This window comes from Papio anubis, chromosome 10, assembly GCF_008728515.1.
Source record: "Papio anubis isolate 15944 chromosome 10, Panubis1.0, whole genome shotgun sequence".
In the NCBI taxonomy this organism is placed as follows: Eukaryota; Metazoa; Chordata; class Mammalia; order Primates; family Cercopithecidae; genus Papio; species Papio anubis.
In genome coordinates, this window is record NC_044985.1 from 81,926,177 (window position 1) to 81,998,265 (window position 72,089).

At 36.5% G+C, this 72,089-nt stretch overlaps 1 long non-coding RNA gene across 3 annotated transcripts; it reads right to left on the reverse strand.

The window, feature by feature from the left end:
* Positions 1 to 16,088: 16,088 nt before the first annotated feature.
* LOC103876423 lies at positions 16,089 to 37,632 on the reverse strand. Of its 3 annotated transcripts, XR_004176613.1 has the most exons (6): positions 37,161 to 37,632; positions 36,752 to 36,893; positions 31,469 to 31,510; positions 30,420 to 30,698; positions 17,022 to 17,106; positions 16,089 to 16,217 (listed from the first exon to the last, which is right to left on the reverse strand). It is a non-coding gene; the product is annotated as an uncharacterized LOC103876423 (long non-coding RNA). The 3 variants fall into 3 exon arrangements; XR_001893509.3 differs by lacking the exon at positions 30,420 to 30,698; XR_004176612.1 differs by lacking the exon at positions 16,089 to 16,217 and having other exon boundaries at positions 16,753 to 17,106.
* Positions 37,633 to 72,089: the final 34,457 nt, after the last annotated feature.

Here is a 72,089-nt window from a genome sequence, read left to right on the forward strand (position 1 = left end):
ATAGAAAATTAGCACACAATGGGTTTACTCTGCGATACCCCTTATGCAACTAATGGCAAGGCTTGTTAATTGGTTGTAAATGCCAGCAGGTTGCCAGGATAATACTTCAGAAATAAGCGGGTATTCTGATAATTACAGCAATCTTCATCTATAAAAGCTTAAGTAGATGAAGTAGTGGCTGGCTTAAAACCAAGATTTATCCCGCTGCACTCACATTAAAAGAAAAAATAAGATGAAAACAATAATGTAACAAAACAATTATATAGCAGGAAGCTTTGTAGGTTTTAGAGATTGTGAAAACTCAGAAAGTAAAACAGTGCTGTAATAACCAGTTATGGAAAAATAGGCCATTTACATTTGTGTATAATTAAATAGTAGGCTATGCAATTTCACTTTTTAAAGTAAACTGCCTTTTCCTTTTTTATAGGGCAACGTAGCCATAATTGCTGCATTAAAGCTTTAATGAAAGAAAAAAGCAGCAGATCAAGATGACATGTAACGTCTACATTTGTATCGTGGCGCTTTGCTTGTTTAGTAATGGGAAGCTACTGAGATTAAAATTGCAGAATTCTTCATAGTTTGTTCTAAAATTGCTATAGGAAGATCATTCAGGGTCTAAAATATACACAATTTATTTTTCCACCTTCAATCTGCAAGAATTTAATGGCTTTCATAACTAGTAGGTGGTTGGAGATACGTTTTATATTAGAGAGAGAACTACTTCAGATCATAAAATTTATCAAAAGTGAATAGATCATCAGAATTTAAACCTTAAGGGACTTCCTTGGTACATTAGAATATTGTGCCACATATTATATTATAGTTAGTGTTTAACTTGGTGCAGTATAAGTTTTCTTATTCAAAATATCAACAGGTTGATTTGTAACATATATCTTTTATGTTTTGCAGTTTCTTTATCACCTTCATTAACATTAGGATCTGGTGCAAAAGCCAGTTAATTCACATAGAAGAAGGTAATGTTCTGGAAAGCTGTTAATTGGCATGTGAGCTGATTTATTTTATTTTACATATTTTAAAGCAATAGCCTCTCCTGTGGGCATCTTTCTCATAAGTTTGACCTGTTCTTCAGGTGTTACGCTCCATATAGGTTGATTATGTTTTCTGTAAACCATCCTTGGCAAATAATGTAAGCAGAGATTGGAAACCTTCATTATGTGTTACAGTACGGAGCACAGAGTATGAAAACATGCTAAAAACACACCAAGCAAAAGAGACAGCAGAATACCAAGGATATTAGTGCCAGAGGCGGGAGAGAGAAGCTTTTTTTTTTTCTTTTTTTACATTTATATAAAACCTACATGATCTTATTCTTCCTTTTGTAAAGAGAAGAATGCAAACACCACTGCTTGTGAAAGAGAACCTAAGAATGGACACTGTAATATAAAGGCCTAGAATTCTGCCTTTTTGGGTTTTCACTTTAAGAAAGTGACTCAGTTGCTGCAGGGTTGTGTTTTGGTGTTGGTTTCTCACAGGGCTGATGAAAGGCATCTTTATCTATGTGCAGTTCTTCTGGTATGAAAAACTTTAAATACATAGCCTCCTGGAGTGACTGGCTTCCTCAGAGTAATCAGAATATGGCACTGGCATCCTGGCTGGAAGCGCGGGTAAGCAGAGCTCCCGAAGGGCCGTGGCACCCAGGAAACAGAGCAAGTGCCAGGCAGAGCAGCCTGGGTTGGGATGGGAATGTCACCATCTCACAAAGAGCATCTGCAGCCACTTTTTGTGAAAATACTACCTGAAAAGGAGGCAAGGGGAGGGGAAAGGAAAAAGAAGAGTTTTTAGAATACATGTGGAAGAAGGGATCCCCTTGTCCCCCTAAGTCCTGTGGGTGAAAGAAGAGAGCCTGTTACCTGTGCTTGGCTGCCTCCTTCATCCTGTGCAGACTCGATGTGACAGGACTGGCCCTGTACCCTCCCCAACCAGTAATTCATGTCTCTTCACGGCTGGCAGTTGTTGCAGCACTTAAGATGGGCACATAAGGCATTTTGTTTTAGGCGAACTGAATTAAGATGTTTTCTTTAATCTACATCTTTACATGTGATTTGAACAAGCAGAGAAAATAGCAGAGAGAGCACTTCTTTCCAACTAGCTTGAAACTGGCAGATTTTTTTTTTTTTTTGGGAACTGGGTAGGTGGGGGGCAGGAGGTAAGCTTGCAAAGGGAGGAAAACTAAAACAAACTATTCAGAATTAGATATAGTGGGGTCAGGGGAGGGGAGTGGAAGGCATAATAATCCAGGACTGTCTTTTCTTTGACTACCTGAGACGTTGGACCCAACTACCTGTGTATGTTGAAATTTTATTGACAGGCCTGGTAAGGCAGGGATCATAACATGGATCATCTCTACATTCATGGAAAGAAAACTTTTTGAGAAGATAGAAAAATCTTTAAAAAATCAAATGAAAGCAAGGGCACATAAGATAATTTTTTGCCAATTGTAAGAACTTGTGGAAATTATGCATCTAATATATTTTTACATTTTTTGAAGGAAGAAAAATCATTTCTCTTAAGTCTGTTTTGTGGCTGGCCTAAATTCTGTATTCTTTTTAATGGCAGGGCATAGTTTTCCTTAGGGTAGTGAAATGCCCTTGTGACTTTCCTGAAGGACAAATAAAAATAAACTAGGTAGAGAATTTGGTGCTGTACAGTTTTGTCTTTCATATACATGGTGAATATTATCTTTTTCTTGGATGCTTTAATACTATCTTGGTTTAAGTCACTCGTTCTTGAAGGGCCATTCAAAATCTCTGACATTTTTGACATCTTTGAGAATTGTTCAATATATGAGCCATGTACATAACTCGATCAACTTCTATTTGAACTTTTTTATGCTACCAGGATATATATTTTTTCTGTCACTTATGCTTTGGTGAAGTACACACTGCACAGAGTAGGTATTTGAGAAATATTTCTGAATGAATTATTTTTAACTCAAGAGTGGAATGTTTGTGCTGCTTCACAGGGTTTTAATGATGCACATATTAAATTGATAAGCATTTTTAAGACATATTTCCAAGTCAGTTTGAGGGTTTAGTACTTAAAAGGCAAAGTTCTTTGGCTAGAATTTTCTCCTAGGAGAGGGGCATACTCTACGTGCATACAGAAAGTATAGTATGCCATCCTGATAGCATTTCTTGTGAATCGTGTGTTCATCCTAACAGTGAACATTTTCTCTGTTTCTGTGTCAGTTGTCACTAATCAGTTATACATCTGATGTGCAGATCCTTCAGGGAATAGAATTTAAGTCATTTTGGCTTTAGCACATATGATATGCTTGTACAGGAGTTTACCAAAGCCCCTTTTGATACATTTTCAGAAGGGGGACGTGCATATGTTATGGTACCTCTACAGCAGCACTGACTGAACTAGCTGACAAGTGACAGGAGGGTTTTTTCCCTCTTTGGTATTTCATGAAAGTGTGCACAAATCATAACAAGTTGCCTCTCTTTCAGTAAGACAGGGAACATTTCCCTTAAAGCACACATGGCTATATGGTGTGTTTGTGTACATGAAAATTCATGCTGCTATCAATTTTAATTTTGCCATTTTTGTTGTTTTTAAATTTCAGGTTTGAAGCTTTTGAAGAGGCTTAAATAATCGCTTTCAATTTTGTCTTGACTGATTTTTGAAGAACTCTATCAAAGTCTTAATGGAAGACTAAAGTTCTTCGCCACTGAGAAGAAAAGCTTGGTAAATAGTAGACACCTACCGTATGTGAGAGAGTCCTATGTTAGATGATCCATAGCAGGCCATGGTTCACAATAATCTGTCTGAATTTTGACCCAGGCTTTAAAGCAGTATTAACAGTAGCAACAATAAAAATAAAAATCCTTGCTTTGCTGTTTCTTCATTGGGTGCAGGGTACTAAGCTCTGTGTTATAGGACATTTTGTGATAACTATCACAGGAGCATCTCCAGTTTAATGCAAGTAAAGCAGACTGGTGGAATGGAGAGGACGTGGGTTTTGAAGTCAGCCAGATCTGGGTTCAAGTCCAGCCTTTAGCACTTATGAGCTGTATTTTCGCCCTGGGTCTCAAATGGAGAGGAAGTGGGTTTTGAAGTCAGCAAGATCTGGGTTCAAATCCAGCCTTTAGCACTTATTAGCTGTATTTTTTGCCCTGGGTCTCAGGATCCTCTAAAATAAGGATCCTGTTGTGAGGGACCAATGTTTAAATCACCTATAGTATTATTTGGCACACAAGAGATGCTTAAAAAACTTTGTTCTTTTTCACTCGCTGCTTCTTCCTGACCTCAAATAGCAAGGGATTCCATATAATTCTTTCTAAGTAAGTGCCAATCTGTTTTTTAAGGTAAAGTAAGATCTTTAGCAGATAGGTTTCTGGACTCATAGAAGCTGACACCTGAGATAAGTGCCAGTGAAATGATCTGCTCCAAATAACTAGTTAACTACCATATTTGTTATACAGTCATACACTACATAATGATGTATCGGTCAATGATGGATTGTATTTAAGAAGGTGGTCACATAAGGTTATAATAGAACTGAAAAACCCCCACTGCTTGGTGATGTCATATCTGTCATAACATTATAGTGCTGTGTTACCTTTTCTGTCTTTAGATATGTTTAGATACACAAATATTGCCATTGTATTACAATTGCCTGCAGTGTTCAGTGTAGGAGTGTGCTATACTCCTGTACTGAACTATACTGAGAAGTGGGTTTGTAGCCCAGAAGCAATAGGCTAGACTATACAGTCTAGGTGTGTAGTAGGCTGTATTGTCTAGGTTTGTGTAAGTACACTCTATGATCTTCGCACAATGACAAAATCACCTAATGACACATTTCTCAGAACCTATCCTCATCATTATGTCATGCATAATTATTGTGTGTATATATTCATATATGCAGACACATTATATACACATACACACACACATATATATGTTCCTTTTTTTCTGGTCAGCAAATATATATGTATATTTGTATACATATATGTATGTTTATATGTATACATATGTGTGTATATATGTATACATATATATGTATACATATATGTGTGTGTGTATATATGTATATACACACGGGAGTTCAGTGGCATGATCTCGGTTCACTGCAACCTCCACCTTCTGGTTTCAAGCGATTCTCCTGCCTCAGCCTCCCAAGTAGCTGGGATTACAGGAACCCACCACCATGCCTGGCTATTTTTTTTATTTTTAGTAGAGACGGGATTTCACCGTGTTAGCCAGGCTGGTCTTGAACTCCTGACCTCGTGATCTGCCCACCTCGGCCTCCAAAAGTGCTAGGATTACAGGCGTGAGCCACCATGCCCAGCCCCGCAAATGTATTCTTTAGAGTTACTCAACCTTTCTATAATTATCTGAGATCGTTAGAAGTACACAAACACCAAATGATACCTTTCAATTACCTGTGGATTTTTCCTTAAATGAAGGGACAGTCTTTTAAAATAATGGAATTCAGGGTACTAAAGGAGGAAACAAAGAGATAATTAACATGAGTTCATTCTCATGTAATGAATCCGTTACTAATCTCACGTTTGTGACTTCGAATGGAGTGCAGAAATGGCTCTTGTGTCTGTGACATGGTCCTGCAGACACCACTGCATGACAAGAGGGACATTAGAGGTTGGGCTATTATTTCTGAAGAAAAGCCTGTTTGTGTCTGCATCAGGACCACATAGCATGTGATGAAGATTTCCTGTCCCAACTAAAATCAGAGCAGCATTACTGGGCCTACCAAACGCACTTGTGTAGACTTTACAGGAAAGTCCCTACTGTGAAATCATTTGCGGTGTCTCTTCCCCCATTAGTATTTTCTTTCTCCCTTCATACCTTCTTTACTGGTCACCTCTGAGCACGATTAGTGTGAATCTGAGTTTTTGGGATCCTGAGGAAGAGTGTTCTTCTTTTTTCTTTAGATATGAAGTGGCTTCTTTTTCTGTTTATGTCTTCATGTGAACATTCTGGATGGTAAGAATGACAGATTATTGGCTCAGTCACAATTTGCCTTACACATAACCTCACTGCCAATTTTATTAAAAAAAAGATGTCTTCCTTCATGGAAGAAATAAGCATAACTTTGTTGTGGTTTTTAAAAAACACCCCAAAAAACTGTTTCGTGAACCAAAATCTTTCATAAAAGCAGATACACCTGATTTCTACTTGAGGTCCAGATACTGGACACAGGAGCCTTATTTAACCTACTTCTTACTCTACCCTCTCATGCTGTAACCATCATTTCAGATTATTTCAGGTTGATCTCTAATCTAATGAGAGGTTAGAGCTCTGTTGAGACTAATAGTAGAGAGAGCTCTTTAGGGGCAAAGTAATATTAATAACCATCATCATCTTACTTGGTGCTTTTTTCTTTCATCTTCCAGGCTGAGTTATGTTAGAGGATGTTACTCGAGGAGATAATGCTGCACACTTAATGTATTCATACATTATTTCAACCTCAACAGGTCTAATTAACACAAACTTGTTCCACCTTCTTTTTCCTCAATGATTCTGAATGAGGATAATTAATAATTTGCTAAGACCTTGGAGAACACAGTAGAAAAATAAGAAACTTGAGCGGATTTGATCTCATTCTTGTGCCTGTTTAATGTAAATCTATTGAGAATTCTTTTTTTTAAATCACAAAGTACAGTTGAATAAAGAAGAAACGTCAGTTAAATTTTTGTATTATTTTTAAAGTTTTAGAGAGAAAACCAGATAACTAGCTTATCAATGATTAATAGGGGATAGGCAGAAGAATAATTAGTTATTTTGTGGTATATGTGTCTTCTTCAGAGGTTATTTTGATTTAGATAGAAAGATGATGTTAGCATTCTTTAATAGATTTTAGATTCCCTAGGGTAAATTTTACTTTATTGTGTACTTAATAAGACTTTTTTCAATGGTGACAGTGTGTTATCCAAAAGACTGCAGTATTTTAAGTGTAAGTGACTGCTTCACAGTATGATTTAGGGTTTTATTCTAGTTCTCTTACATCCATGCAGAAGCTTGAACTAAAACTTTCATTTTCAAAGATTTGAAGACATTTTTTTCTTTTCTAAAGAGACAACCATCTTGAAGATAATAATCAAGAAAAGAAAAGGTATTAAAAAGTATTATTCTGGTTTATATTGCATTAAAGAAAGCACATTTGATATTATAGACTTTATACAGTTTGTGTTTTTGTGTAGTTTTAGGCCTTGCTTTGTTAGGACACTTTAGGAATAGTGTAAGAGGGTATTTAGGATGAAAGAGGTATTTAGCTTTAGAAGCCAGTCATTGTACATACCTTGCAAATTACCACACTTTTCATCTTGGGTATGCATTGAGAAGTTAATATGCTTCTGTCACTCATACAAATAATGTTAAAACCATTGTGTCTCTGGAGATTTTTATGGCTTACTTATAAAATGCAATGGATTATTTCGGAGGACACACCATGCAGTATGGGCCAACATGCATTAGAAGGATACACACAAGATCTAAGAAAACATAGTATTCTGCTCAAGGACATAAAGAGTGTCAGATACACAGTACTTAATTAACTCTGGTGGGTGGTGTGTCTCTTTAAGACACTAAAACCTTTAAGAGGTTGGAGAGTTATGATGTCATTAATTAATAACTGACTACATGCTAATCAATACAATAGGTACACACTGTAATGGCTTATAAGCATGGTAGTTTTTAATGGCTCATGTATAAATGTTAATTGATTTAAAACAAAGGGAAATTTCTGTCTATTGGATCAATAGTTTATGGATTATGACTACCTTTTAGTTTGAGATTGCTACAGCATGCTCCTTCCTCACTCCTTCCATTCTCTGGATTGTCTTTCTATGTTTTTAAATCAGCAATGCCTGTAAAGAAGATACATTAGACCAATTATTGGTACTGGAATCCAATAACACTTGTAAAGCCCCAAAGGCTTCTACGAGATGCCACACTAGGGCTTCATGGTAGATTTGTACAATATGGAATATATAGGGGTCTGTGGAAAGTTCTGTATTTACTCCTTTCATACTATTGCATTTTTATGTAAAAGATGTGTTATATAAACATGAATCCCTTGATTTATTATCAACAACTTTCTGTTTGTATTTTTTATGCTTAGTGCATGTAAAAAGATAAATAATGAATGTGTTATCTGCCAACATAAATGACCTAAAAGATAAGACCATGGTACTTAGTCTAACATCTAAATTAAGAATCAAATACATTTAGAACAGATTTAATACCCCAAAAAATAAAAAAAGAATTGGTAGATAAAATTTTACCTAGGAAACTCCTATTGGCAAACACAGGAGTTGCTTATAACAGATATTATGAAGACTTAGGAGTTGATTATTGTAATATAGTTTTGTGCTTAATAGAAAAGGAGTATGCAGTTAATTCTTTATCACTCCATACAGCAGTTCCCGCTTCATCTCCTCCTTCAACTGCCATGCTAGCATTTTTTTTTTCTGTTTTATTGCTCCATTCTTGGAGGTCTGCTTTGGAATGGGGCCAGTTATCTTTCTTCATTTAGGCAAATTTTACATGAAAATACTAATTTTATATTTGAAGAAACTGGTGGCTTTGGAATAGTATCCTTGTCAGCTTTTATATGAATGTGTATGAAGTTTAAAAAGCCAAATGGTATTACAGGAGGTCTTGTGAAAAGCAGCAGTCCCTTGCCTAGCAGACCTTGGACTCTTTCACAATTCCCCCTCCTCAGGGAAATGCTTTCAATGTTTCTAATTGACTTTTTGTTTTCCTGATGTTTACCTGATGTTGCATTTGAAATAACTTGCTTATACTATAGACTGCTCATTTTTCAGTTTTATATATTGTCTACTGATTTCTTTATATAGAAGATAGGAATTTGACACCTTTATACCTTCATCTTCTTAATAACCTTCTTAGAAAATTTCTTTAACTACAACCTTCTTAGAGAGTTAAGTGTTTATATTTATCTCCTTATTGTTAATCCTTACTCAGACTTTGTATAAATCTCCTCTTGGTATGTTCAAGCACTTCAGATAATCTGCCCAAGAATAGTAGGGAAAGTAAAACAAGTCTCTTTTTCTGTGTGTGTGTGTGTGTGTGTGTTTGTGTGTGTGTGTGTGTTTGGAGTGGGGTCAGGGGTATAATTTTAAGAGACACACAGAAAAGAACTAGTGAAGGAGACTTAAAAGGAACAATCAAAGGTATTGGAGGAAGACCAGTAGTAAATGGAAGTCAAAGGAGAGAGTGTCAAGAAAGAGATGGTGAATAAGTATCAAAAGGCGCAGAGAAATGAACAAAGATGATGACTAAAAACATCCATTAGCCAAGGCTGCCAGGGAATTGGGATCAGAAGCCTCAGTGTCATAAGAAGCAATAGAAAATTTTACGTTATTCATTTGGGAAACTTGGTTCTTAGGTAAAGGAGACACAAGGCAGTTTAAAAATAGCTAGATGTCAATGAAAGACTGCATTCAAAATAATTTTTTGAGATGAAACAAACTTTAGAACACTTCTAGATGAAGGTGTAAAGTAGAAAATCTGAAGGTGACCAGCAGCCTCTTCCAACCATGCTTCTTTGAATAATTATATTATAGTTTAATGACATTTTCTCTATTTATATTGTACCATATAATGTTTAAGTGGCTATAAAAGAGTTATCTTACCTTGTCTTCTCTCTCTCTCTCTCTCTGTCTCTCTCTCTCTCTCACACACACACACACACACACACACACACACACACACACACAGACACAGAGAAAGCCAGCAATTTAGAGGTTTCAAGGGGGATATATCCGCTTTACAGGCCAAAGCCGGGACTCAAACAAGGCCCCTACTCCTAGTTCAGAGCTCTCAGTACCATCCTGCAGCTGGCCTCTGAATCACTTTTTATCTATCTTCTTTTGCCTCTTGGTTGATCTTTGCTGTTAAGAATTTCCTTTATTCTTACTTTTTTGGCAAGGCTTATCTGTCCGTCTGCCTGCTGCTTTTATTTCCTTCAAATCCACAGCTATATCATGTGTTGACTAACTTCATCACACCATAAAGCTGCTGTTACTATTAAATCATACACAGATCCAGACATTTTGCAATGGAAAGAGATTCCCTACAGTTTCATAACCTATTTTGAGGACATATTTTTGTTTGACTGTCACTAGAAACACCATTATCTTAAACAACATGTGGACTTAGAACCCTACATCAGGTTAGATGACAAAACCATTTTATGTAATTGGTGTTTAACATGGGTACTGATGATCTTTTGGTGCTAAGCTCAACCTGAAAATCTCACTAGGAATATATTTACCTCTCATTTAACTTTTTAAAAATGACTTTGGTCAACCAGAGCATGAATGGTTAGTTTATAAATTAAGTAGTGGAAATCAGTGATGGTTTTCAGTCATATAATTATTAATGAAAATATTTGATGATGTGTAGGTTTCTGGAGTGCAGGGTGATACATTCTTCACTCACTCACTCATTCATTCAGTCAGCCCACGAAAATTTCCTGAGAGTTTACTATGTGCCAAGAACTATGCCAAATGTATTTCTGCCTCCAAGAAGGTCTTAGTCTTATAAGAGAAACAAAGGAAGCAGGAAGTTGGATTTTAGAAAAGTTTGGGAAGTCACAAAAGGGCTTTGAGCAAGAGAGCCACATAATTCAATCAGTCTTTTAGAAACCCTAATCAGGAGGATGGATTGGTCACAAGACTGGAAAGCCAGGTGAGAAACTGCTCGAGCTGGAGCTAACATTATGTGGATGGGTGAATAGGAGGAAAGATAAGACAGACATTAAGAGAGAATCACCTGAGCTTGATGACAAATGTGGAAGAGAGAAAGAAGCCTTGTGAATTATGATGGCTTCTCAGTAATACCTCTTGTGAATTCCCAGAACGAATGTGCTGGGATGTACTCTATGGTAATCTGAACAGCTGTTTTGTATACATAGAAGTATACACACACACACACACACACATGATTAATGAATTTCTGAATGACAATAACAGTGTCCAGTTAGCTAAAATATGTTAAATCCAATATTTTAAATCCAAAAATTCGCAAATTACTGTTGTGTTATCTAATGATACGTGTATATATATATATATATATTTGAGATGGAGTTTTGCTCTTGTTGCCCAGGCTGGAGCGCAGTGGTGTGATCTTGGCTCACTGCAACATCCACCTCGCGGGTTCAAGAGATTCTCTTGCTTCAGCCTCCTGAGTAGCTGGGATTACAGGCGCACGCCACCATGCCCAGCTAATTTTTTATATTTTTAGTAGAGACAGGGTTTCATCATGTTGGCCAGGGTGGTCTCGAACTCCTGACCTCAGGTGATCCACCCTCCTTGGCCTCCAAAGTGCAGGGATTACCAGGTGTGAGCCACCATGCCTGGCCTATCTAATGATATCTTTAGCACTGCTGGATACCTAGATTAAAAAATCCTAATCTCCATCTGTATTTATGGCTGATGATTAATCATATGCAAATGCTGATGTACATCTGAAGTGAAGTTTCTTGCTATTCTGTGAAGCAGCAATGTTTTGAATGATCAGGGATGCTCTGCCCCATGTTTTGGAAATGTATGTAAAGATATATTGATATATATATTGGACACTTTCTTTCTTTATCCACGTATAATATTTGATCCTAGAAATTGAAGTTTTTCATAAGTTATAACAATGTGAATATTTCAAACTCATGAAAAATTTTTTAAAAAACCCTCACTTTCTAAACTCTAAGCAATTGATCTTGGCATCCTGAAAACTGAACCACACAATTATATTTGGTTTCTGCATCTTTGAGAATAGAATGACTTTTTAAAATTTCTTAGAGATAAAAGTATTCATATTTTTTGTTTGCAAACTTAATAAATGCTCATTACAAGCAACAGAGAATTAAATTAGAAATATATAAAATGGAAAATGAAAAGTGCCTTACAATCTGCCATAATCTCATCACTAGAAACAGTAATTAAAGTTTAGGGTGTATCTTCCAGATATACAAACATACATATTTTTAATATTACCAAATTATACATAGTTTTTCATAACCTGCCTTCCTTAATAGTGTGTCATGGTTTGTCATGGGCATCTTTCTAATCAAATATATAGACAGCTGTTTTTCTATTGTGTTTTTAGTTGTATGTATGTATAATTTATTTAGCCAGTCCCTTATTATTTTTCCCCAACATTATTTTCAGCTGACAAATAATGTTGCTATGAATATTCTTTTACATATATCTTTGTATATTTTTCAATTTTTTCCCTTTGATACATTTCTGAAACAGAATCATTTAGTTAAGGTTGCACATATTTTAAATTTTAGTAGATATTTTCAAATTAATACCTAGAAGTTGTACTATCAGCTAAATTCCGGAGCAAACCTTTTCACATACTGTTACCTCCCTTGGTATAATAAACTTTTGATTTTTTTTCTCTATCAGAAAGGAAAATAAATTCTTGTGACTATGTTAATCTGAAATTCTTTTATTTTTAATATAATGCTGTGTATCTCTTATGTTTATTATCCTTTAAAATTTTCCCTCTCATAAATTATTTGTTAAAGTTCTTTGCTAATTTTTAAATTATGTTATTTATTATGTATTTATTGATTATTAAAAGCTCTTTGTATAGTGAAGTCAAACTTTTTCTTGTCATTTATGATTTGGAGTTTGCTAAGACCTCCTCTGCCAAGATTATAAGCAGAGTAATTTTTAATTAAAAACAAAAAACTAGGGATAAAAGGTCAAGTGAAAAATAAAGAGTAATTAGGGATTTATTGACAAAAACATACGCAATTGGAACAGATGTAGAATGGTCTCTAGAGAAGGAGAAACTTGCTCAATTTCCGAACAAAATAGAAATGAGAACTGGAATATAAATTGGATGAGGCGAGTAACCTCTGTCTTGTTCACTGCTGTGTCCCCCCATGGCAGCACTCAGAACACAGAAGTTGCTCAATAATATTTTTGGAAATAATGAATGAATGTATACATCTAAGCTTATATATAAAAGAATACATGAAAATTTGAATTAATAAAGCTCTAAAAATCAGTATGACTTCTACAGTTACTGAGAAGATAGGCAACACCACCATTACAAAGGCAACTTTACTCATCACTGTGGAACTGGTAGTGGAAGGTTTCAAATTCCTTTGTTTATTGAGGCATTGGTCGAAGATTCCCAGTCTTCCTGTTTGTGAGGACACTAAATTTGTTCCTTTTATACACTTGATCTTAGAATAATATAACTCCTAAGGAGCTTTGGAGAATTGGAAAAGAATCAACACTATGCTATGGAGTCATGGAAAAACTGGGCTGGTCATTGGAATATTTATGATTTTGTGATTTATTTCCAAATGATGACAAAATTGTCTTCATTTAGGATTCTTGAACACGTTTCAATATTTGACAAAAATGTGCACTGTAAAAAGTATAGAAGCTTATCTAAAGAATTAACTTACTTTTAGAAAAGGCAGGTGAAAGAATAACTTTTTTTATCTTAACCCACTGTTTTGTTATCTTATTATTATACATATTTGTGCCTAAATTCTGAGTTCCAACTTATGAAAAAATAGAGTAACATTCCTTGTTTTGTTTTTATGTTTTTCTGTTTCTGACTTTTCTTGAATGATAGAAAATAGCTTTTTATAGGCTGTGTTCTCTAGCATGTTTTCCCTGAAAGAATAATCTATTTTTATTAGTATAATAGCTAATTTTAATTCCATGTGAGAGAAACCCCTTTTACTTTATATGGTATTTTATATAGTAATGTTTATTTTCTATACAAACTCGCTAGGATGTTTTATCTGTTTTATATCCCATTGAATTCTCCCTGAAACTGCACTAGTTTACAATAATTTTATTACTTTATTAATTAAACGTTTTCCAACAAGCTAGCTATGGCATTTCTTATCATCAAGGGTTCCATTAGTTTTTAATGGTGTGAAACAAAATTACCATTTACCCACATGCAATTTAAGAAGCATCATTAACACAGGAAAAGCACCAGGTGGGATTTCTAATAGTTACTGTTTCTCATTTTTGTTTTTATTTAAAAGGAATCACTGGTTTTGAGGTTTTGTTGCTATATTGCCAAATCTTCACTTGGATTTTATGATCGAGATAATTTAAAATAATGTTCTTCTATTTCCTTAGGCACTATTCAACAATATTTTACTTATGTGCACACAGCTTCAGTCTAGCACTTTTTTTCTACACAGTCGAGTGAGCGTTGTCTGCACAGACAACAGAACAAAGAGGGATCTTCACGAACTCCATCAGATAGTTCGACCAAGGGTTTGGCAGTGCCAGTGGTTTGGCCATAAACTGTCTCTGTTTTCAGAGAAGTACGAACACCAGCACTAAAAAGATCCAGGGGTCCTGGAAACCAAAATAAACTCTAGGACTCTTGCAAAGTAGACACTCGTTAATTTTTTTCCTGCAGATCATATGAACTCTTTCCAGGAGTTCTCATGTCATACGGTAGATAATGCTTATCCTCTTGCGGACTGGAAAGTACTCATTCCTGTAAAATGAATGTAAGAGAACCAAGCAGGAATATTCAGGCTGCGAAGTTTGTAATAACACAGATACTCTCAGAAGATTGGGAAAATACTGATATCTTGTAATTCAGTGTATTGTAAAACATATAGAACATAATACAAACCCCAATTGCCTATAAACCCTCACTAAAAGAGGCCTATTCATTTAAGTCTTCAGAAAAATTCGTATCAGCCATTAACAAAAAAACAAAACAAAACCCAGATTTGCAGAAAGGGGTGTTACAAATCTATTTTGGGCAATTATTTCAGCTTTTGCTTTTATTGGACAGTTACTGTTCTGGCATATAAAGGAACTGGGATAGAGAAGGAAAATCAGTTTTACAAAGTTAGGGTTTGGATAATACTTAAACTCTTGGACACAAAATAGAAAAATTTAGTAAAACTGATTAGTATTTCAAGATTTTTTTCATGCAAGGATAGGATGTATTAAACAATAATTTAGTCACTTGTCTCAGGAAAGGCAGATTAAAACCTCTTTAATCATCTTCTGGAATATGTTCTATGAATTTTGTTATACCTGAATAATCTGCTGCAAAAAATTAAGGGAAACTGTTGACCTGATAATCTCACCTTCATGTCTTTCTTTTCTTTCAAGTGGTTTCTAAATGAATAGATTGATATTTTGAATTTAGTACATTGCAGGGGAATGCTGTTTAATCTACTTTCAAATAGAGTGGTTTATTTTGAAAGATTTTTATGTGACTGTATTAAATATTAACTCAATTTAATAAATATTGATAATTTATTATAGGTTTGTTGTACAATAAGTATTATATACTGCTTAGTATACCACATGACATAAAAAATTTGTTTCATTTCAAAGAGAATTGCTCTAATAAGGGAGTTTTAAGCAAAAAGTTAAGAGAAAAAATATGAATATAATAAAATATTCTGAAAGTGGACATTTTGATACATAAGAAATAGTTTACTTTTTAAGAGTAAGATATTTTATATTAAGCCAAATCTATACTTCCCTCTTATATCAATCTACATTTTTAGTTAATTTCTCTATAAATAAGTGTCTGTAAACAGAAAATACTCAAGCTTATTTACAACAGTATTGTATTTGTGGCTTTTTTTTTGTCTGTACAATGATCATATGGTAGATGGTTCTGTTAATACCATATATCAATTCTATATTTGTGTTTCTACAAAAGGAAAAAATCAAAGTAATCAATGAGCTTCTGGGTTGCATTTTCTCTGTAGTATTCCTCTATTTTGAATTCCACCTGCATCAGTTATTAAAATTTAAATGTGTCACTTTGTCCATCACTTTGAATGAGAAATGTTATTTGGATACTTTCTTTCAGCATTGGTGTATAGGAAGAATTATTCTATTCTTCTCTGGAACAATTATCACATAGTTTGTTGAAGAAGTTGCATTTTATTTGGCTGGCACTTATGAACACTAGATTTGCAGGGATCCAGTAAAACATTTTTGGTGCTGCTGGATTCCTGGTGTTTGTTCTATCTCCATTCAGTATGCTTTTATCGTGCTCGAAGCTGACAGAAAATTGCTATAGCCAATCACCAAAAAGTGCTTATTTTTTTATGATGTTTTATTTTCATTGCTCAACATTAACATAATGAAACTTTAGAATTTTCTATTAAAACAATGCAGTACATGTGAAGTGTCATGAGGAATGACAATTTCTTCTGATATACATTTTGGTGCCTGTAAAATAAAGATTGACATTAGAGCTTCCTGGATTGTACACTCTCCAATTTTATTTAGAGGCTTTATGAAAAGCAAACACATACTACACATGCACACACATACACACACACACACACGTGTATGTTTAAATAGTATTCCTCACCAAAAGAAAAATAACACAAATTACTTTTTAGTGCATTGTTTTTTCTATCATTCAACATCTATTAAACTTCCATTGCCAGAAAAAAAAACTAGGCCTTACTCTTTTGAATTGATATCTTCCACGGAATGGGATGCCTGCAATATGTGATTTTATGTCTTCGTAGATTCTCACAGGCAGCACACTTGGTATGGGATTTTTTGGAAGCAATAAACCATTAATAAAATGCTTTAATTTTATTTTGTATGGATAGCATCAGGTTTGTGAACTATAAACAATTTTTTGAGTTTGCCTATGATGAGGTTTAACTGCTTTTGTTCTGAACCATTTTAGTAATTTAAGATATAAATATTATATCTTAATAAATTAAGATATAATAATGGCTATATGATTAGGCAGGAAGAGGTGTGTCACGAAAGTTTACAATTAAAATCCAGACTTTGTGGAATGAAACTTTGAGACAAGTAAGTGGTAGATGTCAAAGAAAAGAGGCAGAAGCGTTAGAGGGATGAGGACCTTAAAGTTTTGCGGTTACATAGCACATCGCTTGTTTTCTGTATGCACAGTTTGGGAACGTGATTACACACTTTCCAGAGCAGGGCATATTCAAGAGGAGGAAAAATCAAAGTGGTTTAGATAGAAAGGGCTTTGAAATGAGGCACCTCTTGTTTCCTGTCTTGTCTCCAATATCTGTAAGTGACCTTTGGCAAGTCATTTCACCTCTCAGACTTGGTTAACTTTTCTCATCTGCAAACAGAAAAACAGGTTCAATTGTTGTAAGGTTCAAACAGGACAAAACAACAATAATTCTTGCCACAGGGCTGGGCACACAGTGCTAGTCAATGAATGGCTACTATTTCATAAGACATGTTTGTAGCTCCAACTCTCAGGAAAAACATAGTGATCAATTAGGTGACTTGGTTTGTGACATTTATTTGTGTATTGAATTCAATTACAGAACCAAAATTTTGATAATTACATCTATTATTCTTGGAAATAACGACTGACATTCATTGAGTATTTACTATGTGCCTGGCATGGTGCGCAGCATGTGTGCCTTGATGCACCTGGTACACACACACACACACACGCTCTCTCTCTACTAAAATCTATAATCTCATTTTATTGTCTCCCAACACCTATTATGTAGCCACAACTTTATCACCATGTTAAAGATGAGCAATTGCAGGCCAGAGAGATTAAGTCTCTTGTCCAACATCGGATAAAAGCAGGATTCAAATCCAGGTAGTCCCAGAGTCCACATATTTAACATGAGGAAAAAAGTGCAGACTGAATGTTAAATAAACACAAATAATTCATTTCAGCGATGAGTCAACAAGAAGTTTACAGCACTGAGAAAGACGAGTCAACAACAGGAGGAAAAAAAAATCCAGAGAAAATGGTACTTGGTGCATTGGAATGAAAGATAATCTGCAGAAGGTAAATGGACAGGAGAGATGTTCATCATTTTAATTTGCAATGATCATAATTTATGTTAAAGTTTCTCTTCTCTGAGGCTCAGTTTTGTCAGCTGAAAATGAACTTGTTGGACAATTGAACTCTAAGGTGCCTTCTCTGGTTCTATTCTACATTTCTTCATGAGTTCTTATCAGCTACCAAGAACACTTTCCACTTTTCCATGTGTGGTTCAGAGAAGATCCCAAATAATGTTTGATCATCTCTAGTCATATCTCAGAGCTGTCAGTTGACAACTGACTCCACTACCTCAGTACCCATTTTCCAAGACGTTAAGAGGAGTTTGGTGGTGCTGGAGAGAGGAAGAGACTAAGAAACTTGGAGACCAAGGGGACCTCTCATTAGCAGTGGAAGCGAATATCGACATACGTCAGCAGAATTCTTTTTCACATGGAAACTCTTCTGTGAATATCCAACAAAGAAATCCATGTTAATGGAATCTTCTCATATTTAATATTTTAAACTAGTAACCTAACATTTCCTACTGAGAATTGATGGATTGGCTAAAACAGAATATTTTAGCCCCATTTGAATGGTTAGCTTACGTCTCTGCCCAGAAAAAGTGTGGTAATCAAAATCTTATCCATTGAAGCAGCCTGTTTTTTGAGATTTAATAGCAGCCTCAGAAATTGGACGTTTTATTTTGTCTGCACAAGCTGTGTCACAAAAGATGGCGACACAGTGACAGACCTTGTGAACGTGGAGCCTGGAGCTTGGAGGAAGGGGCACTCAGTGTGTTCCCCACAATCAGGTAAGGGATGTAGTGAAATGGACCCAGAGTCACATAACTTGGGCTCAAGGTCTGGGCCCAATCTTCAAGAGTATCTCTAAGCCAAAGTTTCCCAACACGGTGATAATTCGTGGCATGTGCTATGAGGTAACACATGGTATCACATACTGTCCCGAGGAGTGAGACGATGTCATGGAAGTGCCTTGTAAACTGTAAATCACAGACGTTAAGTGGTTCTGTGGCTGGCTTCATTGTGAGAGGGCTTAGGTGAAGGCATTTTTACACAACAATAGCAGCATTGCCAAAATAAAATCTGCATAAAAGCAAAATAAGTATTCATAGAGATCTATGGGCATAAATAACAAAACAACTTGCATCAGAGTGTAGTGGAATTTAAGTGCTGGAGAGGTTATATGGTATCAAAGAGGAAAGATAGCAATAAAGTCAGCCAAGGTACATTTCTGTATCTACTAAGTTATCTTAACATTTTAAAGGATTGGAACTGTGAGGAATGAACTAATTGATGGATTTTTGGAAAACAGAAATGTAGAAAACACAATTACACTGGAAAGTGTTGAACATTTTAAATACCTGAAATTCTAAATGCTTAAGTACATACTTATAATACAAATTGCCATGAACGTTACTTATGATTATGGTAGAAATTACCTTAGAACATATTACTGTCTTCCTTGTACCTTGAATAACTATCTTAAGCACTCAAATAGAAGTCAGGTAATATATTAGCTCATCTCATTGGTGGACTTTACTGGTCAAGTATCTTAGATAATATTAAGCAAAGAACCAAAGTGACTTATAGCAGAGTTTCTTGGCGCTATTGATGTTTCGGACCATGTAACTTTGTGGTGGGGGTATCCTATGCATTGTAGGATGTTTAGCAGCATCCCTGGTCTCTACTCACTAGATGTCACTTATACCTCTCAGTTGTGACAACCAAAAATATTCCTAGATATTGACAAATGTCCTCTGGAGGGAAAAAATCATCCTCATTTGAGAGTTACTGCTCCACAGTGACAACCTTCAGCTTTCATGACTCAGAATTCCAAAATTTCTAGGTTATTAAAATTAGAGATATTATATTATAAAGAATAAATGTGTAGACATTTAAATGCTTTGCATTGCCAACATTTTGCATTTAACTCTTACTCTTTTTTTCTTTGGTTTTGTTGGGAAGGTGCACTATTCTCTCTATGGTTAGACAAGGTACTTCTGAGGGACTAGGTTGTATGTCTTTTTGTCTTGTAGCTTTGCAGTCTTACATTTTCATCTACCTTCTGTGTTTTAATATACGTTCTCAGGTGACTCCCAAAGTAGATAGAAATTGTGAGTGCTAGTGAGATAGCCATGCTTGGCTGTCTCACGAGCACTTTGAAATGATTTTGTCCCATCCAAATTCATCCACATCTGCATCTGCATCTACCTCTGACCTCCTCTGTTTTTTCTCCCTCGACTGATTGATTGATTGATTGTTGTTGCTAGCTCACTGTCTTCCATATACCCAGGTACCTCTTAGGGTCAAATTTATTTCCTTGTAAGTCCACAGCCTCTCCCTAATTATTCATTTGAACCAACACTCTCTCTAAGAAATGCCCCTCCCCACTTCAGACTTTTCTGGGGCAACTATTATTACCTTCCACCTGCCCTTCCTGCCTCTGGTCTTTCCATATAAGGTACATTTTATTCTGTTACATTAATATCCCTGAAGCATTCCCATCCCAACAAATTTTTTACCCTTCTAGGGACTAACTCTTATTTCTTCAATCCTATATCTTACCACCAGAACTAAAAATAATTTCTCTGTATCCTGCACTTCTTTAGGACTTCATCTCTTAATTTCTTCAAATAATGTCATTTGATCTAAACCTTTTTTTGGTGTGTGTTTTTGATAATTTAGACTAACATTGGAAAAAGAAACACATTCCCCTTTAATGTTCAGCATATATACAGGAACCTGAGAATCTAGAACTTAAGTACTCTAAAGTTACTTTAAAGATTATTTTAAAGAACTACAATATGCAGATGGTTATAAAATACTTTACATGGAATTCATGCATCCCTGATGTTGATACTGTTTATTTTGCTTCTTGGAATTTAACATACAGCAGCCTTCTTTACCTCCTCATCTTATGGTGGGACATGAATATGTAAATGTAGTTTCCATATTTAAAAAAATTGTGCGCAAGTCTTAATCTGCATTCCACTTCAGTGGGTCTTACAAATACTTGCTTAAGAGAGGCTGACTCTACAAAGGTCAGATAGGGTGGTAACATAGAGAATGAGAGAGAAACATGATTATTTAGTGGCACTTATTGCCACAGGCACTGGTCCATTTATTGGAGTAGAGTGAGCACATATTGAACGTGTTGTTTGCCATCAAGAATGCTGAGCAGTTCCATGGGAGAAGGTCTTGGCTTGAGCCCAGGTTGATAGTAAATGTAGGCCATTACTAGTTGATGTCTGTTTGATGGTCTGTATGAAATGAGTTGGTGGTCTCAGTCCAGTTATTAGAAGACAGGTGTCTACATCTCAGAACATCATGACAATTGGCACTAATTGGCATCTTTGTTGGGAATCTCAGCAGAGAAGCAGAGGAATAAATGGGTGAAAAGGAAAAGCTGTTGTTACCCAAGATAAAGAAGTCTTTGGGGATATAAGCAGAAAATAATTATGAACTGCTCAAAGAATAGTATTTTCAGAAGATCTAGACATTTCCAACATTGACAGGACTTTTTTCAGTTATTTGTCCATCATCTGTCTCTTACCTTCCTTTCCATTCCCACATCTTCTTGCATTTTGGAACTGGACATTTGGTCCCACTTTCTCCTTTCTTATCTCAGGGAACATGTTATGGGATGAAAACCTCTGCTTGGGTATCTACTATATTCTTTCATCAATTCAACCTCAGACTTCATGTTCCTGGTTTCTCCCAGGACTTACGATACCTCAGTTTTCATGCACATAGAAGAGCTGAGCATGTTGGTTCAATTGTTACCTGTTAATGAATTTTTCTTCTGTGCTGTACTTTACTTGGTGATACTGGGATACACGTCTCTTACACTCTGCTGTCTCCCCCACTGTTCTGAGCTTTCTGAGGTAGGACCCTTGCTTGATTCATTTTTAACATTCCTGCAGTGCACATATCAGGTACTCAGTAAATGAATGAAAGAAACAATGAATAAATGAATGAATGCATTCTTAGCCTTTGGAGACACATACCCATATCTAGGAGTGAAGTGAAAAGTAAATATGAAAGAGACCGAGTCTAAGAGACAGAGTGGCAGGAATTCATCATTCTCTTCTACTTGGTGCCTTTGACATTCTCCCACTCTCATTTTGAATGGTTGCTTAGTGTTCTAATCTATGCAAGCCATCTTATACAATTGCTTTGTAATCGGCATAATTCAGCTTTCTAGCTGAGGAGCCTGCTCCGATGTGTGTCTATAAGGAGGAGTCCGTGTTCTCTGTTAGAGTTTATAATTTCACCACTGCTATATCCAGTGTTTTTCATTGCATGTGAAATAATCATGTAATGAATGTGATTTTGATTATTTTAACTAATAAAATTATTTAACACAAAGGGGAGAATTTCTTAAACACAAGAAACCATGACTACATTTTGGCACTGCAAATAAATATATTAGAACTGTTTTGCTTATGTCTATTAGAACTGGGTAAATGTTTCTGAGTGTTTTGTTATTCTTAAAATATAATTTATTATTAAAATGTGAAACAGTACAATTTTTAAAACCATAAACCAAAAATAGCTGTCAAAATGTGTCAAAACGAGAGCTTTGATTCTCATTTTGATTATTTAATTGAATAGATCTACCAACATTTAATATAGGACTATTAAATATAGCAAATGGTGAATATAAATTAGTATATATTGATAAAATATGTGATAAAGCACATAGACAATACAATTTTTGAATTACAAAATTATTTGTTATGACTAGTAAAATGGTTTCCCTTTTTCTATATCTGTGAACTTTAACTAGAATATTTCCCTATTTTTTTGATAAAAAGTGTGTCACATGAACATTGATTAGAAACAACTTTACAAATGTGACAATTTTTATGTCAAGATATGATTCCTAAGTTCAGCATTACTTGTTTTTTTTGAACATTAGACTGCCAAATAAACAGCAAATTTTTACAAATCCTTTCAGTATTAGAACCAAATAACCCTTGTATTAGTTGTCAAGAGTGTGCCATGTATTACTGGGAATCACCATTGCAGAGTATTTATAAAAGGAAGGACAAAACCAGATACTCAGGTTTGTGACATAGGATCATGCACATTGGAAATCAAGAGAAATCAGTTCAGATATTGCAATCTTTAATAGCAGAACAAGAAACACAGAGCTACCATTGCACTTATTCATTCTTTAATTTCTTAGGTAATTTAAAATATCTTGAATTTTTCAAGTATCAACTAAATCGTACATGTTAGGTAGGATTTTTACCAAGATTACAGCTTAGGGCAGCATTCACGCGCAGATCAGTGCTCTTAGGTAATGCAGACCAGTTTCAAGCAGTCAGTTTCTGCTAAGCACTTACTAAAAATTATTTTCGGTAAAGCAAATGACATTTCAAACCCAACGTAGAATTTCTATTAACAATAAGCAATTTGTGAGCTGATCAATGTGGATTCACTATCTAAGGCATGTCAGTGTGTTATGCTTTCATGCCTCTTGATACCATCACTGGAAAACTCTTTGGATTTATTTCCTTGATGTTCATTGCAACAGTCTCTAGAAAGCATAGCTTATGGAATGGTTTTAAATTTCATCCTTTAATTCGGTTTATGGGCCCTCACCTTCAAAGTTTTTACATTCCCTTAAGACATACTTGTGCTCACCTTTCTTTTTTGATAGAGTTGCAATTAGTCCTGGGAAGCAGTTGTTTCCAATTAACCAGGAGGAGAAAATCACCACTGAAGTTTTATAACAAATCATTAGGCTTTCTGATATCAGACCAGTGTATTATGAATTTTTGTAATAAAAATCTGTTACATATTGTTAAAAACAATTCTGCCCATTCTTATTTATTTATGATCATTACATTTTAGTACTTACTGCCATTTCCTGAGAAAATAAATATTTTGGTGTTTTTGAGCTTCCCAGAGGGATAGAATTTCTACCATGCACGTATACACCATTTTCCTGGAGCTCATTTTATGTCACACAAACAATAAAATGCAAAATACTCATTCTCACACTGTGGCTTGCACTGAATGGTCACAGCATTAATTTAAGCTAACACATTTTTCATAAAGGAAATCAAAGTATTTTTTTTACAAAAGACAAGATAACTATTTGAATGAAACAAGTATCTTATTCATCTCACAATCATGGTATAGTTTTGAATAGTGGTGGTCTCTGCCTCTGTTACTTTTTTTTTTTTAAATAGATGTATTATGAAACAAAAGTTTTGGTTCCTAACATCTAAAACTAAAATATTTATTTTTTTGTCTGATTCCCTTTCTATATGACAAATAGTTCATTGTAGATACCAGTAAATATATCTAAATAGTAAGAATGTGCTAACACTTACCTTTGGTAATGATAGACTCTTTAAAGAGGAGAAAAATGAAAACTGCTATTTAGTAGCTTTTGATAAGATGCTGCAGTATATAGAGAGATAGCCTGTAGGTTCTTTTTGTATAGTTTAAAACATACCCCCTACCCCTCCACACACAGATGTAGACAATATACATTTGTTTTATAGCCCACATTGATATTAATGGAACTTATGTAAGCATATCCAGGTCTAAAAGGTGGGCCCTAAGGGCTTTAAAAGATTCTGCTAAAGCTGAGAAGGGAAGCTAATGTTTCCTTGATTTTAGAAGTCAGGTCGACTCTTACAGTGCAAAAAGCCAGCATCATGTAATGAAAATATATCAGTAAATTTCATCCATAGGTATGTATTTTTCATGTTCAGACTTCAGGTAAACACTGAACAACCTTTCATTGAAGAAGATGGGCGAATACTGTAATTTTTGGAGAATGTCATTAAGTAGGTTAAATAATTCCTTTGCTATTTGGGAACCAGATAAACAAGTTTCTGTAGAGCCCTTTATTAAGTGTGTGTATCTCCCTTCGTCTGTGTGTTAGTGTGTTCTGGGGAAGGGGGTGAAAAACAGAGTAGCAGGAGTTGTAAATCAGCAGTTTGTGCAATATGCCTATATGATGAAAAAATTTATGTAGAATATTACACTGTTGTTTTTCAGATATATTTCCCTCCAGATGCAGCAAAAAAGTTTTCTTGATGTCTAATCAAGCAATGCTGTTTCTTCAGATTTGAAGAACTCAAAGTTTTTTTATTCTTCTTCATTTAAGTATTATTTTTTAATTGCAGCATATTAAACATAAAATCTGGTACAATCTTTAAAAATAAATAGGACCTAACTATAAATGGGCCCTGTTGTGTTTTTATCTTTGACAAGCAAGTAATTGCTTCTCAAATTTATCAGTTTGTTTATGCAAAAACCATTTACCAAGCCTAGCTCAAAAGCATCAATTTCATCATTATCATCTTATTAATTTAGCCAAGCTATAACACAGCTGATTATTCCTGAGTAATATCCTCTGCAGCACATCATGTGTGGCAAAACCATCTGTACAGTACCTATTTAATAAATAAACCCTCGGCTAAATGTCTCTGTTTATTGAGAACTAATGTTTATAGAAAATATAATGGAACTCAATAAATAACTCAGCTTCATCAACCTGCATATGAATCAGTGCGAAGAACGCTGACATCATCACCTTTCAAGTACCAGAGAAAGCAAAATTACCCAAAAGAGCTATAGAGTCAATATTAAGGCATTAAAACTGCAATGAAGGCATATTAATGCTTAAAACTTCATTGTTGGCAGTGGAATTGGCACAATGGACATATTTTATAACTCTAGGAATACTTAGGCTTTATGGCTGCTTCTTTGTTGACTGCCTTGCACTTAATGTAGTTTTCCACTTTAAATAAAAAAAACCCTCAAGATCTTTAAAAAAAAAAAACCAAGAAAATTGCTGATTCTAAGCATTCATTTTTAAAATAATGCAAACTGCTGATTCCAATTGTTCAGATTTAAGAAAAAAAAAAAAAGCCAACTTCTTTAACTCCATGCTTCCTGAATTCATATTAGTAGCAACTAGATATTTTGTGGCAAAGGCTTTTAAAAAGTCACAAGTATTTTTTAAAAGAGATTATTCTGAGTAACATCATTAGTACTGAGAATGTGAGAATGATTTAGTCATTTTGCAAAGAAAAGTCAGCTTAGATTTTGAACCATTAGTAATATTCATGCCCAGTATATAAAAGTGCACAATTATTTAACATATTCACACTGATTCTCATCACCACACTATTTTAAAAATTTGCGTTAACAACTTGAATTTTTAAGCTAGTAAGAATCCAGTGAAGCAAAGTGGATCATTTTGAAATAGATAATGAAAATGGATCCATTGGTTACAACCTTTTTCAAAAGTCTATCTGTCCTCATTTTACTTTCCAGAAACAAAAGTTCATTGAAAGAGAAAAAACATTGTCCTTATTCAAATCCAAGGAATGGACCTTATTGATTTTCGAAAGCAACTCTATTTTTGTGTCTCAGCATGGCCCATTTCCACCTGGAAGCTTACTTGGCATGTAGCTTAAACTCTTCCCTTCTTCCAGTGCCCACAGGACTTTAGATTTTTACTGAGGTCCTACCTGTTATAATTCAAAATCTAGGGACTTAGCAGATGCTGACCTGTTGCTAAGGACATGTGGGCTTATTCTCCAGGCCCGGTTGCTACTTCTACTCATGCAGTTCTGAAACCCACCTGGCTCACTCTTCTAGGTGAAGATGGATATGTTCGCACTTTGAAGACATTTTTTTTAAGGCCACAAGATCTTTGTAAAGTTACAGTCAGGGAAAAGAGTTGTGAATATACCTTTCCAATGTTAATCTAAAGGCAGGGTGTTGTTTTGCTTTTGTTTTTGCTGCTTTTCAAAACAGTTATTACAATGTCTCATGAGAGAAGGGGGCAAAGTGTGACAACCGAAGAGGGTAACCCCTTGTTACCCTGTAATCTGTAAACATCAGCTTGTTTTTGCCTAGATGCTGGATTCATTATGCTAGATGTACAGTTGTGTGTGTGTGTGTGTCTTTTTAGTGTTTCAATTTATGCAGTGGGCTCTGTGGTTTGTACAGAGACTACCCATTCTCCAACCCCAGGAAGGGTTGAGTGGTAATCCTAACAGAATCTTCATACCTCCAAAATTAGGCAAATGCCTCAAACAAAATGAATGCCACATCAAAAGAGCAGAAAGATAGTGAAATGCTGCCAGTAATTGCCTTTTGAGGCAACTCAGCTTAAACAACTTAAAGCTTGCAAACGCTGAACCCACACTACCCAGAAGAATACTTTTGTCCGAGGGTTTAAATTGCAAGCTAGGAAGCCAACAACTCTGAAATCCCTGCTTGGGAGCCAGAGCACGCAGTGTGCCTTTGACATATGTCTATAAGGAAACCTGTGTCTGGCACGTCAGCAGTTTTGAATAGCTAGGGTTTGGTGACCAAAGTCAACACTCCACATATTTTGTCACAATCAGTCCCAGATCAGCAAAAAGTCTGTTGGATTGACTAACTGGGTACATCTACTTAAGATGACCTGTGGTTTAAAAGAGGAGAAAGAAAAGAATGCTAGCCAATGCTCTGCATGCTGTCAAGTGGCCTATGCCCAGAGGACTCCTGAGACTAAGCAAAGTAAATTTTTATCTATTTGTTCTGAGTCTAATTCAGTGTCTAGCCTCCCATTGTGTAATCCATAAAGTCATTTTCATCCCATTTTAAGAAATCAATTTTAGATATTTCTGATGAGGGGTGATGTCAGACCTTACCATTTTGAGGCAAGAAATCAAAATACCAATTCCAGTCATCCACCCTGAGATGGGTAACAGGGGGCAAGTGCATCTCTGCTGTATGTGGAAGACAGAGAGTATGTCTCCCATAAAATGTGAGTGATTTGGATATATTTGAATGCACTGGCCTAACATAGCTCTTAAATCCACCTTGGTCTAGTCCTTAGGACTCGTTAATGGAGTAGTAATTTAGTTGATATCTGTCAAGGACCAAAGCTAGGGGCCACTGAATGTGACAGACCACGGTTCAAAGTTATAATGCCAAAGCCGAAGATGCAAAGATCGGCCTTTCCTATAGGCTGGCCATAGTCTTGGAGAAATCTGGGAATTGGTAAATCTGATGTATATCTGTGGAAAATTCCTGGTTTGAGAAAGGAGAAAAATTATGGAGTAGGTGGCACATTTTTTACTTTCTTGCATTCTATGGTGGTAGCAACTTTATAAATAATAGAAAAATGTATAGTTTCAAAGGCAACATTGCAATAAATACCAATAAGAAGATGGTAATATAATTGGATGATCTAAGGCACAGTAAATATATATTCATCTGTTCATTCATCTAATCATGCAACAATATTTATCAGGTGCCTACATTGTGCTAGGCATTGGGATACTATAGTGAACATAAAGAGATACTGTCCTAGTTTCACAGATGGCACGATCTGGTGAGGAATTGAAAGGTTATAGAAATAAATGCAAAATTCAACTGTGAGAAAGAATATGAGGAACAGATGCAAGATGGAGGTGTTGAGAACATTTCCAGCAAAGAAAATAGCCCCTTAAAACAACCACAGTGGTAAAGGAGTCCATGGTGCACTCAGAGAACTGAAAGAATAGTGTGAATGAACAGCAAGAGAAATCTGGCGCAAGGTGAACCTGGAAAAGGTGGCAGGGTTTGATGTTAAGAATTTAACATCTTTACAGCAATGTTAAAGTTAATCCATATTATCCACAGCTTTACTGTTCACTGGAGAATTTATTACTGAGTCCCATGACAGAAAATATTTGCCATCAGCTGATACTAAAATATTATTCACTTCTTCAACTGATATTTTATTGAACACCTATGCCATGCAAGGAACGGACATTGTTAATATCGTGTTGATGCACGATGGTCCACGCTGTCATGAAATTTTCATTCTAAGATAATTTTTTGTTTTTCAGTGACAGGGTCTCACTCTGTTGCCCAGGCTGGAGTGCAGTGATGTGATCATAGCTCATTGTACCCTCAAACCCCTGTGTTCAAGTGACCCTCCTGCTGGAGCCTCCTGCGTAGCTAGGACTGTAGGCATGTGCCACCACACCCCACTAATTTTTAAAAATTTTTTGGTAGAGATGGGGTCTCACTACTTTGCCCAGGCTGGGTTCGAACTCCTGGCCTTAAGTGACCCTCCCACCTCAGCCTCCCAAAGTGCTGGGATTGCCCTCCCAGAAAAGATAAACTTTGAATACAAGTGTAACAAGTGTTATAAAAGAGAGAGTGCAGGGTTTATGAGAGGGGAGTCATTTCGATGGTGTGAGTTGGGGATGCCACCCTACAGAAGTGATTTAAGCTGACGTGTGAAAGATATATTCTGATTAGAATGTCCACTATCAACAGTGAGAAAGTGGTAGGAGGTAAAGAGAAAGAATAAAGGGCTTAAAGCCTTAGTGACTGTTTATAGCTAAATAGTGAAAACCAATATGATTTTGTTAAATGCTGGATGTGGCAATTGCCTTTTTGACATTTTTCCTGTGAACCTGCAGGACTACATGAGTTTTGAGGAGTGAGGACGTCTTTGTGAAACTGCTCATCACAGCACACACAGTTTAACCTGGATTAGGTCCCTCAAACACACTGCCAGCCAGCAGTCACTCTGCCCCTTCAGCAGGGCTCGGTGGTAGGTATGAATGCTAAGACCTGAGAGCATGATCTTTTTTGATGAGCCTTTTTTTGTGTGTGTGTCCTGGGATCCCAATTAAATCCATGTGCATTCTGTCTCTGGGGTCAGGAGGATTACAGTTGGGGATGGAATGAGGCAGATAATTATGACTACTTCTCATTTACTCCTTGTTTCTCTTTTGGGGATACTCACATGGAAATACATAAGCTATTTTTCTTCCATTATCTTCCTGAGGAAAGAAGGAAAAGGAATGGGTTGGAAATCTTGGGATGAAGCAGAGAGAATTGTGGGCTGTACTGAGATGGTACTCTCTGGTTTATAGATTTCCAAAGTTTTCTAGTTCTCTTCACTGTTCTGACAAGCAGTAAGTAGCTCTGAAGCTCTCCATAATATCTGTTCCTCCTGAGTTGCAGCTCTTTTGTATCAGAGCTCGGACTAAAAACAATAGCTGTAGAAGGAGGTATTGGAATAAATGAAAATCAATCAAATACTGCAGAATCCTGAGCACTCTGCATCTGCAAGGCTCAGACACTACTGCACACCACGTAGGAGTTTGTCTTGTGTTCCACATCATCCTTTGAAAGGGAGTAACTCTGCACTTCACATATGTACATGTTTATGGCCTAACATGTCTTAGGCCTTTGTCTTAACACATTACATCCATTGTTTCTGCTTTCTACTGGTTGAATGAAGAGATGGTTACATCAATGCATAGAGTACATTGATTGTGGCCCAGGTGATCAAAAGTCTTGAAAAAATAATTTTAAGAAAATGATGCATTTCATACGACCCCCCCCGCCTTTTTTTTGACGTTCAAGAACTCTTAGTTTAGTAAAAGCTACTCAGTACTTTTAAGAGTTTTCCATTGCATTCAACTGTTTGCACTGCTGAACTGAGTGACATGGGTACCACTTTTCTTGTAGAAAGGAAAATATAAGATTTACAAATATTTTCTGTCATTTTTGATAACATGTACAACATAGTTTAGTTCAAGAAGGCATTTCTTACTTAATGCATTTTAAATTATTTGTGTTTACTTTTACCTCTTTCCTATAAATCTGTAGTCATTCTGGCAAGCTAAGTAATAGGCATCCTGGTGGTTACTTCTCATTAAAAGGGAAACACAAGTTTGACTCGACGGGGAGGGCTTAGCTGAGAAGAGCCATTCCTTGTACAGTGACGGTCTTCACACAGTATGGTGATAAAAGCTCAGTGGAACTACTCTGGGTCATTCCTTTGTCATCATTTGGTGTCATTTTTGCTTCTTCATTTGCTGATAAAGCATATTGTCTAATGCCAAAGACTGATTACTCCTGCTATACCTGAATTACAAATACAAGGGCTGTATCAGTTGCTGTTGTTTCAGCGTCAGCGTAAGCCAGAGTAAGATACGTAATTACAGATATTGCAGTAATTATCATTTATATAAAGAAAGTAGAACTTTGTTAGTGTCTCTGTGATTTAGAATTCAATGAAGAAAAGAGCTCCCAAGCTATAGAATTATTATTGCTTTTTAATAGCATCTGAGTAATTTTCATTTCTTTTCTTTGTCCTTTAAGTGTAAGAAAATATCAAGTATATATGTTCCTTGTGGGATAAATCTCGCCTACGTTTTTTTGTAATTTTTGCTTGCTTCTTTGGAATGTAAAAAGTCATTTAGAGAATGATCACCACCTAGTTGGTCAGAATGTTCTTAGGGTGATATAGTAAGTGCTGGCCATAGTTAACTTAATTAGCTGACAAACCATGAAACCTCTTGGTCACCTAGTCGAGGAGACATGGTATTAAACTACAGACCACTAATGCATATATCTGAGAACTATGTGAAAGCTTTTATTGACTAAAGGAAAGTTTACAGCACAGTCAAGAGGTCACCAGTGAAATTATATTACTTAATCCATTAAATTACGTGTTTTTATAAATACTTTGTAAATATCTCTCTGGTTAGTGCTAAGGAAATCTCCAAGTTAATATTTAAAAAGTCACCAAGTTAATGGTTTTCAACCATATTATACCCAATTATCCATTACAAAAATATATTTTATGATGCCCAATATAGTAATCTTAAATGAAATTAACAGATAATACTTACCTACTTGTGCACATCATTGAAAGAGGATCTATGAGGTTGTAACTGTAATATATAAGAAATACAAAAGGGAAGTATATAAGGAGATAGTATGTATGTAAGCTGTAAATGCTCTGACACTACTATTCTAGTAGATGGAAGTACACACGTCTAAATTGCCACTTAGGTATGAGATTATCCCTGCTGAGAACCATTCCAGGACTCAAGGGGTTTCCAGTGGTCTAGAAATATGTCTATTTTATTCTTGCTCCATATCAGTTCTAAACATGGCATTTGGCATGGAGTACATGCTCAATAAACACTTATACAATGAATGTTTAATGAGCAACAGAAACAAAACAAAACTTTCTCCTGCAAGAATTTATCTTCTGGTTAGAATGTCAGGTCAGTTCAGTAACATACAAAGCAAGGGTTCCTCGGTGCCCATGCATGCCCGTGCATCCCATCCCACTGGGTGCGTGGTGCATGCTGTGGGGAACTTGAGCATGCGGGCAGCCACCCTGACCAGCTGTGAGCTGAGAAGGACTGCTACGGTCTCAGGTAATCCAGGCAGGAGGCCAGTTATGCATCTCAACTACATTCTGCTCAGTGCACTTCTGTGCCAGGTCCAGGTCCAGGTGCAGGGGGCAGATAGGTTAATAAGGCCCTGTGCTCCTGAAGCTGCCATTTGAAGGCATTTCCAACATCAGAACGTGTCAGAAGCCCTTCAGGGATGGTTAATGAATATTCCCAGGCCCCACCTCAGAGATTCCAATCTGCATTTTAACAAGTTTCAGAAATAAATTGTGATGTAAGTGGTTCGTAGACCTCACTTTAAGAAGCATCAAATGAGGTGGACAATAAACCTAAAATGTGTTCTTTATGAGAATTTTCAGTATTTGGGAAATGAATGGCAACCATGGGTGAATGTTGAGAATTCTTTTGAAAGGAAATTTCTTACATTCATTTTATAAATCAAGTGAATGCAAAAGATGAGAGTGTGTTTTTAAGACTTCATTTATAAGACTGATGCTGTTTGCAAGACATTATTGCTTTAATATTCATGTGATAGTAACAATGGTCTTGATTATAGGTGGTGCACTTATATTTGTTTTCTTTTGTTAATATTGCAGATGGAAAGGTAAATGGAAATATATTGAGAAGTATAAGATGGTGTTATAAGACAGCTTTTAAGTTTTCTAATATCTTATAACATCATCTTATACTAAGATTATTTCTAGGATTTTAAAAGAATCACCTTAAAATTCCTTTTTAAGAAACACCTTAGGATTAGCCAAAAGTGTTTATGGTTTATCTCCTTAGTTTAAGATTTTATTTTTATGTACCTTGTACCTTTTATGTACCTTGTCTGAAGTTTTTAACTGTAATCAAACTGTATGTATTAAAAACATACAGTCTTATCTTTTGTGTTCACCTGATTTATAAAACGAATGTAAGAAATTTCCTTTCAAAAGAATTCTCAACATTCACCCATGGTGGCCATTCATTCCCCAAATATTGAAAATTCTCATAAAGAACATATTTTAGGTTTTTAACTGTAATCAAGTTTTAAACTGTAATCAAAATAAGAGTATATCTCATGACACTTGCCCTTTTAGTGGTATATGTCTGACAATATTTTAAATATAGGTAGCTATCTTAGTTACAAACAGAGAAGCTTACATACCAAAGACTAATACTGGTTTTTTGACTATATATATTTGAATCCATTTTTAAAAAGGTAATTGGGTGAAAGCAGAATAAAAGACTTTCCAAGTTTTATTATGTATATTTAATAGCTCAACATAAGGGGGTAAATGGACAGTTACTCTGGTATAAAAAGACCTATAGCTGTGGATAATTCCATTACATCTCCCTCTAGGCAAGGTGACCCACCTCCACTGATGCCTCCACACATTCCCCGGCTTCATCCTCATGAAAACAAATCAACCAACCAACCAAAATAACCCTAATTTTGAATCACAGATCATTAGCATTACTTACAACCATATTCAAATTAATCACAAATTCACAAAAAAGCAATAAATTCATAGGTCAATTAATAGATTTGTCTACATGATGTCAAACAAGGGTTTTATTATTATTTCTGAACTGAATGTTTTCTTCTTAAAAAAACTAGTTTCAATCCTATGAATACTTAGCTTTTCAAAAGTCAAATAATTTACAGGGCCACAAAGATTATAGTTTTCTTCTTTTAAAATTAGTAATTATCTTAGCACATACAAAGTAAACAAAATGAGAAAACAATTGTTCAGTTTATTGTCTTAAGCTTGCAAATGGTAAGAGGGCTGCCTTTTTATTCTTTGGAGTACTTCTATAGCTTATTAAGATAACAGAGGACTAGATGAATCTTTAGTGGGATACATATTTCCAGAAAGTTTTCTAAAAAATGCTTTCTATGGAGGAAATCTTTTTGCTTAGATGTGCTATTTTGTGGGTATAAATTCAACTGGGTAGAGAGTATTCTGAACAAATCCTGATTTGTTCATTTGTTAAATTTGATTTCCTCATTTTTTTATTTTATATATGACCACTGAAAAACCACAAAACAAAAATTTGGTTTAATTTCCATTTAGACCTTTTCCAAGGAGACTCAGTAATACAAGTGAGCAAAGGTCACATTTTTGAAAGGAACTTCCTCTTTCTTATGTATTCTCAGAGTGTTGCCAACAGTTATAAAGATGACCCGGCACATGTTATATTTAAATAGAAAAATGATTATAAACATCAACATATGTAGATTTCCATAGACTTCCTGATGTTCACAGGATGTGAAATACTGAAGAAATGAGGTACTGTTACACACACACAGGCACACACAAAGGACTCAAGCAGAGCAGAGTCACGAGCAGTGGACAGTTGTGTATGGGACTGACTCAAACGAAACTGATAAAGTGAAAGTGTGTGAAGGCTATGCCTGGTGAGATCGGCCCATAGTTACACCACTTACAATAATAGGACACAGGCGAAGGTCCCTTCTGCCTCGTGTTGCACTGAGAGTCCAAGAAAGTTTGGCAAGTAGATCCTGAAGTCCTGTCCAGATAATCCAAAATCATCACCCATGGAGCTTAATTCTGAATTTCCGCCCCAGACGAAACTCCGATTAAATTCAATGAGTGTTTCTCATTTTAGAAAGTTGTGCATGTGCATGCCATATTCTTTTCTTAGATAAAAACATACCCACAGCTCCTTCCATACAAAACGAAACCAAACACATTTAGAACACATGTAAGCCATTTCTCTATGGGAAAGGCCATTTGTGGTTAACACAGAAAGTATTTATGGTTTCACTGTTAATTGTGGTTTCTTTGTATTAGCCAAAAAAGGTAGCATTTTTCATGTTAGAAACAGTATGAAAGCAATAGCCTTTCTAAAAAATATCCGCATTTTCTGGGGCATGAGGAAGTAACTGAATTTATGATATCTTCTAAACGCCAAAGGAGTATATGCAACATAAAATTGTGTTTTCAATTTGAATAAAAGTTTATTCAAAATTATCTTAATTGTACTTTTGTACATTTCCACAAGATAAGACTGTATAATCGACATTGTATAATATTTAAGGCATTTGATTTTTTATTCATATTTGTTATCTAGGAATAATAACATTTATTTTGGAATCAAAATGATTCTTGTAAATTAATTCCTTCTGAAAATTGTTAATTTTACAATGTGCACGTTTATAAATGTTGATTCATTTACCTAAATCAGTTGGCTGACTTGCCTAATTCCTTCCCTCTGTCTTCCTCTTTCTCTCTTCCTTCTTTCTGCTCCTCTCCCATCCCCTCCCCTTCCCTTCCTCTTCCTTCCTTCCAAAATGCAATACTGCATTTTGGCAAGGATTCTATAATGAGAGTGAGTGCATTCAAGAGGTTAATTACATGTAAAAACAGTTTCATTAATTCGAAAGAACTGCACATTTTGGGGGCCTATATGTTAATATTTTTTAACTAACATTTCCACAAGTACTGCATTTTAACATCTGAATGCATCATGTATATATTATTAGAAGAGGGAAAGAAGAGACAATTGTGATTATTAGGTCAATAAGCAGAACACTTAGGAAGATTAATACATCAAACAGTTTTTTGTAAGTACACTGGCTTTTATTATCTACAGGAAAGAATATATTTTCTAATTTCATTATTATGCAATTTAAAAAATTTTAGAAGAAGCAATATATAAATATTTGATTATATCTTATTAAATTCCATAAGAAAAAGAAGCCATCAAAACATGACCCTAATTGCCTCTTTCTGAGTGTGAAAAACATTCTTTATGAAAATGCTTGGAAGTATAATTTATCAATTTAATCACATACATTTATGTATATCTCCTGAGTGTACGTGAAATTGAGTCTAAGTGAACATTTTATGATGTTAAATGCAGTTTTCCAAAGATCTACATTTATTCAAAGATCATATAAAAGGCTGTTAATTTGGATAAATACTATTCTGTCCATTGGTAAGGTTTTATACAATTCTGAGTTTAACTTAAAGACATCAAACATATTGGTACATTTAAATGGCACCAGTATTAGTTTTTAAAAATCTTTAATAAAAATTTTAAAGGTTTTGGTATATATTTTGTCTCCTTTCTCTCACAAATGGAAAATTAAACTGGAGTATATTGTTATATATGAAATTTATTAACTATGATAAGGTTATATACTATATAATTTTATGCCTCTCAAATATTATTGTAATATATTCTATATAGTGTGTAATATTGAATATTAGTGTAATAATACATTTTGACATTTATATATAGATTTATATATTTTTAAATCTATTGCTAACCATAGGATATGTTTTTCATGACTTTTTGTGATTTTTAGTTTGAAAATCATTAACGTTTTAAGTGATAAAATTCATAGAAGGCAAATACTTCTCTGTGGAGTCTTTACAAAAAGGAATATAAAACCTCAAACTAGAATTCATTTAACTTCATTTTAATAGATATGTTACATTTTATTTTTGTTGCTAACATCTAGTGTCAATCATTTCTGAATCCAGGTAGTTGTTTTTGCACAGCAGAATAAAATGCCTTTTTACTATTTTCATTTGTATTCAAATATTGATATGAAGTAACCAAAGAACAAAACAGACTTTACTAATACATTGTGTTTTCTTTAGTTGCAGGCAATAGGTGGTGAGAGTCAAATAGAAGAAAAGTCCAAAGGTTTTTCATTTCTTGCTGTTTACAAATATGTGAAAACAAGAATTCATAGTGTCCATATATTTCCTAGCCTTTAGTGTCACATTTTGTTCAGCAAAGGTTTCTTACCTTTTTTCATTGATGCCTTATTGAGAATCCTGAAACACTGCTGCTCAATTCTTTCCTCTTCATCTGCTTGCATTGTGCATATCAGTCTGTAGGGGGCACTCCTCAGCTACCACAAAGACTTGTGATAAGTCCTTTCTGTGGTCTGAAATGTATTTAATACTCATTATTTTATCAAGGCACTTAGTTTAAGGAGAATTCATAGTTTATCTTTAAAGTATATATAGCCATAATTGAGGGAAAAAACCCCTCAGGTATCAAGGTGGACATTTTCATTTCCGAGGATGTTAATAAAAATTTACAAAACTGCATTGTACTTTGGTAAATCAGTACTTTTCAGAGCTTCCTTCTTTCTATTCTTTTCTTGGAGCTCAGGGTGGATTTTATAGTACCCAGACTTTTATTACTATACCTCGAGCCGTGTTGTCTCTTTGCCTTGAGGGCTCCCAGAGAGCAGAATGTAGAATGATCATGATTTACATGTGGAAAGAGGAACCACAGAGTTTTTACATAGAATTACATGCCCTACACTGGAGCTTATAAACAGCTTATCTTTAACGGGAGTGAAATATTGAATTTAAGATTGTGTGTGGCCTTCTCCACTCCCTTTCCTCCCTTTCTCTTCCCATCTCCGACAGAATCTACTTGGGTGGCAATTCTAAGAACCCCTTCCATAATAATGACGTGGTCCTCTCACATGGCTGTATCTTCCAGGTTCACATCAGCTGTGGGTGCAGCTGCTTTGGCTTATTATAGATTTCCATAGTTACCTCTCAGAGAGACCAGCAGCATTAACTGGTCTAACACGTTGAGGGTTGACTTTCTTTCCACATTCAGCCTCTCACTTGCCTCTGTGCCAGTGCTTTTGCGTCCTGCTGTTACCATGGTTGTTCTCGCCTCACCGTCTCTGAGATCAGCCCCTCCTCTTGGTCAGAGAGCCCATCACTCCTCTGGAGCCTGACACTGGATGCCACTTCAGCAGTTGCTTCGTCCTTTTCCTTATCATCAAATGCTCCCTTTCTCTGCTGTAATTTCTCTTATCTCTCTTCACCCCACTTCTCCTGCAGCCTCTCCATTTCTCAATCCATTTTTTTTTATTATTTTTGATTTTTGAGACTAGCTCTCACTATGTTGCCCTGGTTGGTCTTGAACTCCTGGGCTCAAGGGATCCTCCCACCTCAGTCTCCAGCGTAGCTGGGACTACAGGCGTGCCCCACTGTACCTGGCCATTTTTCAGTCCATTTTAGAATGGAGCCTCTCAAAGGGCTGTCTGTATCTGCTATCCTAAGCTTTCCACCCCTCCTTCTTTCCTTTCCTGCTCCACTGATGCTCTCTTCCTAAAATCAAGGACCTCCATGATGCTAAACCTAATGGTCAGTCCTCAGCCCTCATCTTTTATTTTATTTTTTTTTTATTGCTGTCTCTATATGATGACTCAGCCCTCATCTTGATTGACATAGAAGCAGCATTTTAGTTTCCTCATAGGGGATCACTCTCTCCTTTTTAAACGATTTCTTTCACATGGCTCTGGTTGTCTTCCTCCCTTACCAGCGGCTCTTGCTCCACTCTTTTGCTAGCTGTGTCTCATCTTTTTTTAAAAAACTTAAAAAACTTTTTTTTTTTTAAATGAAGATGGGGTCTTGCTGGGTTGCCTAGGCTGGTCTGGAACTCCTGGACTCAAGCAATCCTCCCACCTTGGCCTCCCAAGGTGTTGGGATTACAGGTGTGAGCCACCACACCCAGCCTGTATCTCATCTTCTTGAACCCAGGGAAGCGCAGGTGTCTTTCTCTACACTTGCTTTCTAGATTCACCTCATCTCTCAGGCTTTACATACTGTCTATATTCTGAAAAATCCCAATTTTTTTTTTTCCAGCCAGGACTACTTCCCTCAACTCCTGGCATGTGTATTTAACTTTTATTTATTTATTTATTTATTTTACTGGATATTGCTGTTTGGATGTCTAACAGGCTTCTCAAACTGATCTCCATCCCAACCTTACAAAATAAGCCACTTCTTAAGGGTCCCTCCTGTCTTAGAAAAGGGAATTTTCTCAGGATAAAATCTCAGTTTTAAGACAGTAGTCCAAGCCGCTGTCATCATTTCCTGTGTCCATTTCTCCTCACTCCAATACACCCTGACATCAAATCCGTAGAGGTTAAATATCAGTTCATTTCTGTCCCTTTCTCAAAACCTGCCAGTGGCTTTCCAGCACAGAGTGATGGCCACAGTGCTGTGAATGACCCCCGGGCTCTACTGGATCTGACCTCTGAGATACCTCTTGGCTTCTTCCCTTACTCTGATCCCTGGCTCACTTCATGCCAGCCACATGTCCCACTTTGCACTTGCTTGATAATCCAGGAAAATCCCTGCCCCCAAGGGATTTGTTATTTTCTCTTCCTAGAGTGCTCCTTTCCCTGATACCTTCATGACTCACTTCCTCATCTTTCCCCAAAGTCATCTATGTACTGGGTAGGACGTCCCTGACCACTCTTAAAAATAGCAGCCTTCAGCTGGGTGCAGTGGCTCACACCTGTAATCCCAGTACTTTGGGAGGCCAAGGCAGGTGGGTTGCCTGAGGTCAGGAGTTCAAGAGCAGCTTGGCTAACATGGTGAAACCCCGTCCCTACTAAAAATACAAGAAATAGCTGGGCATGGTGGTGCATGCCTGTAGTCCTAGCTACTTGGGAGGCTGAGGCAGGAGAATCGCTTGAACCCGGGAGGCAGAGATTGCAGTGAGCCAAGATCGCACCACTGCACTCCAGCCTGGGTGACAAAGCAAGACTCTGTCTCAAAAAAAACCAACCAACCAACCAAACAAAAAAGGAATCCTCCCGAGTGGACTCTGCATTTCATGCAACTTTCTGGCTTTATTTTTTTCCATGGCACTTATCACCATCTGACTTGCCGTATCTCTCACCTGTGTATCATCTCTTGTTGCCATCCATGTGTACGCCCCAAAGGGCAGGGGTTTTGTCTGTTGTGTCTGCTTTTGCTTCCCCAGTGCCCAGAGAGATAACTGACATGCAGTAGGCTCTTCATAATAGTTGCTGAATGAACAAACCCATTTTAGCATATCATCTGTGAAAGGATTTATGTCCAAATTTGGAACTCAGCCAGGATTTGAATTGTATTTTGTCTTTTCTGTTTTAAAGCTTGCTTTCTGGTTTAAACTAGTTCCTCAAAGTGATGCTACTTTATCTTGTGTTTGCACCCTTTGTTTTCTTCAATTGACTTTGAACACATTGGTCTTTTTACCTTTAATCAATATTGGATGCAATAACTTTTATTTTTTATTTTAAAAATGTTTTATTTTAGCATTCAGCCAGACAGTTGAACATGTAGTAATTTTTGGAGGAGGCCTCGCCATCCCCTCCCCTTTTGGGGGCCATTTTTTTATGGGATTAGGAATTTGGGGAGTGTAGCAAGGTCAAACTTCTTGAGGAATTTTTTAGTAAGGATACCTTTGGGTGTTTTCAAGGACTTCTCCACTTTTGGTAAAACGATAAATCTCTCCTGACTTAAACAAACTTTCTTGAGGAAAAACTTTTTTGTTTTTAATAGAGAAAAATTCTGTAAAAGGCTACTTTTGGAGTACGTGGTAGAAGCAGTTGGTCACAGGCCAACGACTTAATTTTCTTGCTCCTCTCTGCCTTCTCCCAATACCCCAATAACCTCAAGGTCATTGTGACCATACGGGATCACCTTTAAATATTTAATCTATAAGAGGTAACATGTTTAATTCTGTGCATAAATTATCTGAACAAATTGTGCTACCCTACCTAAGTAACTGTAGAAAAAGCTGTGGAAAAAGAAATCAACATTTGTTTAGGTCAAGCATTGTGCTAGGACTTTTTCATACATCAACTTATTTAATCCTATTTTTTTTTTTGAGACAGTGTGTCACATTGTTGTCCAGGCTGGAGTACAGTGGCGTTATCACTGCTCATGGCAGCCTCAACCTCCTTAGGTCAAGTAGTCTTCCCCAACTCAGCCTTCTGGAGAGCTGGGACTACAGATGCACGCTACCATGCCAGGCTAATTTTTTATATTTTTAGTAGAGATGGGGTCTTGCCATGTTGCCCATGCTGGTCTTGAATTCCTGGGTTCAAGTGATCCTCCTCCCTTAGTCTCCCAAAGTGCTGAGATTACAGGCGTGAGCCACCGTGCACGGCCTTAACACAACCCATTATACAGACAAAGAAATGCACATTTGGAGAAATCATATAAGCTTCCCAAGATCTTACATCCAGAAAATTAGAATACTGGGACTCAGAGATTTGTCAGTTTTTCAGACTTCTGTTTAAGAAACTACTTAATTTGCTATAAACTCTGAAATGCTTTTTAGGCAGTTTTCAGAAAGCATAATGGGTGTATCCTAAATTTTCAGAAAGTATTGTCGGTGTATCCTAAATTTTTAAACTTTCTTACAGACATTAGCTCTAATTTTTACAATAACCCCAAAACAATGATGTTATCATCATTGCTATTTTACAGAGAAGAAAACTGAGGCTTATAGAAGTTAAGTAATTTTCCTTCTGTTAAAGATGCTGATACCTGGGCTTCTACCTAGGACGATACATCAGATTTTTACATCTTTTACCCCCTCACCTTATTCAGATGTCTACTCAAATATCATCATATCAGAAGGGCCCTCTCTAATCAAGCTGTCTAGATAGTTCTACCTTTAGTGGGTGTCCTCTTAGTCTGCTTAAGTTTTGTTTAAAACCCATTACCATCTAGACATTATATATTTATTTATTTGTTGTGTGCCTTTCCCAGCTAAAATATAAGCTATGTGAAAGTAGAAATGTTGTCTATTTTTATTCTCTGCTGTATCTGCAATGCTAGGATACACAATAGTAGACACACGATAAATACCTGTCAAATGAATGTGAACAAGCATGCCACTGAAAATGTAGGTGGTAAAATCAGATTAATGTTGGTGAGTTGAGAAAAGGAGATAAAGGATTCTCTGAACAAAAGACAGTACAATAGAGAGGACTGGAACAGAATAGAACATTCAGATAAGAAAGATTGAAGAAATGTGAGGACTTAGGTCCACCTGAAAACAAACCTTGTGAACATAGAAAGGAATGTCATCCTTTTACACAAGGCAATGGAATTTCTAGAAGAAAGTAATATATATTTTTGCATTGAAGAAGACTAATAAACCTCTCAGCATCTGTTGTTTAGAAAAGTCAGATTTCAAAGTAAAGGGGTATTCAGAGCCTGGACTGATACTTTGTGGAATAAAGAAAAAAAAAAGAGACTATTTTGGGGGCTACTTACAGGAAGAAGTTTTGGTTGTAGAGTTAATCTGAAGACATGCAGGCTACTAAAGAGTTGATGATATTTCTAATATTTTATACTTAAAGAAAATGGGACATTTTAGTTTTTAGGCAGTTGCAGAAAATGAATATTTCTTGAAAAATAACAGTTAGAAGGCTTGCCATTGACATATTGTTTTGAGAATTTTAGTGAACTACTTTGTTCATAAGTGTTCCTGTGTCTGTGGGGTGGGAGATAGATTTGAATTAAGCACAACATGATAGCACAAAGCAGCCTTTGACCATCAAAAGCTTTGGCCGTGTTTTTTCCCTTTCCCCATTCTGGGCTTTTCTATATCTTATTTGTTTTTCCTTTTTGTCTTCAAAGCAATAATAATAAAAAATAATAATTGTAATAAAAATGATAATAACTGTTAACATTTGAGTACTTTGTGCCAGGCACTATTCAAAGCACTTCACATTATTCAATGAATTTAATTATCTCGTTACCTCTAAGAGGTAGGTACAATTATCATACCCATTTTACAGAGGAAACTATGACACAGAGACAGCAAGTCACTTGCTAAAGGTCACACAGCTAGTGAGTGGCCCAGCCAGAATGACGAACCCCGGCAGATGCTTGCCAGGGTCCATACTCTTAGCCATTGAGCTAACTGTTTTTTTCCTGATAACATTATATTTACATTGAGCTTTTAACCTTTGTGAAATGCTGTTACATACACCAATTTTCTATTTTCTTCCCCTGCCATGGCTTGCCACTGACATTACTCAGCTCCTGCACAGCAACTAGATGATACTTGGCATGAAGGAACTTCCCTGCTGTGGCTCTCTAGGCACGAGTCATCAAGAAGTCTTTGAATGATTAAGTGATCATCATTACTTGATCATTTAGCAGAGAAAAATCAGAGCCCTTGGCAGAGGCAACTCTTAGGATAAATATTTTAATTTTGTTAATAGGACTTAAGCGGATAGAAAGGTGTATGCATGAATGCAGAGTATTAAAACTCAGGTCTTTTATGGCAGGGAGAGGTGCAATAGGGGCTCCTTGTGCCCTTTTTTAGGAGCTGAGAAATCCTGAATGTACCGGATGCATTGTGGAAGAGTGGAAGAAATGTAGCATTTGAAAATTAATAAAAGAGTAGAAAATAAAGTTCTTAAAAAATGTCAGGGAATATATTTCAGATAATAGTGGAAAGTTTGGAAATTTAAATGAATAAATATTGAGAGGCAAATATATAATTAACCACAGCTAATCATCCATCCATCCATCCTTCCATCCATTCATCCATCCATCCATCCACCCACCAAGTCACATTCTATACACTTGGCAACTGGAGATAAAAAGGAAAACAATGAATTGATCAAGAATGGCATCGCAGGCATCCTGTGAATCATTTACTTTAGCAGAATTAAAAAGACATTTCTTTTATTGGAAATAAAATTTTCAATATTGTTATAATTTAATATACATGGACACTATCCCACATACATTATCATTGTCCAGTTTTCTTGTCTAATTTTGAACATGGGGCTCTTTCTATCCTTCATGTTCAATATTAAGAGCATGCGCTGGCTGTGAGAACTGACATGCACAAATTTGGGTCATGTTTGAGAGGGAGAATGATGACCCAACCTTTATAGGCACATACTTATGACTGATGATAATATAATCTCTGTTCCCTGTAAGTTGTATATACAGTTTGGTCTGTATTGGGAACTTGTCCATAGACAGGTAGATTGCTTTTCCCATAAGCCCTCCATACTTGTGGAGAACCATTTAGGAACACGTAAAGACAACTGTGAAACTAACACATTGTAAAAGGCACTTGATAATAGTGAAACTAAAATCAAAGTCACTGCTACCTGGTGCCAAGAGCAACTTATCAACAGAACTTTGTCTGTCTTATGGGTCCAGCAGGTAGTATTAAGTGAATATTTGTTGAAAGTTTGGCTATAAAAATGAAGAGATCTTTCCCTGTGCAAGAACAAGCATTCATGCATTCTGTGTCTTTTAGACCAGAAGCACGCATTTTGCTATTCTCAGCTTTACCTCTCTTCCTTTGTCATACCATTTTCTTTTGCACGTGTACACCATTCTTTGCCTGCTACATAACAGATGTGTTTCTCAGCTCATTCTTCATAGAGCTAGGACGTATTTCTGAAATTGAGCTGGAGTTTATCCTTACACAGTTGTTTCTTCTTGTCTTGACTATAGTTTTTTTCCAGGACAGCATGACTTGGCAGGTATTTGGGAGTGTCCACGAGGTCTGTAGCTTTCTGTATTGTAACAAGCCTACATTGTGTATGAAGGGGCACACCTGTAGTCCAAGGCCTCTGGGTTGTTGATCTTCATTTCATTTGCATTAATTTTTTTGTGAAGGGGGAGTATTTTTATTTTTAGTTTTTTGCCCTCATATGCCTAGGACTATAGACTTTTGGTTTTCTAGGCATTACAGAAAAATAATAGAGGCATGCTATATATGACACCAAGATAGCATGACTTCAAAATGACAGGTGTTTTTCTTCCATTTAGGAAAAGATGTCAACTCCTTTTTGTTGCTCTTCTTCTGAATTCCATTGTGTGAAAGAAAAGTGACTAACATATAAGGATGATAAGAGATAAAGAAAAGCTCCTGAAGTAGACTGTCTTATCTAATATGATATAACACTGAGATTTAGGTGGGAGAAGAAAACAGATGTAAAATGGTACCTAGAATAACATGGGGCAGGAGGGAGAAAACTGTTCCCAACAGGAGGCAATTAAGTGTTTGCTGTATACCATGGGTCCAACTGAACTTTTGACACTTTTCCAAAGGGGAAGGCAGAAGGGAGAATATAAATGCCGACCAAAGCTAGTGGCTGGCTTTGGAATGGGCATCTCATATGGTCTCCATTTAGTAATGCTGTAATAAACCAATGAATAGCTATGACATTTTGGAGGGTTGGAGAAGTGCAACATAGAAATACAGAACACTTTGGAAGCAAAATCACCATTCATCCCAGACATGGAGAGGTGCTAGTCTGACAGAGCCTGTATCTTCCAGTGATATCCAGACTGTGGGCTGAGGATGGGTTTGCCATGGTTAAAATCAGTACTCCAAGACTTGTGTGTTTAAAATGGAAAAAAGACTGGTGGTTGGAAACCTCATTTCTCTTTGTTACTGTTTTTGAAACATCAGGACATCAGCTTGTCTCTTGGGACTGTGCCCAGGAGGTCTAATTTTGCTGAAGGATCCAGTCAAGTCTTTGGAGTTAGTTTAGTATTCTAAATTAGTTATATTTTGATTTTACTTGGATTTGTGGAAAAACTAAAAAAGTCAACATCTAAGAGAGGCAATTCCAGGTTCTTCCTACCTCCCCTGAAATTGTATTTTAGTTGTTATGTTGAACACACAAAAGTAAAAAATATCTCTCTGAAAATGTTCATGCAGCACAAGCAGTTCCTCTTTGAGAACTAACTCATATTCCCTTGGGCTGAATGGCATAATTTCATTCCTAGAAGTATAATAGGAATTTCCTTCTCCTGTTCAGCGATTAGAATGTTGAGATAAATAATTTCCTTATTGTCTCCATGGAGTGTAGTTACCTGGAATACTATACAGATTTTTTTTTTTTTTTTTTTAAATCACTGGTAGAATCAAAGAAAATGGGGAATGGAGGAAAGGAAACAGAATTAGAGATTCAAGTTACAACCACAATCAGTGAAGACAGAAACTAGTGAATCAGAGAAAGTCAAGAGATTGTCTGGATCCAGGAAATAGTCAGAAACTGGAAGTCAAAGTAGAGAAGTGAGTCAGAATCAAAATGGCAATGAACATAAACTAGAAATGGAGATAAATGAAGGTTTATAAAAGTAAGTGAACAGAAATAAATATGCTTTACTAGGTAGATGTACATAGGACTTTGACTAACCTTATCATCTTTCTGACAGAAAAAGGACCAGTGACTTCTGGCTGTGGTGTCAGGAGACTGAGGGCTCAAAGACCATGCAGCCTGCAGCTGTACACTGTTACCCCAGAGGTGGGAGTTCTAGAATGCTCCAGAGGTTTGATTTTGGAAAGGATGACTATGTTGTGGATCCTTATACTTTCTGTAAATTACATCACCATTCCTTGCTCCTTGCCATTCGGAAATATGTATTGCAAATTTAATTTGGTTAATTCACAAGTCTATTTTTTACCTGTTCAATTTAATACCGTTCAGATTTGCCAACAAGTGATATGCCAGTTTCCTGCCAGACTACTCAAGGCAAAATGTGAATCATCAGTGGCTAAATGGCTTTTCTTGACATTGAATAAACTTCCAATTTCCTATTTAGCAATGATGCATGTATATAACTGACCTTAATAGGAAAATAAGGTCTCTCTACACTTTATCTAGCTCAGGTCTTCACATAAGTTTGCTCCATCGTGGACATTTGTGTATGTCAGTACACAAATGCTTTCTGTGGAGTGCATATGGATACTATGATATGAACACATGTAGATTTACATATAAAATATCTACAAATATGTAGAATAAAAATGACAAAACTTTTAGCTTGCTGTTTTGTTTAATATTAATTTGTATGTCCAAGGTATAAGCAGTTTTTGAGCAGATTTCACTCGTTCATTTTAACAGCTCTTAAGTGGGTAATAGTACTTTCATTTTCCAGTAGAAGAAACAGATTTTGAGAGATTAAATAACTTTTTGTAAAACTCTGATTCAAACTAAGTCTGGTCATGCCAAAGCCCATGCTCGCTTCCACTGTCTCACATTGCTGCCTTCTTTTTTTTTCTTGAGCTGGAGTCTCGCTCTGTCTCCCAGGCTGGAGTGCAGTGGCAAGGCCTTGGCTTGTTGCAACTTCCACCTCCCGGGTTCAAGCGATTTTCCTACCTCAGCCTTCCGAGTAGCTGGGATCAGATGCCTGCCACCATGCCCAGCTATTTTTTTTTTTTTTTGTATTTTTAGTAGCGATGGGGTTTCACCATGTTGGCCAGGCTGGTTTTGAACTCTTGACCTCAAGTGATCCACCTGCGTTGGCCTCCCAAAGTGCTAGGATTACAGACATGAGCCACCATGCTTGGCTGCATTTTTTATTCCTGTTGAAAACATGGATTACTTTGCTTCACTATTGTAACCTATAGACCCTGAATCTTATTATTAAATTTATTTACATAACACATTCATTATAACTGCTGCCTTCTATTTTTAATACCTGGGACTGAAGGAGTGGAGGAAATTTTGATGGAAAATTTTGCATGCCAGGTTTATCTCCCAAAATAATTTTCAAAGTATATGGATAGTACATATTAGAAATATATGCCTATGGATACTAAAAGTGCTGAATTTTTTTCTTGATAACCACATCAAAGGTAATTCTTGAGGTTTAGAAAGACAAAAATATTCCTTGGAAAAACAAAAGAAAATTAGCAAAAATTAGTACAAACACAAACACCACAAGAAAAACTTTATAACTATATGCCCTTAAGTATATGTTAATAAATTTAGCAACAAAAATATACAGTGCTTCATGATGTGACTCATTAAAAATGAATTTAACTAGATGGTGGTAGAATATGAATGCATGCTCAATGGTTACAGTAAATGTGCGAGTGTAGGCTTTCTTTTAGACCAAGTATTAGGGAAGAAAATTGCATACTTGATGTCTGGCGGTTTCTAGAATGCTGTTTTTGTTTACGGCTTGGGCAAATGCCAGTGGTTTCAACAAAATAAGAATAGAAATCATACATTATTGTGTAGTTATTTTAAAACAACAGATGCAAGGGAGGTCATAGAATGTTTTTGTGACTGTTGGACATGAAAATGGAACCAGACTCTATGAAATTTTTGAAGGGCTTAATTTTTATGAGAATATCCTCAGAATTAATATTATAAATACTTCCCCTGATGCATATATTATGGAGAAATATCAGATTATTGGAATATTTGATCTGAAGGTTAATTGAAAACGGAATAGATTTTTTTTCCCTAGATGTAAAACCTGGGAGATTGCTTATTTCAATGAAGCTAGCATAATGTTAAAATCTGTACATCTTTTTTTACTTTTTTGAACTTTTTTTCCCCTTAGTGCTAATCTCACTAAATTTGTAGATGACATTTTAACTTTGTAGAAGCAGCTCCTTAACTCATTTTAACTATGACTGGGTGAGACCTTCTGAGTATTTGGTGATATGTGCATATTTCATCATCACAAGCACTGAGATAAAGTAGTTGTACCCTGTGAAAAAGGATTAGTCACAAAAATTATTTCCAAAAGCAAATTCTGTTGGTTTCTAGCCCATGGTATACATTGAAAAGGACTACTTTATGGGAAAAATTTATGAAACTTAAGTGGATAAGAGCTGTTCATAAACTGATGACTGGCCAACAGCAAGTGTCTCATGGAATGGTGGGATACCTTGTATGTATATTATGGTCCAAACAATGGGTTACCGACCTGGTCATGTCTTTAGAAGCCATTTGCCAAGTTTTTAATTCAGTTCTCAATTAATCTACTTACCATAATGGTTGCCTTCCAGTGAAGATAAAGGTTAAAAATATAACACGTAATTTTTATTTTTTGGAAGGATTTCCAAATGTATGTGGTTATTGCAGTTTCTTTCTCATTTGTAACACCATTTCTGAACTATTATGTTGTCTTCCTCAACTCCTCTCACAAATACAACGTTTAAAATTTGATTTGTCATAGTTTGATTGCTCAATATGACCCCTAACTGTTCCATGTATTTCCTGGTTGGGTCATCCCTGGTGAATGGGATAATTTTCCCCCCTCTGAAATCTGCTGTGTCTTCTTGACTTATCTGTGGAGAAGGCAGCAAATGGCAGTGCTGTCCTACCTAACTGGTTCAGGCCAAGCCAGGGTGTTCATGCCTTAATTCATTCCAGCCAATTCCCCCAAACTACCAGAGTGATTGTCCTAAAACAGAAATCTGATTAAACCATTGATTTCAATAAAAGTCTTCAACAGGCTTTAGGATAAAGTATAAATTCCTTCCTGTAGGGTAGAAAAACTTCATCACCTGGCTTATAACTCTGGAATTATCTCGAGTGGTCTGAAAAACTGTCTTTGACTGCTCTGAGCTGCCGTAACTATCACCAAAGCTATCCTCTTTGTGCCACAGGGACCTGCGTTAGTGCAGCTGCTTAGCAGTCTCCACCATGATGAGCACAGAACTCTTCTCTCTCTGGGGTTACCCTCAGTAAGAGGTATCTGCAGGAGGTTTGCTTGGGCTCTGGCACGCTGTAGAGCTTATGAAGTTCCTTCGTTTCATCACAGAATTCTCCCTTTCCATTGTGCACACACGCCACCACATTTGCTGAGTCTGGATGGGCTCAAGTACTCACCAAGATGCCTTACCTGCAAGCTTTCCTTTCCTCTGACATGCACCTTCACTAGTGGACATGCACTCTTCCAAACTCTAGTCCATATGATACATTCTCTCAGGGATACTATAATCCTGGCTCTGGATTTTGACTTCCCCCTAGGCAGGCAGATAAAACTAAACACCAATTAAGAGACAGTACAAGTTGGCTTTACCTACTTTGAAGCTCCTCGGCTACCATGTGAATCAGTGGATACAAAAGAGGATATTTGGAGAAAGGAGTGCACCTACCACCACATGCTGCTGCATAATTCTCTTACATCACACAACGCATTGCTTTACACTTGTCTACTCTCTTTCTCCCCCAGCAAGCTGTAAACTCTTTGAGGACAGGAGAATTACATCAGATTCATTTTTGTATTTTGGAGCATGATAATAATTGTATTTGGAGGTAATGAACATTGACAGAAATATTGAACTGCCTCAATATGTTAAAGACCAGAGCAGAGTGGATTACAGGGGTGGATTTGAGGTAGAGGGAGAGTATTGTACCTCTGGGAATGAATCTTCAAGGTATTTGCTAGTTCTTTTTGTTTGTTTGTTTGTTTTACAGAACAAAGTGAAAAAATAATTTCTGTGGTACAGATCCATTCTCAGTAGTCAGAGTGTGCACAAAAGTTTATTATATTTGTTCCAATTCTATATAGGACCTACTCAATGGCAATAAACATTGGCATTCTTGGAAATGGTGTTTGCCTAAGAATCTTCTGTCTGCCTTTGTTGCTTTGGCCATATTATGATAAGGGCATGACTGGATTTACCAAAATGGGCATAATTGGATTTACTTAATCTCTCCTCAGGTAAGAAATGTATATTTGGCGTACATTTGATCATGAAAGATTAATAATGTGTTATGGCAGCAAATGTAGACTAATGATACTTTTAAAAAAGATTAGTTACATTAATGTCAGAGATGAGCACATATATGTATTATATATATAATATATAATATATATATGTTCTGTGCCTTTTGTCTTCATGTAGGAATGGGTTTGTCAATAATCTTATCAAAAATAAAAGTGCAGTACACCAAAAATCAGTTGACATGAACATAAATAATGTCATAATTTAAAATAAATGCTGAAAGAAGTTTATATTTTTAAAACATATAGGTCAGATTACATGCAGAAAAACGTGAACAAATAGACATCATTAATTCATTGGATAGAATTATTTCCAGTCAATTAACTTACAAATTCCAGATTATTTTTTGTTTCACTGCATAATATGATGTAAATAAATACCTGCTTTTCAGAAGGCAAACAATGCGCTGTGGATATTGGCCTGAAGATGTAAGTATCTCTCTATAATTTGTGTGCTGTGTTTTTCTAGCCATATAATTTTACTTTGATAAATAACACATGATACAGTTGGGCTTACTGGCTGACCACCCCAAAGAAGATGTCTAAAAGACTCTATAATATTTGCAAAGGAGTTGGGTCAGTAACCACAAAACAATGACTATTTCAAAGCAAATAAACAAGCAGAAGGCCAGTGGTGGTTACTGTCTGTGAAGAATAGGCAAGTCAATCTACAGATGATAGAAAGTAGAGAACAATGAGTAGGGAGGCCCATTCAGAAGGGAGGAGTGCTCCATCTACTGTGCCTGCCTTCTTTCCTAAGAGAAACCTTTCTTTCATTTAAGATTTAAATGAAAGGTTAAAGCAGGTGGATCTCTTGAGGCTAGGAGTTTAAGAGCAGCCAGGGCAACATAGCAAGACCCCCATCTCTATGAAAGAAAAAAAAAAAAAAAAAGCCAGGCATGGTGGTAAAAACCTGTAGTTCCAGCTACTACTTGGGAGGCTGAGGCAGAAAGATCAATTGAGCTCAGGAGTAAGGCTGCAGTGAGCTATGATCATGCCACTGCATTCCAGCATAGGTGACAGAGAGAGCCCCTATCTCAAAAAAAAAAAAAAAAAGAAAAAAGAAAAAGAAAAAGAAAAAGAAAAAAAAAAGAAAAAAAGATTTAAAGATAGATTTAAAGTCATAATGTAAAAAAGAACAAGAAGTTATCTAGCTCTCCACTCAAATCCTTGTTCTCCCAGTTTCTAGCTCTTTGACCTTGGGTCAGTTCTCTTTATGCCTCAATTTGCTTATCTGCAAAAATGAGATGATACCTAAATTTTGGAGTTGAAGGATAAAATCAAGTAACATAGGTGAAAGTACCTAGCACTTTCACCTATGTAGTAGGTAGTCTACCAGTGTTAGTTTTCTTGTCTCTCCCCGTTCACGCATGCATGTTTCCATTCAATGCATTTTTTATTGAGTGATAACTTGGCCCTTGGAAGCTATGGGACTATAGTCTCCAACCAGACCTTCTAGTTCTTATTATTGTAAATACCAAGCTTATAAGAGACACTTTATATTTTTCAGCCAAATAAGTGTGTGTAGCATTCCAAACAGGAGCATAAACTCTTACAACCTGGGCTTTGCATGTGGCAACTGCTTCATTTTCACGGTCCTCCTCACTCTTCCCTTTGACTTCTCCTAACTTTTTATTGAGAACTCTTTCCTAAGCTCACATCTTCTATTGGTCTTTTTAGACTAATTTCACTTAAATCAGTGAGTACTGTCATTTTGGCAACTCCCTAGAATGTTGCGCCTGCTTGTGTACAACTTTAATTAGCAATACATATTCGATATGTTTTTGGCCATTTGAAATATTTTCCATTTTACATTGCATGCAGTGATGTAGAATATATTTCTTCTGTACTCCCAAACCAGGATAGCTTATCTTAAAGCAATGGGTTTTTGCAAATGATGACTGGTCGTCCAATTGATTTTCCTCTACTCCTGATCTTTATCGTCATCATAATAAGAATGGGATGTTCTTACTACTCTTAAAGTTGGAGTAGTTTCTGTGTTTTCACCTTATTACGGAGCCTCCTCCTTTGTTTATCAACACACTTTGCCTCAATGCTATCCACAGGCTTTAGCTTGCTTGAAATTAGCTTTCAGCAGAGTCCTCAGCAGCCATGAGTCAGGTTGACGGTTGTTATACAATAAATGGCCTGATATCAGTGGTTATTTTTTTTCCATCTGAAATATTTAGTCATAAATTTTAATTAGAAATGATGGCAGAGAATGATTTATTTATAAAGAAAATGGCATCACATGCCAGATATATATATCATGGGATATACCTTGTGGTTGCTAATCAAAGCATTTGGAATGAAAGTCATAATTTAAGTAAATACAAACTCTGCATTGTTACATTTTAGGATTTATTACTCAAAAATAGCAAACATGCCTTTCCATTATCCATGTTAAAGTACACGGTCAAGATAGTTTATTTCGTCAGGAGCAATGGCCCACACTATTGTTCATTAACCTTCTAGAGAACCTACTTATAAGTGATCACTTCCTACATGATCTCCAAAGGAATTCAAGGAGGATTTAACAGTCAACCATGAATACTTAAGGTTTGCTCTGTTTCAAACGTGGTGATCTGATGGAAACTACCGAAAATTTGATGGGCTTCAACAGAAGAAGTGTGGGTTTTCTAACACTTAAAAAGTCATAAAAATGAGATGAGGTAGGAAAATAAGAGGAGTTTATGTAAATCCATGGAGTTGGTCAATAGAAGCACAGTCTGAGTAGCAATGAAAACAGTGAAGAGACATACAAACACAAGGCCAGTTCTGTCCTTGGAAACACATGCATAGCCATCAAAGGGCAGAATTTGCCTAATAAGCAAATGTGACAACAGGCAAAACAACCAAGAAACTGACAGCTGATTAAGGAACCTATTGGATAATGCTTTTTGAAATATTCAGATAACTGAATTATTCTCTAAGCAAACCTATGAGAGATTTAGAGACAAAAAATTAGGAGATAGGAGTGAAGGAAAAGGAAAGTCAACATATTTTTAGCAATAAAGGAGTAGTTAAAATGTTTTCTAAATTTCTGCTATTTATATTTACATTACACTTATTTCTAGGTGACTAATGAGAAGCAAGTTTAATCTAATATTATACCCATTGAACATTATATTATCTGGTAGCATCATTTTAAAAGCATATATAGTGAATAACATTAGATTACATGCAGTATTATATGCAGCTTAGTTCTATAAAATCAATTTGATTTTCTCATACTGGTGAGAATATGTAGCAACAGTAATGTGTTTTGGAAGGCTGAGGTAGGATTATCATTCTTAGAAGGAATTTTTTTTTTTTTTTTTGATGGCATCTTGCTCTATTGCCCAGGGTGGAGTACAGTGGTACAATCTCAGCTTACTGCAAACTCTGATTCCTGGGTTCAAGTGATTTTCCTGTCTTAGCTTCCCAAATAGCTGGGATTACAGGCATGCACCACCACACCCAACTAATTTTTTTATTTTACTTTTTTTTTTTTTTTCAGGGATGGGGTTTTGCTGTGTTGGCCAGGCTGGTCTTGAACTCCTGGGCTCAAGGGATCCACCTGCCTTGGCCTCTCAAAGTGCTGGGATTACAGGGGTGAGCCACCACACCCGGCCTGGATTGATTTTTAATATAGCGGGACTCACATTTGCTTGGCTTTGAAAGTGTGTTTAAGAGAGATACATAGCAGCCAGGGCCTCATTTATTCTCTTATGTTTCCTTATGCCTTGGAAGTTGTTGGTTGATTTAAGACCTGAAGTTGGTCCATGAGAGCCAATTCTGGCATGTTAATAGCTGGGACATGATTTACCTTCTGACCCTTTGTCTTCCCTAGAGCCCAACATGTCTTCGTTTCCTAGACTTTTTGTGATTCAAACCAGACAACATTTGACTCAGAAAATTGCTTAATTAACACAGAAATACTAGTCAAATTGACCAATGCTGCTTTTCTGAGTGTTTTCAACATATTGAATTCATCTTATGTGTGTTTGTTGCAGTTTGAGCTTGCGGCAAACACAGTTCTCTATTATTCACTTCCATATTCTTGCTTAGGTAAAAAACCCTTTGGCGTCATCTTTCATTTCTTTTTCTGAAGGAAGGTTAAGGTCATGTGTAGTCTCTGGTTAGAGCTACTTATATTACCCTAACTTTTTTTTTTTTTTTTTTTGAGAGACAAGGTCTTTGTTGCCCAGGCAGCAGTGCAGTGGCCCAATCATAGCTCACTGTAGCCTCAAACTACTAGGCTCAAGCAGTCCTTCTGCCTCAGTCTCTCTAGTAGCTGAGATTACAGGTGCACAGCATCACACCCAGATATTTTTTCTTATTTTTGTGGAGATGGGTGTCTCACTATATTTCCCAGGCTATTCTCAAACTCCTGGCCTCAATCAGTCCTCCTGCCTCAGTCTCCCAAAGTGTTGGGATTACAGGCATGAGCCACTGTGCCTGGCCAGCCCTAATGTTTATACTCTCCCCCTGGATACTATCTTGTTGTAATGTCAGAATGTTATCTACATAGCCTTTCTATTACTTCTTCCCTATTTCTAATTTATTGTTCTATGACTTCATTATCTCTCTTTCTCGTTTGTGGTTGCTGCTCTATCAGCAAGTTCACTCCTTTAATTTCATGTCTCTGTTACACAAGTCTACCCTATTAGTTAAGATTACTTGGTACAATGGTAAACAAGACATACCTGTTGCTCTCAAGGAATTTACAGTCTAATAAGGGAGAACAAAATGTACGTAGAGTGTTATATATGTGATGAGGTGCCACGACTGTTGTAAACACAAGGTTGGAACACATATGCAAGGGTGCAAGAATAAGCACAAACTGATGCCTTTACTAGCTATGATAAGATGAACTGAGCCAAACAGATTTTTTCCCTCCAGGAATTTAACCAGGAATACTGAATTAGCCAACCAGCAGCAGGCATTTAATCAGAAAGGTCATGAAAAAAGATAAGCATTTAGGATCATTATGACAGCAGATAATATATGAAAACAAAGGATACCAGTCAATGTAGGGAGACATCTAGAATGAGGAAAATCAGAATCACCACGAGTGACCACTGCAGCTCCTCCTAAAAGAAGGACTGGAAGGGCTGTTGGGATGGAGGGCACATGGGGAAGGAAGAGTCTCACTAAGGATTTCTAATTCATGCATCTTGGAGACTTTTATATTTTTCAAGATATGTTTGTCCAGTGAAAAATCAGCTGGATATAATGGTGTGCACCTGTAATCCAAGCTACTAGAGAGACTGAGGTGGGAGGATTGCTTGAGCCTAGTAGTTTGAGGCTACTGTGAGCTATGATTGGATGAGAGGATGAGATAGGAGGTAATAGGATGTAGCAATTATCATCAATTATTGTGTCTAGAATGATATGGCTATGTTGTGTCACCTTTGCCAAACTAACTGACTATTCTAACTCTCAAGTTCCCTCCTCTACATTCTATAGGAAATAATCATTGTACTTAATATTTAGGGTTATTTTAAGGATTAGATGAGATAATCCATATAAAGTGCTTAGCATAGTTCCTTGTGCATACATTCTGAAAAATGTTAGCTATTATTGTTTTGTTTTGCTTTAGTGTACTAAAAGGCACAGTAAATTGCTGTTTCTTTCAAACTGCAGGATGTAATCATGAGTATGTAATATTATAAATTTAGGGAGAATAACCAACAATCTAAGAAAAGATATAGAATAGAGTATGTAAGAAACACTTTCTATAGGAAAGGAATGTTTTGCAAAAACTTTTTTTCAGGGGCACGTGTCCATGTGTTTATATATAACGAAGCATATAATAATTTGGAGACCACTGTATTATATGAATGCCAGATGGATAATAGATTGGATCATGATATATACAATTAGTTGGTTTTCCAATTCTTGCTCTGAGAGGGGGACATTAATCTATCCATTAGTGAGACCTAGGCCATGTGCAGGGTTGCTCCAGACTTTCATGTTTACATGTGTGTATGTGAATGCAGTTATCTATAACTCTGCGCCTCTTGCTGTAAGGTTTCTGGGATCCTAATGATTGCACTTTCTTCTACTTGAAGAATTTTGATATTTCTATTGGGATTCCTCCTGTGCCAACTCTCTATGATATCTTTTCGATAAAGAAATAAAGGTAGATATATTGAAGAGTATCTATTTCTGTTCCTTTTATAAAATGTGCATACAAGAATATGATGGACATCAATAGTGAAACCTTAAAATCCCAAACCAAGCACAACATCATTGTTTTATCAGAGCAAAATATAGACAGGTGCAGATGTAAGTAATTTAGATAAAAGATTAACCAAGTACCTGTAGTCAAACAACATATGTGTTGATAAAAACAGAGACCCTGAGGTAAGGTAAGGTGAAGATAAGAGGAAATGTGTAAATTTTTTTCTTTTTGAGACTAGGTCTCACTCTGTCATCCAGGTTGGAGCGCAGTGGTGCAATCTTGGCTCACTGCAACTTCTGCTTCCCAGGCTCAAGCGCTCCTCCCACCTCACACTCCTGAATGACTGGGACCAGAGGTACACGTCACTGCGCCTGGCTAATTTTTGTATTTTTGGGGTAGAGATAGGGTTTTGCCATGTTGATCAAGCTGGTCTCAAACTCCTGAGCTCAGGCAATCCACCAGCCTCGGCCTCCCAAAGTGCTGGGATTACAGGAGTGAGCTACTATGCCTGGCAGAAATGTGTAAATTGTACAGAACATATACCTTAATTTAAAGAGTGCCTGAGAATGTATACTATAAAGGATAACTAAATTTCTTAAAATAAAAGTAATAATACTTCAAGAAGAAGTTTAATGATAGTTTGTAATCATTGGCAATAAACAACTTGAGCAAAACTTAGGAATGAAGGAGTTTGGAATGTGCGATAAGAGAAAGCCTTGTAGAAGTCTCATTAGATTGTGTTGGAGTTGTGAGAAGGCATCTTGATTGTGGGAAGAAAAACCCCTTTGCTGGAGATATACAGTCAGATGTCATTAGCATGTGAATGACAATTGTGCCAAGAGGAGTGGCTGCACTGTCCCAGATAGAACACACCTACTTTTCTGTTTTTTTCTTCTGTCATACAAATAGTTCTTTGGATATTTTCTGTTTTTTAACTAAATTCACTCTCTTCTCAATTTTACCTAATCTCATCACATTGAAAGACATTTTACATTGAAAACTTCCCAAATTTATAAGTATTCAGCTCTGACCACACCCCTCAATTCCAGATTCTCAGCACCTCCCACATCTGTTGCACCCAAAGCCTTCTGTAATACGATTACTGGTAAATCCATTATTCTGCTTGCTTAGGTCAAACATCTTAGAGTCTTTTTGGACTTTCTTCAATTCCAGCCCACCTCTGATCTAACAGTAAACTTTGTTGATCTATCTTCAAAATATGTACAAAATCCAACCACTTATCACACATTTATATACTCTTATCTGGGTTACCATCGCCTCCTAAGTGGTCTCCCATTTTGTGTCTTTTTTTTTTTTTTTTTTTTTTTTGAGATGGAGTCTCATTCTGTCACTTAGGCTGGAGGGCAATGGTGCTATCTCGGTTCACTGCAACTTCTGCCTCCTGGGTTCAAGCGATTCTCCTGCCTCAGGCTCCCAAGTAACTGGGATTACAGGTGCCTGCCATCACACCCGGCTAATTTTTGTATTTTTAGTAGAGACGAGGTTTCATCATATTGGCCAGGATGGTCTCGATCTCTTAACCTCGTGATGCATCTGCCTCAGCCTCCCAAAGTGCTGGGATTACAGGAGTGAGTCACTACATCCGACCCATTTCATGTCTTTATCCTTTCAACAATCTATCCTCCACAGAACAGTCAGAGCAATCCTTTAAACAATTAGGCCATATATTTCCACAAAAAACCCTCTAGTGGTTGTCCACATCAACAGAAGTGAAACTCAAACTCCTCACTGTGACTCTACTACCCTACATGCTATGCTCTTTTTAACACACTAGAATGAATCTTCTATTACCCTGTCCTTTGATCTCTAACGCTCTCTTCCTATAGATAGTTTGATGGCTCAAATATTCCCACATCTCTTCAAGTTCTTTTAGAAATGCCATCCTCTCAGTAGTGGACTTTGACCACATTACTTAAAATTATATTTCTGTCCCTGTCCTTCTTTTTTCTTTATTGTTTTCATCAGAGTTATTACCATTTAACATACTGTGCATTTTATTTTATTTTTCCTGTATATTCTTCCACTAGAATATAAGCCCCAGGGATTTTTGCTGGTTTCATTCCTTACGAGTTTCCTAGTGCAATGCCTGGCACATAGAAGGAACTCACTAAATAATTCTTGAATTAGTGTCTGTGTCAGTAGACAAAAGAGCTCTAGGGAAAAATATATGCAAACAGATGGCAAGTAAAGGATTAATAGCTACACAGAGAAAGAGTTCTTATAAATTCATGAAACGAAGACAATAGAAAAAAATGAGCAAAGAATATTATTCTAATGACAAGTTGTCTATCTAGTGACCATTCTCTGTTTTTCTTTCTCTTACTATTAGAACACTAATTGCATTTAGGGTGGAATGGATCCAGCTAAGAGACTGCACCTTCCCCTGCAACTGGAGTGTCCTTGTCACGTGGCCTTGGCCAAGGAGGCATGGAGCACTGGTTGCTATGTGAACTTCTGAAAAAGTGCTTCTTGCCTTTTGCAGTTTACTTTATTTTTTCTCTGATTAATTGGAGCTCTGTATCTACTTTGTGAATGTGGACAGGGGTTCATGCCCCAAGGAGGGATGAGCGGGAAAGCTCAATGCAGCCCAGGTCCCTGGTAATCTAGCGGAGCCACTGCAGCAGGACTGGGCTGCTCACCTCTGCACTTGTTTATGTATGAAAGGAAATAAGCCCTTGGAACGTCACTCTTATTTGGACTTTCTTTTAAAGACTCAGTTTAATCCCTAACTGACACAAACATGAATCAATAATTTATTAAAGGACATAACTAAATGAGAAATAAATATTTGACAAGATGTTTCACCACTTTAGCATGAAGAAAAAAAATGGAATTAAAGGAAGAGAACATATCAATTTATATCTATCACATCAGAAAAAAATTAAAAGAAAATAACACAAAATTAAGAATACCAGCTATGAAACCAAACAGCCTGGGTAAATAAAGGATTCGATATGTAAGAATACATATAAAAGAATAATTTGTTTGTATCAGTATTTGAGGGAGCAAGAAAAAAATAAGCCCTTCAAAAACTGGAAATCAAGTGAATGCCTGTCACTAGAGAAGTGTTGAATAATTTGTGCTACATTTTCAAGATGAGATATTATACAGCTGTTAAAAAGAATCAATTTGATGTATCTCTGTTAACTTGGAGAAATATCAGCTATCTACTGTTATATGGGGGATAAAAAAGGTTCAGAAAACCCACATAATGTACATATGTATCTTTGAAAGCAATTATATTAACAAGAAGACTTAAAAGAAGGATTTAGGCTGGGTGCAGTGACTCATGCCTATAATCCCAGTACTTTGGGAGGCTGAGGCAGGTGGATCATCTGAGGTAAGGAGTTTGAGATCAGCCTAGCCAACATGGTGAAACCCTATCTCTACTAAAAATACAAAAAATTTAGCTGGGTGTGGTGGCGGGTGCCTGTAATCCTAGGTACTTGGGACGCTGAAGCAGGAGAATCACTTGAACTAGGAGGCGGAGGTTGTAGTGACCCGAGATTGTGCCATTGCACTCCAGCCTGTCCAACAAGAGCGAAACTCCATCAAGAAAGGAAAAAGGATTCAGACCAGGTTAACATTGGCTACATGTGGGGTATATTGTCATTTTGGAGGGGGAGGAAGGGAAAAACCCCTACATTTAAACAAGGTGATAATAATGAAATATGAAAATTATAGATATTCATGGACTCAAGACATATGAACTGAAGCATGAAAAGTTTTCAAAATGTTAATGGCAGTTATCACAAAGAAGTGGGTTTTAGGTTGTTATTGCCTTTTTGAAAATTAGTGTATATTTTATATGTTCCAAATAATTTTAGTGTTGTACTTTTTTTTTTTAAAGGTAGTTCAGACAGCTTAAGTAGTTCTGTTTTTGTGTTTTTTTTTTTTGTTTTTGAAATGCTTAGCTATAAAGAGAAACGAAAGTGGTGTGGAAGCCAGAGGTGAATATAGTTGTCAGTGGAAGTTTGGTTGAAATGGTACCCAGACGAGTTTGAATGCTCAGGGTCGTGATTTTGTAGAATGAGAGAATTTGAAGATTCAGGTGACAGAGGATAACTGAAGACAGGAAATCCTGGAAAAGGTGAGAAGATATGAGAGGATGGGATCCAGAACCAATGTGGAAGGCCTGGGTTTGGCAAAAGGAAAGACACTTCCTCAATTGTAAGGGGGCTGGGAGCACTGGAGAGAAAGAAAGAGGAGGAGGAGATGGCAGGTGGAAGAGAGAACAATATGGCAGTTTGGAAAGATGTGGAAGTTCCCAGCTGATGACCTCAATTTTCTCATGAATTTTGAAGAATAAGGAACAGCAAGGGGTCTGGAAGGAAATGTGATGAGAAATGCAAATAGTCCTGGTGGAGAAAGGGAGAAGGAGCTCACTGGAGAGATGTAGAAAAGTTGCCCAGCAGAGAGCAACCCCTGTGTAGTGATTGTGTCCTCTGTTTCCCAGCCAGCTGCCTTTATGTTCTGGCTCTGCTGGACCAAGAAAAGGTATCGGGATCTGACACAAGGATGGGATGAGTGACTCCAAATTGGATGTAAGCAAAAATAGGAATTCCTCTACTGTGCAGAAACGTGGATGCTACATTTCCTATACAACACTGTTAAACACCAACCCGTTATTGTGTGAGCTGCAGCAGAAGTGCCCAGAAAATAGAAGCAAGACATGTCTACTGTTACAGGGGTAAAAAAACAGCCGTAATTGGTAAAATATTTATTGAGAAGCTTTTATATATGCAGAGTTGTAGGAAATAAAGGTGTAAGACTTAGCATCTCCTCATCAAGAATCACATGAGACAATTACAAAATAACCAGTAGGAGAGCTGATGCCTGAGCCTGATTTCAGACTGTCAGGAACCCCAGTTTTTATAGTTCTAGATCCACCTCAAGCTATACAGTCTTAGGAAAGTTGTTCAGAGTTTTGAAACTCCCATTTGTTTTCTCTTAGATGGTTAAACTCAATTATGGGAGTATACTCTGACATTGATGTTCTACTAGCTATGAATGCTGTAGTTGGTAGATTTTGCATGGCCGAGGGCTTCTTCAGGTGTTGGCTTTAGTGTTGCCTCCTTAGTAACTGTCCTGTTTAAGTAAATGCTCCTATTATTTTCTCTAGCACCATCTCATGTTCATTTCCCTTGTAACGTTTATCATGATATGTGATTATTTTCTAATTTGCTTCTTGATTTTTGGCTATTTATCTGAAGCCAGGGGACTATGTCCTTTTTGAAAATTTACCAATTACATACCAGTGACTAGTACAATGCTTGACACATTGAAGTGACTCAACAAGTGGCACATAATAGTGGGATATAGATGCAACAGATACTCAGACAAGCCAGAGCCCTGCAGAGCTATAGGAAGAATCAAAGGGTTCATCAGCTTGTCCTTGAAGGATAAGAGAGAGGAGGGATGGTGTCCCATGTGTAGAGGAGGGCATGGGCTGTGATATGAGAGAGAATGGACATGTGGTGCAGGGATGAGGAGCAGACCTGGTGGATTGGACTATGAGACTGTAACAGATTGACTAGGAGGGGCCACAGCAAAAGGAGTTTGGGCCTTAAATGTGACAAACTTGAACACCCTTGTTGGTTCTTAAGAGATGGATGTGGCACGACTCATAAGATAAAACTGGCATTAGTCAAGAGGTCAAATCGAACAACCTCCTTGTGATGAGATTGTTCTTTTGCCTGGCTGATAGGGGACTTAACGAAACTAGCGGGCATATAGGATGCTGGGGATCTCTTTAACATACACTTAATCCAGAGAGATTTTTTTTTTCCCCACAGAAACCTCAAATCTACCTCTTAGAATTCCGAACATGGCATCTTTGCTTTTAAGTGATCTTCAAGCTCCGTATAGGTTGTCTGTGCTAATGGTGTTATCTGTGAGACTGGTATTGAAATGTTCGGACTGTGTACACCTTCCCTCATCATCTCATGGACTCCAGTAATCTGCAGGGCTGCCCTATTACATGAAGTCAAAACTAGGAGACTAGAAGGAATAAGGTGAGCCATGGCTTCCTTTTCTCTTCTTTCTTTAAGAACACATTTTCAAGCAATATATCAATATGTAATTTTTGGTTTTATAAGCATTGCTGTGGTTACTCATCAGATGTGTTTTATGCAAACTAGAATGGAAAGTAGAGGCTGCCTCCATGTCCCTTTGACCCTCAGTTTTCTGCTTGCTATTCCCAACACCTACCTCAATAGCTCTGTTTACAGAGACTTATAATCCAAATAAGGGTATCTGTGGAGAAAAAGAGGACACTGCTGATAAAAGAAAAGCTGCGGTAATAGTCATAAACCAAGACTGCAACGGGCAACATGAAGCAAATAATTTCCTTCTAGTATTATACTTTTTCCATATACTCTATGGGAATCATATCTATTTTGTTAATTTCTTATTGCTGATCTAACAAATTGCCACGAACTTAGTGACTGAAAACCTCAAGTTATTCCCTTACAGTTATGGAGATCAGAAATCTGAAATAAGCCTTAGTGGGCTCAATCAAGATATGGCAGGACTGGTTCCTTCTGGAGGCTCCAGAGGAGAATCGAGTTCCTTGCTATTTTCAGTTTCTAGAAGCCACCTGCACTCCCTGGTTCACAGCACCCCATCATATCACTGTTCCTTCTCCTGCTTCTATGGTCACATTGCTTCTTCCTCCTTTGATCTCCCTACTTCTCTCTTTTAATGACCCTTGTGATTACCTTTAGAGCCTGCCCAGGTAATTCGGGAGAATCTAGGATAACCTCTCTGTCTCAGGGTCCTTAATTTAATCACACCTACAAAGTCCCTTTTGCCATATAAAGTAACATCTCCAGGTTCTGGGGATTTAGGAGCTGTTATTTAGCCTGTCACATGTATTATTCTAGGTAACATTTTACACAAAGCTATGACCTATTCCCCTCTCCAAGTGACCTTTCCCAGTGCTGATTTCTAGTAGCATCCACTTGTTCTCTTTTTAGGACACTTGTGAGTTCTTGTGCTGCACTGGAGTTAGTTATGAATCTGCTTTTTCCCCCCTAAAAAGCACAGTGTAAAACACAGGGATACATTTAATGTGGACCCCATCCTCCAGAGACATATAACTGAGTTGGAGAATTGCTAGAGGTTTACGGAATATTCATTTCCCTTAATGTTTCTCAGCTAAAGAGAAACTCACTTTTTAGCTGGTCATGTTTTATGACTTTCCCTTGCTCTCATTATAAAGTCCAAAGTCTTTATATTGACCTACAAGGTCTCTGGTCTCGCCCTGCACCACTCCCTCACTCTTACATTTAAGGAATAATGGACTTGTTCTATCTCCTCAAATGGTTTCAAGATCTTTTTCTTTCTCTTATCTGTCCTTCTGCCCTCTGTTCTACTGTAGGTGTTTGTGTATAGGTGAATCTGTGAAAACACACACACACACCACACACACAACCTGAACATTTCTTCTTCAACCTTGAGGTTTCTAGCACTCACGTACACAAACCTTTCCTGATCCTTCAGTTATTTTGAGTACACTTCTTACACACTGCTTTTGCAATCTGTACACCTCCCTTAACAGCTCTTTGTACAATGGTAATTAATTTGTCATCATTTATGTGTCCTTACTCCTTCATTTCCCTACCAAACTGAAAACCTGTCTAGGGAACCTCTCTGTGTTGTTCACCTTGACCTCTAGCACAATGCTTGACATATGGAAGAAAATATTCAGTAAATATTTCCTGATTAATGTACTGCCACAAAGACTCTCACTTTGTGGATAATTATCTCAATATCTGCTTATTCAGTTGACTGCAAGAGAAATTATATTTCTTCTTTTTTTATTAAAAGAGCCAGCCGGGCGCGATGGCTCACGCCTGTAATCCCAGCACTTTGGGAGGCGGAGGCAGGCGGATCACGAGGTCAGGAGATTGAGACCATCCTGGCTAACATGGTGAAACCCCATCTCTACTAAAAATACAAAAAATTAGCTGGGCGTGGTGGCGGGTGCCTGTAGTCCCAGTTACCTGGGAGACTGAGGCAGGAGAATGGTGTGAACCCGGAAGGTGGAGCTTATGGTGAGCTGAGATTGCGCCACTGCACTCCAGCCTGGGCGACAGGGTGAGAATCTGTCTCAAAAAAAGAAAAAAAAAAGAGCCTAGACAAATTTTGTAACTTTTAAGATACTAAAAAACTGTTGCTGTATATATTAACAAGAAACCTGCCTCATCTCAGAGTATTCCTGTTGTCCCACCTCTGAATCCAAGAGGAAAGCAGTAATGGTATAAGCCTAGGGTAGGAGTAATTTTTAAGAAATCGAACCATGGTCCAGGCTTATTCCAGAACAGAAGATAATCATAAAGTTTGCAAATTTGTTCCGTGTGCTTTGATGATTTTCATCCACATAAACGTAAAGACAAATTTGAGTTCATGAAGGTACCTAACTGGCCTCTTTGACCCACTGGGAGGGGTCACTCCAGGTTTGTACCAGGCTCATCCTATGACTGTAATGTATTACATCTTTAAAGAAAGCCGGATATTTTTCTGCCTAGTAATTGTCAACCTTGTTCTGCTATTGACCAGTTTTTCTTTTGTCTGTTCACATCATACTATACTCAAAGTGTTTCCTGTTTTATTACACAAATTTTATTCTTTCTCAGTGTTAAATATGTGTGCTTTTGCTATAGTTGCCAAAACCAGGCATGTGCTAGTATCATATCTCTCTTTCTAGTAGATAGTTCTTTAAATGTAGAAAACTATTCATGTTCAGCTTCACGGAGACTCTAACAAGGGTCTATTCTGCTTTCTGAACCTTTCTGGGTTGTAACAATGTGTGCCATATGGCCTCAACAAACACTCCTTTGCAATGCCTAATTTTTTTTGCAGCCAGCTTTCCCTCTTGAATGTATGTACTTGATGTGATTTTGCATATGCTTCTTTTATATAATGATCCAGATTCTTTGCTCTTCTGTTATATTATTTCGCCATTGCTTCAAGGTCTTTAGCTTAAGCAAAAGATGACAGTGTCATCTACACATTTGAGGGGTCTCCAGTCCTTGAGTCCTTCTCTTTATCTGTAGAAACCTTGAAAGTTTTCTCAAGGCAGGAGGTGAAGAGTCTTAGTGAGATACCATCTATTAATTCTACACTACAAACTAACCTTTACCACCCAATTTTCGAGTTAAATGTAAGTGTATCATTTGTGAAGATATGTTTGGGGCACTTACCATGTGGATCTTCTATTGCTTCTTTTGTTCTTTCAACAAAGCATCAGTTTCCATTAAGTCAAAATTCTTTTCAAGTCCCACAAAAGCCATACAAAACAACTTGTTTATTGTCTATTGTTCAGCCTGCTCTGCAGTTTGAAAGCAAATAAAAAAATAATGCCCACTTTAACTACCCATACATGTTGGGTTATATCAGTTGTTACATGCTTGTTTATTGTCTATAAAAAGGTGTATCTCTAATTGAACTTCTGGGCCACAGATAATATTAATCAAATGATTAATTAAGAAGCAGCAATCTTGAAGGTATAAATGTCATCTAGGAAACGGCCACACTTTCAAATTGCTTCAGCCAACACTGTCACCCCATTCAAAGTGCAAGCAGGAGAAAATAAAAAATAATAAGTAGAAGCTACTTAAACGTCAGGATCACAATACATATCCACAAAATGCAAATAAAACTCATGTCCAGGTGGACTCTGCGTACACACAGTGTCACACATTGTTAGTTTCTCTCTGGGGCAGAGGATTATGTGCAGAGATGCCTTTGCCATATCTTTTTGTTCCTTCCTCCCTTCCAACCCCTTTCTCTCTTCTTTTCTGCCTTCTTTCTTCTTAAAAAGGGTTGCTTATAAAATGGGATTCTATGATGAAAATCTGTATATGGGTGGTTCAAAATGGAATAATAATGAGACAGACTGAAGTGCTGTAGAATGCCTTATTTGTTATCCATGGCTAAGGAGCGCATTACTCCCAAACCGCAGTTTCAAACAGCAAATATTTATGACCTCACAGTTTCTAGGGGTCAGGAATCTGGGTCCAGCTTAGCTGGGAGCTCCTGACTCAGTTTTCTCATGAGATTATAGTCACCTTGTTGGCTGGGGCCTCACCTGAGGCTCGCTAGGGCAGGGAGCACAATCTACTTTCACATGTCCTCAGCTGGTTGTTGGCAGGTTTTGGTTTTTCACCAGGTGGGACTCTCCACAGGCCTATCTCATGATGTGGCAGCTGATGTCCCTGGGGTGAGTGTTCCAAGAAACAGTATGAGAGAGAACCCAAAATGAAAGCCACATATCTCAGAAATGACTCTTTTTCACATTTGCCATGTTCTATTCATTAAAAGTGACTCGATCAGTTTGACCACATTCAAGGAGAGGGTTGCACGAGGGCATGAATATCAGGAGGTGGGGATTAGATAGAGTCATTTTAGAGGCTGCTACCCAATGTCCAAAGGTTTCTGCCTCCTCTCTTCTTCCCCTTCAAATAGAATGTAAATTTATATATTTTCTGCAGTTAAATGCGGAAGCAGTCATTTGCTCTTGTTTTGACATATTTATTAATATAGTGACTTTCATGGGGGAAACGCTCTTTTCTTCCTAATCCCTATCCCGCTTCATCTCTTCTTATTGAAATACTACCTACCCATCAGTTTGGCTTATCTAATATACTTCTGTTATTTATTGATCAGTATATTCCTAGTGTCTAGCATAGTGTCTTCTGACACCCAACTGACACTCAATAATATTTGTTAAATAAACAAAATATGCCAACTCCCTTGAGTCATTACCCACAACCTCTTCCACTCGTGGGCTCTCCTTCCTATCAATCTGCTTGCATTTTGAGAGACAGTATGGTTAAACGCCCAGTCTCTAGAGACAGAATTACTAACTTCCTTTCCTAATAGTGTCCTTTGGGAAGCTACCTAAATTTTCTGTGCCTCAGTCTTCACCTGTAAGTGGTGGTAGGATTGTTCTAAGAGGTAGAATAACACATATAAAGCTTAGTATATTTCCACATGGCTGACACTTATTGATTGTTTACTATATTACCTCTTGTTATTTGGGTATTTCTCATCATTACTCAATTATTTTCAATGCACTTCTCTTATGAAATCTTGCATTATTGTGGTTTATACATCATTTTATCCCAACAAATAGAATATATCAGAACTATTACAATGAAATTGCTCATCCATCTCCCTTTTCTACACTGCAAAACTGAGACATGTCTGATTTGTCTTGGTCTTCCAAGTGCAGGACTGACACACAATTACTTTTTAACATACATTTTTGTACTTTAGACAAATTATGAGTAGAAATGGTGGCTCATAATTTTTTTTTTTTTTTGTAAAACCCTGAAGACGGTAGTAGTGCAGTGCCTTTTATAGAGATGCTTGATATATATTTTTTGAAGTTTTTGGAATTAAGTTGAAATCTTGTCCCTTTACTTCTTCCTAACCCTAATTTTCCTTTCCTGCACTCATAATGGATTAACACAGTAAATCCAGACCTGCCATATATTATTTTAAGCTGCCATAAATATTTTTTAAACCAAGGTAGGGCATGCCTAAATAAATGAAACTAATTCATCATGTATATCTTTGGTTTCAATTCCTTATTTACCTTGGAACATTTCCTCTTCCCCCATAATCTCAAGAACACATCATTAGGATTATTTTTCACTTTTTTATTAACCCCAAATGCTTAATTATAGTTATTTTCAGCATAAGTGATAATGGTTGAATATTCGTGAGTATGGCAAGAAACTATGGAAATGCTGTTCCAAACAGATACAAACAAGGGTAAGAATGTATGGTGTATTAATATTTTCCATAAGAGGTTTCTCTCAATCTATTTTTTCATGCAAAAATTATGTTGAAAATATACTTGGAGAATGAGAGCCTCCAGGGGCTAGTATATGATGTTAGGCTTGATTATGCATATAATAAGCTGAAACTTTAGAGAATTCAAAAATATAACCAGGATAAAACAAGAAAACATTCAACTATTTCCAATGTTTTAAAATGAAAAGAGAAAATGGCGGCTAAATAAAAACTAAACTATTCATTTTATTATAAGTACAAGCTACAGAGCCTGGTTAGATGCTGCATTTAGAAATTGTTTAGAAGTTGAATTCATTAAAATATTTCATAGTGCAAAGTTAGTATTGCTTCAAAAGGGAGTTCCAATGAAAATTCAAACAAGAGACATGCCTAGGTGTTCAAGAATGTGGGACCAAGTTTTAAAATAACGTTTTACTAAAATGTAAAGTATAAATTTCTCATTTGGAGTCAGTTTCTACCAGCTGTCTTGTAAGTATTTATGATGATAGCATAAAGAAAGCTAGAAATGAATAAAGTAGCATGATTCACTTTCTATATCTCAAAGATTATAGACTTCCATTTGAGGTTTGTATTAGAGACACATTTTACTTTTGATCATTGTGAACATGTGCAGACTTACAATTAAAATTTTGAAAAATGTTGGTGATATGTGAAAGTAGGAAAAATGGCACAATGATGCCTGCTTTTTTAGCGCTAGGAAAACCATATCCTTAACTGTTCTAATTTATACAAAGAGAGTCTGAAGTCTCCCATCAGAGTCATTCCAAGACTATTTTGAGTCAGTATAGTTAGTATTGTCCAAGTGTTCCAATATCCTTGAGTCAATTGACATTACTGGATCCCAAAGCAGCTAAAGAAAAGGACATGTAAAACATTACAAGAAAAAACATAAGTATAGGAAATTGATGCTAAATGCAACTTATAATAAATTAATTACCAATATCGAAAGATAAGAGAAAAAATATTTAAGTGACGCTTCTATAGTTTGGTCCTAAGCTATAACATCAACTGAGGGAAGTGTGTTTACAGTCATTTACTCAGCAATTTAAAAACTGCAGCTTCTTCATTCTGCCTGTCCAAGGTTTCACTGTGGTATCACTATAAGCTTTTCCTATCAAATCGTATTCACACTATGCCTTATTTCCTTAGGGATCATCACAGCATTAGGTGAGAAATTACGAAAAGGGATCAATTAATTCCACAATGTTAGCACCTTCAGGAAATTAAAATACTTATCCATTAAAAGGATGCTTTAGAAATGATGTTTATGCTGGAAATTTCTGACCCTGTAACAGGATCGAGGGAATCTTTCTTTACTTTTCTGGAAATTGAGCCTGAGCTACTGAAGACTTCCCTGTCTTGTAGCACTATTGAGGGAGAGGGTCAGAAATGATAAAATATTGGTTTTTAGAAAAATGCAGTATTTTGAATGCTTACAAGAGAATTTTAAGTTTCCTGTTGTTGTTATTGGGAGTTAGGATGTTAGTGGCATGAATAAAACACTATTCCTTTTATTCAGCAGTTTTGACTTCACGTAATTTAGTAGAATCACTATTAGACAATCCAGCATTATGTATTGGACTATCTTAAGTGGAATGATACATGAAGTATAATCAAAATTATGCTTGAAAATACAATATGGGCTCTCAACTTGCTTCATTCTGCATTGCTTCTAGTTTGAATTTAATTTTTGAGTGTAATAATCCAATATTTGGATTGTCCTAAGTATGCACAGTCATTTTTAGAGAGAAATAGTTTTCATCAAGTCGTCAGGCTTATATTAGGAATGTTAAGAAACATAAAATACATTGTGAGTTGCAAATTGACAGTCTAATTAATAGGGTCTTTCCTGCCAGCTGATGTTAAATTCTAGGCACTAGAAATTTTCTTTGCTTCGATTTGGCTTTTGGTTAAAAGCTGGAACCAAGATGGTGTCGAAACACCAGTTTTTCCTGATCTCTTGTTTCAGTTATTGTAGAAATAGCAAAATATTTTAAAAGTTATAACATTTCATGTATTAGATATTTTAAGTATCAGATATAGATCAAACTATTTGTGGGGGAATGATTCGCACTCATTTAAAATTTCACCCCAGCGAGCCCAGAGGGGTGATGCCCAACATTCCTCTGCATGTAGTTGCTGCCTAAGTGACACTTCTGAAGCAACACTTCGGGGAGCCGATGGCTGCTCGCAGCTGTTCCTTTTCACTCTTACTGGCTCCCAGATGCCATTGCAAAAAGAAATAGCCTCAGTTTGGATTAATTTATGTTCTGATAAGAATCTCAATTTGGCCCCTGAGATACAAGAATTTCCAAATTATTGGTTGCAGCTGGGCATCACAGAGTTTTCCAGTTCTGTGCGGAGGACAGGGAGGTAATGGGAAAGTGCACGGAGTTTGTAGCCACGTGCTTGGATCACTAACTGTAAACTGGTTAACCACTTGGACCTTCAGTGTTTTTATCTGTAAAATGGAAATTGGAGATAATAATATGCTCCTCATAGGGTTGCAGAGAGGAGTAAATTAGGTGGTAGACGAAAAAGACCTAGTCTAGGCTTAGTTCGTTGTAGGCATTCAGTACTCTTTTAGTCTCCATTTCCTCTAAGATCTCTTAAGAATCAGTTTAATTCACTGGGGGAGCCCTTGGTTTGGTATCCTTCTCCTGTGTCTTTGTGCCTTTCTTCCCAGGTAGTAATATAAATGGCACTCTAAACGTTTAGTAAATTCGAGTAAACTGACACTAATCCTGAAACAAAATTTGGGCTTTCTGGAAAGTACAACTTGTTTTTTCCCTGACTCTAAAATAAATTCATGTTGGGTAAAAATTTTTTAATTCAAAAAGTTATAAAAACTGAAATAAGAAGTACAGTACTTATAATTTCCCTACCCCAAATTAACAACTGATAATATTTTGGTAGTTTTCCTTCATCTCTGTATTTTGATGTCTGTATATATATAAAAACATATGTGTAAATCAAATCTTTCTTTACAGGCATGTATTCACATATATGTATATAAGTGGGTATATATATCTGAATATATATACATATATAGGTTTGTATATGTATACATATATAGGTTTGTGTATATATATACAAAATAAGGATTAAGTATATATTGTCCTGTTTCATAGCTTTTTAATTTAATATTCTACTGTGACCATTTCCTATATCATTAAATATTCTTCACAGTGGATTTTTTACTGGATGATAATATTGCATCATATGACTGGGCTATCATTTTTTTTTTTCCTATTGGTGCCATTTAGGTTAATTCCAGTATTTTGTGCTATTAGTAGTTATGCTATACTAAGCATCTTTTCATGTAAATCTTCATGTATCATTCTTATACCTTCTTAAAGAAAATTCTAAAAGTAGGATTGTTGGGTCAGAAGAAATGGACAATTTAAGGCTGTAAAACATATTGACAATTTGCCTCTAAGAAGCAAAGATTGTATAATATTAACTTACATTATCGTCAACAGAGTATGAGAGTGCCTGGTTTCCTAAAATGCTCATTGACACAGGATATTTTAAATAAATATTGAAAATGTGATGGCGACAATGGGGGAGGTATAATGTTTTTTAGGATTAAAAGTGGTATCTTGTTACTATGGCTAGTATACATGAGAGGTGTTGGTTTCTACATGTTTTGTGAATTCACTCTTAGTTTGGAAAAGATGTTTAATTTTATTATACTCAGGTTCTTTTTATTGTATTACATCCTTAGATTTCTAGGAGTAAATAGATACTGAGTTTTACTAAGTATTTGTTCATCCTCTATTAAGAT